The sequence below is a fragment of the Gossypium arboreum genome, chromosome 11, assembly GCF_025698485.1.
Source record: "Gossypium arboreum isolate Shixiya-1 chromosome 11, ASM2569848v2, whole genome shotgun sequence".
Lineage (NCBI taxonomy): Eukaryota > Viridiplantae > Streptophyta > Magnoliopsida > Malvales > Malvaceae > Gossypium > Gossypium arboreum.
In genome coordinates, this window is record NC_069080.1 from 27505078 (window position 1) to 27577166 (window position 72089).

Consider the following 72089-nt stretch of genomic DNA (forward strand, 5'->3'; position numbering starts at 1 on the left):
ATTAACACTTTATTTTATCATTATAAACTATTTCAAAACCTTTTATATTCTTAATTTCAACAGAAACCTTCAATTCACAACTTTTTCACAATTAGGTCCTAAATATCATTTCCTATCAAAATCACTTAATAAAACCACCTTAATATAAAATTAGAACTTAAATTTCATAATAATTCATCATAAAATTCCCTTATCCATCCAGGGTAACTTCCAATTTCACCCATAAAATCAAAAACTAATGAATTCTACAAGTGGACCTAATTGTAAAAGTCATAAAAACATAAAAATTATCAAGAAAAGTAAGAACTAAACTCACATGATGTAAAATATGAAAACCAGCTTTCTCCAGACCTTCTATGGCGTTTTAGCTGAGAAAATATGAAGAAATGTCTAGATTTTTCAATTACATCATTATTTAACTATTAACTTTTATGCTATTTCCAATTTTGCCCTTGTTCACATTGTTTTCTTGCTTATTTCATACCCAAACCGTCCAGCCATTAACCTTTGGGTCTAATTGCTCTTTAAATCCATATTTTTAAATACTTAAGCTATTTACTCACAATTTAACAAATTTTGCGCTATTTTCAATTTAGTCCTTTTAATTAATTAGCCATCCAAGCGTTAAAATTTTCTAACGAAACTTTAATACTAACTCAATGACACTCCATAAATATTTATAAAAATATTTATAGCTCGATTTTCAACTTTGAGGTCTCGATACCTCATTTTTGACCCGCTTGACCTAATAAATTCTTTTAATTCACTAATTTCACCATTTCACAAATTCTTCTAAATTCTTACTTGACTCATAAATATTAAATTACTATCTTGTTCAATCTTATTTGTCGAATTTAGTGATCTCAAATCCCCATTTCGACACCACTTGAAAATTAGGTAGTTATAACTCTCCCCTTTAAAAATTTCATCCTCGAAATTTGTTACCCAACATGATTTGGATATTGTGATCTCATTGACTCCTCTGTTTCCCGTGTTGCCTCCTACAATCCATGTCGATGCCATAACACTTTTACTAACGGTACTCGTTTATTCCGTAGTTTTTAACTTCCGAGCTAATACTTTCCTGGTTCCTCCGAATAAGTCATATCGATTGTAGCTCTATCTCAAGTATAAGGAATCACATGTGAAGGGTCCGATCTATATCGTCTCAACATAGATACATGAAATACATTATGGATCTTCTCAAGTTCGGAGGCAAGGCCAATCTATAAGCTATCGGACCGATCCTCTCAATGATTTCGTATGGTCCGATAAATCGTGGACTAAGCTTTCCTTTTCTACCAAACCGTAAAACTTTCTTCCACGGAGAAACTTTCAAGAACACACGATCACCCACATTGAACTCTATATCTCTTTTTTTCAAATCTGCATATGACTTTTGACGATTGGCGACTTTCAAACTTTCCCGAATAATCTGAACTTTCTCTTTAGTTTCCGAATTAAATCCACTCCGACTAATTTCGATTCACGTAATTCGACCAATACAACGGGTTTCGCACTTCCTTCCATCTGAGCTTCAAACGGTGCCATTTTGATACTAGCTTGATAACTGTTATTATAAGCAAATTCAACTAAAGGTAAGTACCTTTCCCACCGCCATCGAACTCGAGTATACAACACCTTAACATATCTTCCAAAATCAATCACTCGCTCGATTGTCCATCATGCGAGGGTGAAAAGTCGTACTAAATTTTAACTTAGTACCTAAAGCTTCTGTAGTTTATTCCAAAATCTCAAGTAAACCTCGGATCTCGATCGAAATAATTGATGTCGGCACCCCATGTAATCTCACAATTTCGACACATATAATTCCGCTAACTTATCAAGTGAAAAATCATTTCGTAGGAATAAAATGCGCCGATTTAGTTAATCATCTACTATCACCCAAATCGAATCTTTTTCTTGAGTCACCGGTAATCCAGATACAAAATCCATCGTCACATGTTCCCACTTCCATTCGGAATCATTACGGGTTGTAACAAACTGTAGGCACTTGATGTTCAACTTTTACCGTTGATGATTAAACATTTTGCCACAAATTCACAAATTTCCGTTTCATACCAGCCACCAATACATTTTTTCAAATCACAATACATCTTCGTACTACCCGGATGAATCGAGTACATACTACTATGAGCCTCGATAAGATATCCTTCTTCAATTCTAGATTATTCGGGACACAAATTCTATTACGATGGTATAACATACCACTATTATCAATAGAGTAATCTAAGTTCAAATTATCCCGAACCATTTGTCGCTCCAACACCAACTTCGGATCTTCATCTTGCAATTCCGAATTCGTTGAAAGAATCTGGTTTTGTCTTTAATTCAACTAATATAGAACCATTTTCATTAATGAGACAAATGAGCATTTAACGCTCAAGAGCAAATAATGATGATTTCGACTAAGTGCATCCGCCACTACATTTGCCTTACCGGATGATAATCAATGATAAGATCGTAATCTTTCAACAGCTCTAACCATCGCCTGCTCTCAAATTCAGCTCTTTCGAGACATTAAATATTTCAAACTTTTATGGTCTCATATACATAACATTTCTCTCCATATAGGTAGTGTCTCCAAATTTTTAAAGCAAATACTATGGCGCTAACTCAAGATCATGTGTAGGGTAGTTCCTCTCATGTGGTTTCAACTGTCGAGAAGCATATGCTACAACTTTTCTGATCGCATCAATACACAACCTAAACCATTCGAGACGCATCACTATATACTACATATGGCACACTGATTCAGTGAGTTAACACCGAGCCTCTGTCAACATTTTCTTTAATTGATCAAAACTTTGTTGGCACTCATCGACCATACAAACTCAACATTCTTCCGTAATAATTTAGTTATCGGTGAAGCAATCGGTGAAAAATCTTTCACAAATCGACGATAGTAACCAGCTAATCCAAGGAAACTTCGCACTTCCGTAACATTCTTTGGAGTTTTCCAATTAATCACCACTGACACCTTACTCGGATCTACCCGTATACCATCAACTGACACAATGTGACCCAAGAATCCCACTTCATGAAGCCAAAATTCACATTTACTAAATTTTGCATATAACTGCTTTTTCCTTAATATCGTAGTACAATTCTCAAGTCTTGAGCATGCTCGGATTACGTCTTTGAATAGATCAAGATATCGTCAATAAACACAACCACAAATCTATCTAGGTAAGACTGGAAAATTCGATTCATTAAATCCATAAAAGCAGCAGAAGCATTTGTCAAACCAAATGGCATAACTAAGAACTCATAATGACCATACCGAGTTCTAAAAGTCATTTTCGGTACATCACATTCCTTTACCTTTAATCGATAATACCAGATCCGAGATCTATTTTTGAAAACACTGTAGCATCCTTAAGTCGATCGAATAAATCATCAATACGAGGCAAAGGATATTTATTTTTAATTGTTACCTTATTCATTTGCTCGTAATCTATGCACGACCTCAATGAACCATCCTTATTTTTCACAAATAAGACAGTGCACCCACGGCGACATACTCGGTCCGATAAACCCTTTGTCTATGACTTTTGCAAGCTGCGTTTTAACTCTCTTAATTTCGTTGGAGCCATTCTATACGGTGTCACCGATATGGGAGCCGTTCCTAAGCACATCTATCACGAACTCAACTTCTATCGGTGGTAACCACGGTAATTCTTCAGAAATACATCCATGAATTCATTTACAATAGATAGTTGCTCTAACTTTGATTCGAACTTGAGTATCAAGAATATAGGCTAAATAAGCCTCATTTCCTTTACGCAACAATTTTCGAAGCGGACATAAAGGAAATCATTCTAACCATGTCATCCAAATTTCCGGACCAACCAAAATAATGTCTCTGTTTGACATTTCAAACTAATTCGTTTTTCTCGACAATTCACTATTGCGTCGTGTTTCATTAACCATCCATGCCCAAGATAACATCAAATTCCGAAAGGGTAGCAACATCAAATCGGGAAATCACGACCCTTAACTTTCAAAGGGATGTTATGACATATTAAATTAACTACCACACTTTGACCTAACGGATTTGTAACTTGTACATCATAATCGATGAGGCTCAACAAATAAGTTCTTTTCAGATGCTAACATAGTGCAAATATATGAATGAGTAGACCTGTGGTCTATTAAAGCATCTGCAGAACATCATAAAGATAGAAAGTACCAGCAATTACATCCGGGTCATTGCTTCTTCTCTCGCTCGAATGGCATAAGTACGGCAGAGCCCTAACTTCGATCGGCTAGCAGTATCTTTCATACCCGAACGAGTAACCTCAGAGTAATCGCTTTCGACCGGGCGTCTTTCTTTTGAGGAAGAATTTTCGGTTTCTCCTCTGCTCCACTTCTTCTACTTGTAATTGGGGACAATCACGAATAAAGTGATCGGTGGCCCCACATTTATAACAAGCCCTAATTTACTTCTACATTCACCGGGTGACTTCTTCCACAATGTTGACACTTGGGCCTTTGGGTATTTTGTACACTACCCACACTAACAAAGCAGGTCATCGGATGCTTTGTAATCAGATTGTCTTGGCTTACTTTTTCCCGATCTTTCGGTAATCAAGTGGCTCATTGAATTCCTCTTTAGATTTCTTCACTGGTAAAGCCGAAAATGACTTAGATGCACTTCTTTTGAAAGATTCTTTACTTCTTCTATCTCGTTGCATCTTTTTATTATATACTTCTTCAAGCTTCTGAGCACGATCTGATAGAACAACAAATTCTCGTATCTCAATGCCCCCTATCATCATTTTAATCTCATCATTAAGCCCTTCTTCAAATCTGATACACATTTCTTCTTCAGTGGGTACTATATCTCGAGCATATTTGCTCAGATAAACAAATTCTCTTTCATATTCAGCCACTGACTTGTTTCCCTGTTGCAAGTCGAGAAATTCTCTTTTCTTCTTATCCAGATATCTTCTACCGACATATTTCTTCTTAAATTCATTTTGAAAAAATTCCCAAGTGATCTTCTCGGTAATTACAACAGCTTCTATTGTTTCCCACCAGTTATAAGCTTCTTCTTTCTATAATGACACGGCACATATTAAGTAATCATCTGGTGAGTACGCCATTTGTTTAAAAACCCTCATTATACTTTGTAACCAATATTCAGCTTTAACGGGGTCATCGTCTGTTCTTCCCCGAAATTCTTCAGCCCCATGTTTTCGAGCTTTTCAAATGGAGAACGTTTGCGATTCAGTTGTTTGAGGAGGTGGAGGAGCAACCGGGGTACTACAGATGTTGAGATAGGGGAGGAGGTTTGAGTCCGATTTCTTTCTCGCACATTCTCATTATACCACCGATTCATGAATCCATAAATCATATTTTTGAGTTCTTGTTCTCGCATCAATGAAATCGAGCTTCACTACTTGTTCCTTGTTCGAGATTTGTACTCTGCTATTAACTTCTTCTTGCTCGGTTTGTTCGGTCTATCGACATCTTTTCAAATCGAAGATAATCTATAATAAAAACAAGGATTAGATCGGATCATACACAAAGACACTATCACAGATTTATATGGCATGTAATTCTAGACACTTTTCACATCATACATATTCCGAGAATCGCTAAACCAAGCTCGATACCAATAAATGTAACGCCCTTACCCGAGACCGCTGTCAAGTCGAGCACAAGGCACTACTAAACTTATTTGAGCACTTAACCAAATTTAGATAATTTATATAATACTTTTCGACAAGCTGTCCAATTGTGTCATAGTTGCTAAATAATTCATATCTCGAGTTATAAAACTCAAAATCCAAATCCGTAAATTTTCTCTGAATTTATACTCATATATCTACTTACCAATTTTTTCTAGAATTTTGGTCAAGCCAATTAGTACAGTTTATTATTTAAAATCTCCCTGTTTCAGGGTTTGACTACTCGACCTTTGTGTATTACGAATCAGATATCTCTCTGTACAGAGCTTCAATGACTATGCCGTTTGTCTCTAATAAAACTAAAATCAATAAGGAATCTGTACATATAAAGTATGACTTCTAATTATCTTTGTAAAATTTATGGTGAATTTCCAAAGTCAGAATAGGGATCCAGAAATCGCTCTGGCCCTGTTTCACAAAAATTTAAACATCTCATAAAATATAGCTCATATACCTGTTTTTCTTCTTCCATATGAAAATAAACTCATCAAGATTCGATTCCATAATTTATTCATTATTTAATTCCATTTCTACTATTTTTAGTGATTTTTCAAAGTCAAACTACTGCTACTTACCGAAAACTATTTTAGTACAAATATTGTTAACTAGTTTATAACATCTTTACTTCAATTCATTCAAACTCTATACATGCCATATAAATCTTTAAACATAAAACAAAAACTACGAATTGATCTGAATAGTGTGCCCTGTTGTGTTGATCCGATCTACCCACTTCACTTCAAGTCAATCTACATAAAAATATTAAACACACACAAGTAAGCTTATTGAAGCTTAGTAAGCTCATAGGCATATAAACACAAATCATATCAAATATCGTACACAATCATATATCTATTAGTTTAACTATTTCATCCTCCAAATCACAATTTCATTAATAACTCATTGGAATAATTTCCATATGGCAACTCACAATTTAACTCCCTTAGGCCCATTTCTCATTTACTTCATTGTCAAATTAGGGAACAATAAGGGAATTGAGTGCTTCATTATCACATTGCCATAGTAAACCATGGACTTTCACATTGATACGCATCACACATCAAGCCATAGCCTTGCCATGGTCTTACACGGTTCACATATCATACAAGCCATATCCTGACATGGTCTTATACGGAATCACATTATCACATTATACCGATGCCATAGCCCAGCTATGGTCTTATACGGAGTCACATTATCACATTGCACCGATGCCATAGCCCAGCTATGGTCTTAAACGGGCACACTTGTCACATATGTTTCGTCAACTCATCAGGGTCACAGAATAGAAGCACTCAAATCCATTGTTCCTACTAATTTGTACTTTTAGTTACACATTATTCATTAGTTAATGCAAATTGATAGTATTCATCAACAATAAAATACTTTAACAATCATAATATTTTCATATCAAAACATTGAACTTTGCCATATGAACTTACCTGGACTAATTTGTAAAAGTCGTAGAAATTCAGGGACTATTCTTGAATTTTCTCCTTTCCACGATTCAGTTCATTTTCTTGATCTATAATTATAAAATCATTCCTTCATTAGCATCCATTTCAATTCTATTTCACTTCACAATTTATGCTGTTCAAATTTCGAAATTACACTTTTACCCCAAAATTTACAATTTTCACAATTTAGTCCTTCTCAATTCACCCATCAATTGAACTAATTTTTCTCAATTAACACTTTATTTTATCATTATAAACTATTTCAAAACCTTTTATATTCTTAATTTCAACAGAAACCTTCAATTCACAACTTTTCACAATTAGGTCCTAAATATCATTTCCTATCAAAATCACTTAATAAAACCACCTTAATATAAAATTAGAACTTAAATTTCATAATAATTCATCATAAAATTCCTTATCCATCCAGGGTAACTTCCAATTTCACCCATAAAATCAAAAACTAATGAATTCTACAAGTGGACCTAATTGTAAAAGTCATAAAAACATAAAAATTATCAAGAAAAGTAAGAATTAAACTCACATGATGTAAAATATGAAAACCAGCTTTCTCCAGACCTTCTATGGCGTTTTAGCTGAGAAAATATGAAGAAATGTCTAGATTTTTCAATTACATCATTATTTAACTATTAACTTTTATGCTATTTCCAATTTTGCCCTTATTCACATTGTTTTCTTGCTTATTTCATACCCAAACCGTCTAGCCATTAACCTTTGGGTCTAATTGCTCTTTAAATCCATCTTTTAAATACTTAAGCTATTTACTCACAATTTAACAAATTTTGCTATTTTCAATTTAGTCCTTTTAATTAATTAGCCATCCAAACGTTAAAATTTTCTAACTAAACTTTAATACTAACTCAATGACACTCCATAAATATTTATAAAAATATTTATAGCTCGATTTTCAACTTTGAGGTCTCGATACCTCATTTTTGACCCGTTTGACCTAATAAATTCTTTTAATTCACTAATTTCACCATTTCACAAATTCTTCTAAATTCTTACTTGACTCATAAATATTAAATTACTATCTTGTTCAATCTTATTTGTCGAATTTAGTGATCTCAAATCACCATTTCCGACACCACTGAAAATTAGGCCGTTACAATTTTTATGAGTCATCCATGGAAAAATTGAAAAAAGTTAAGGATTAAATTGAAAATTGAATTAAATAAAGTATGATAAATGATTAAATAGAATTAAACCCATTTTATATCATCTTCTTCTTCATAAAATACATGGAAACCCTAGGAGAGAGAAAGGAAATTTCTCAAGCTTGAATTGGTAAGTTCTATGTCCCATTTTTTGTAATTTTTATATTTTTGAGATCAAGAAAGCTTAATTTCTTTATTTGGGTGATTAAATTGAAAGAAAATCAAAGTATAGAAAATTACCCATGGATGAATATGCTGTAAATTGAAATTTTTTGATAGAAAATAAAAGATTATTGATAGATAAACCACTTTTACAAAGTGATTTTTAGTGAAAACATGTGTATGGACTAAATTGCAAAGTAGTGAAATTCTTGAAAAATTCTGAAATTTACGAAATACATGTGCTGTAAAAATTATATTAGAATTTTGAATAAGCTTGGAATAAGGAGTAAATTGCATGAATTTCAATTTCTGAGCCTAGGGACGAAATTGGAATTAATTAAAAGTTTAGGGGTAAAATGGTACTTTTGCCTAAAATGTGAAATGGGCTTGATTGAATGTAAAAATCATAGAATTGATGATTAAATTTATTTATATAGATCCGGAAGTGTCGAAAAAAGAAAAGGATTGAGGGAAAGAAAAAGTTTCGGATTAGTAGATACGATCAATTGTCAAGGTAAGTTCGTATAACTAAATTAAGCATGTAAATGTGTTGAATTGATTGCTGAATATTGTGTATTATGATTTGTAATTGGTATGTACATGTAATAAATCAACCTTGATATGTACATGTAATAAATCAATCTTGATTTGTGATTTACATGTAAATGATGAAATATTACATGAATCCGTTTGAATATTGATTTCCGATTGGATAGATGATTACCGTGTATATGAGATCCTGCATATGTTGCAGAAAAGGTTATTCCGAAAGGGATAATCTTTTGATCTCATTATGAAAAGGAATGTAACCCGAAAGGGTAATACTTGAAAAAGATTTGTGTACCCAAATGGTACAATTTGAAAAGGTTAGGTATACTTTGTGTATACCATATGAAAAAGAAAGGTATACTTTGTGTATACCACTTGAAAAGGCTATGTGCACTTTGTGTGTTCAAATTGAAAAGGGTATGTAAAATTTGTGTGTACCACTTGAAAAGGGAATGTGCACCTCGGGTGTACAACTAGAAAAGGAAAGGTCTATCAAAAATTCAAAGATTCAACGGAAATACATTAACAAATGAAATAAGAAGAAATGACATGATGAGCTCATCTATGCATATTAATGTTTTTGTACTAACCAATTTGGTTGAATGATTGTGTATAGGCCATATTAGCTAGTTTGCTAAATTGATGGATAAATTTGCCTTATGTATGATTTACTTGTTATATATATGAGTGGTAAGTGTATTTTGGATTATATGAACTTACTAAGCATTAATGCTTACTAGATATATATTTTTCCTGTTTTATAGTGCTTAAGGCTCGTGAAGGTTGGAATTGGGTCGGAGCTATCATCATACTATCAATCCTTTCATTTTGGAATGATAAACCTATTTTGATATAATGGCATGTATAAGCTTTTGTGGTCAAATGATAGATTAATATTTTGGGTTGTAATTAAGTCATAAAAGTAGTTAGTAATGCATGTTTGAGATGGATATGTTGTGAATTATTATAGAAACATGTTGATTTAAATGTCAGTAATTAGTTGAATTGGTTGGTACATGCTTGTAAGATTTCATGCAGGTAAATGATTTGGTTAAGGGTGAGAAATGAGGCTAGGAATGGCCTTATTTCATCCACACGGGTAAGACATACGGGAGTGTGTGACACACGGACAGCCCACGGGCGTGTGAAATGACCGTGTGTCCCCTGCATACTTAAATATGAAGTCAGGATAGTACACGGGCAAAAGACACGGCCGTGTGTCTTGGTCGTGTGGAGAACATAGGTTTCAAGCATGACCATGTGTCAAAATCATGTGAAAATGGCTTAAAAATGGTGAAAAATCATTGTACCACACGGCCTAGCCACATGGGCGTGTGCCCAAGCCGTGTGCCCCTTTGATAGTTAAGAAATTGTAAGTCAGAATTCCACACGGGCTGGCCACACGACCATGGGATCCCCACGGGCTGGCCACACGGGCGTATGCCCCTATCTTCAAGGATAAATTTCCAAAGTTGCCAGTTTAGTCCCGAACCACTTCCAAAGCATATATTGGGCCGCGTAGGCCCATATTAGGGACTTTTTGATGAAATTTGAAAAGTTTTGATTTGAAATACAAATTTATGACTCGGTTTTGTACAAATGCTAATGTATAAGTTCGGTAATACCTCGTAACCCTATTCCGGTGACGAATACGGGTTAGAGGTGTTACAATATTAGGAGTACAAATTTATCCCAAAGAGCTTAAGGATTTCCTATGAGGGTAACACACTTATGACAAAGTTATTGGATGAGCACCGATTGAGTAGCTTTTGTAATGGTATGTAATTAGGGACTAGCATAATTAACCAGGGTTAGTCGTCCCTCTCTGCTTGTAGAACTAGGGGACTAGTTTTGCTATTAAAAAGGTATTATTTGTATTCTATTGATTCAATCAAAGATTATTCTATCTCTCATTAAAAATAAATGACACTGGTAGGGCTAAAAATACACAAGTTACACACAATTTTGAGATATTGTTATTCTTCCCGAGAATGCTAAAAATTTATTTTCTAAGTATAAATTCAATTTTCTGGGAAAACAATTCTACTGATTTCTATATATAGAGAGAAAGATTTATTTTCCTACTGAAAGTAAAAAAAAAAAATTTAGTTTTGTGTTTGTTTCGTAATTGTTCGAGCCCATATTTAAAGCGATTTGTGGTACAAGAACAACGGAGAAGATCGTTCAATTGAAAGCCAAAAATGTTTAGGGTCCATCTCGCACAAAGCAAAGGTACTTTTCGGGAAAAGTTTATTAATATAAATATCACAAACCGGTTCGATTTTCAAATTTTATTTTTTCGCTGTGACAGAATATCTTTTTCAACCACACACCAACTTGGAAATTATGAAAATTTCATGCTGTAATTTAAATAAATTATATTATTTGAGGATATTTTAATATTTTTACTTAAAAATAGTAAAAAGTTGCATGTGTGATCTCGTGCTATTAACATTAATAAAATATCATTTTACCCTTAAACTAAAGCTTTATTTTATTATAATATTATATTTTAATTATATTATGTGTACTTTATTTACTCCATTAATTGTATTTACTGATAATGTTATTGATTGAGTTAGTGTCAAGTGTTACAAGCCAATTCAACATTAATTCAAGATTGATGACAACACAATAATAAATAATTGTAGTGCATTTAGTATTCTTATTATGATGTATTTACATGTTTAAATTTTATTTTACTCACAATTTAATCTACATTTTCATTTTAATATTGTACATATTTAATGTGTTATTATTGATTAATTTCAAATCATATGTTTTATTATTATTTATATGTTATTTTTAAAATAACATTTGTGTTCTAGGTATGTAGTTTCCACATGTACGCAGTATGATAAAATATTTAGTTATTTTTAAAGTTTTAATATATGCCTTGTGGCACAATAATTAGATATATGTTAATTAATTCCAAAATCTATTTCAACCACAATTAAGCTGATAATTATATATTATGGAACAAATGATCTATTAGTCAAAGAAAAGTACGTCGATGATCTTAGAATCATAATTTCTAAACCACAGAAATTTAAGCTAAATTTTAAAATAAATTATATTAATTATATTGATATGTTATGCACGAAATCATATAAATTTTAAATAAAAGAATTTAAAAATTAAATTAAATTAATAGGATAAATATCAAATTTAAATATATTAAACTTTTTTTATATAATTGAAAGAGGGAATAGGGTTGCTTGAGATAAAACTTAGACTCCCATGCTTACAATATAATGTTCTTATCGTTAGGCCAATAGATTATTTGGCTATACCCATGAAACTTGAATTGTAAACTTTTAAAAAAACAAATGCATACATTTATTTTCATATTTGATTAATATAATTGTTTGTGTGTAATATATCAATGTAAAATGGTGCTATTGATAATATTGTTAGTGATTTGTAAAATTTGAATTAAATAAAATTTTCACTTATAAAATCACACAAAATCAAAGTTCATGTATAATTTTGATATTTATTCCTTAAATAAGCCATGCAAAATACATAAAGAATTTAACTATGATATAAGAAAAAAATTAAAGCAATCAATTAGGCATCGTCATTATTGGAAAAGATTGAAGCTTTGATCCTTTAGTATTTAGGTTCGAGTCCCATCATATATAATTATAATGTATGAGTTTAGTTTAAAGACATGAATAAGAAAAAATAACATAAAAATAATTAAAACTGAATGCGAAAAATAATATGAAAACACACAAATGCATTAATATATATATACACACATAAAACAAATGATTACCATTTAAAAATATATAAATTTGTAATGCTGTAAATATATTAAAAACAATTTCTTTTCTTTTCTTTCCTTTTCCAAAAGGCTGAATTAAGCCTCCACAATAGCAAGATCAAAGAGTGCTTTTATATTATTATTATTATTAGCTGTTCAAATCATGAGAAATCTTGGACCTCCTGCAAATCAAGACCCACTATTTCAATGCCTATATACCTATTTATGTATCTATACTAGTTTTATATTAATTAATTTAATTGAAGAATTTTGTATTAGAAGTTATCATACATGTACTTTGAAACAAATTAAAGTTAATTATTTTATGACCAAAAAATTAAAGCTAATTATTTGTATATTATCTAATTTAAGGTAATCAACTACTCACTGTAATCATTTTATAAAATGCGCTAATATCTTCAACTTTCTAATTTTTACCTAGTTGATATTTAATATTTTCTGAAATAAATCTTAAATTTATGCATAAATTTTAATTTGATATATGATCTTTGATTGTAGTTTACATGTGTACATAAATTTTAATTTTGATTCAATCATACATATTTAAAGAAATAAATACATAAATTTTTATATTGAATAAATATAATTATATGTGTATGCAATATATAAACATAAAATGATACTATATCAATAATTCTATTAATAATTTATGAGAATTGGATCAAATCAAAATTTCTTATGTAAAACTACATAAAATCAAAGTTTATATATAAAATTACACATTAAATCAAAACTTATGTATAATTTTGAGATTTATTCTAATATTTTTTTATTTAATTAGCACCTAAATTTGGAAATCATTAACCAAGTCAGTAATTTTTAGGTACCTGGCTGTTGCTATTAACTTTTGTATTGACAACCAATAAAATAATAACATGCATGTGTCTAAAAATAAAAAATTATTTTTTATAAATTTATATGTTCTTTTACTTTTTTTTTTTAAAATAATGCTTACCACGTGCCTTAATTTAATACTATCACGTGATGTTGTGTTTTTATTATCATTATCAAATTGTCAAAATTTGACGAAATTAATTTAATATATAAAAAAAGTATTAAAAAGTACCAACTAGAATAACATTTTTAATTAGGATATATATTTTTAGTACTTAATTAACTCCGTCAAACTTTTGATAATTTAATAGTGACATCAAATAACATAGTGTCACATGAAAAAAAAATTAAAAATATCCAAAAATTTCAAATTAGAGAAAATTTCTAAAATACTTGGATTTTTTTTAAAAGATAAGTTTTAATATTATTATTTATTAAAAATAACTTTTAAAATGAGTTTGAGCAAAACTGCGTCTATATTCAAATAATCCACTTGTTTCATTATCAACATGTGGTAGCTTTGATTAATCAAATTTATAAAAGAATAATTGATTATTTTTATAATATTTTCTCTAAAATGCAGTTTTTAAAATGTGCATGCACGCTAACTTCTCAATATTGGTGTCTAAGTAGAGGAAAAATGTGATATAAAACAAAAAAAAAAGAAGAAGTTATTACTGAATATTGAAAGTTTGGGTTTGATTAATCCAAACCATACGTATGAATTAAATGTATTCACGTGAAAGCAACTTATTCAATCAGAACTATAAATTAAAAAGAATTATTTTGCTGGAAAACACAAGGACAATTCACCAAATCCCAAACTGTACTTACCTCAAGAGAAAATAAAAGGGAATTAATATTATTCTTTTTTTCTTGCTTTTCCAGATTTTTAATTAATTAGACAGAAAAACACGATCAGGATAAAAAAAACAAAAATATTTCTATTTTGTGTTAAACAAAAAGGTTAAAAGGCATTATATAAAATCTTAAATCTATATATTGCATTCAGTCGTGCGGCTAAGGCAGACAATCAATGATTGCAGGCATGAGCGGGGAGGGGCATGTGACAAGTGGTTAGCAGTACACGTGTGGGTGAAATGACCTGTGGCCCCATATTTAATGCCCACCAACCCTGAAATTTAAAGTCGGTAGGGTTTGGCCTTTAAACCGACTTTATTACTCAAAAATATCGACAATATTTCAATTTTACTAGATTAGTTGGATTTTTAGAATAATTACGAGAATAAGTGAATTTAGGGAAAATATTTTTAGTTGTAAGCGTTTTTAGGTAAAATGCATAAAAATGCTTCTAATTGAAAGTGCTTTTTGTGTATTACTAGTAAAACGTTTTTGGTTGAAAATATTTTTTCCATGTTATATTAAGGTTTTAGTGGTTTTAGGATTATAATTTTAAATTAGAGTTGTTTTTAACGTTATGTTAGGGTTTTGAGTTTTAAATTTTAAATTGATAAAATATTTAAAATAATAGTAATTTTAATTATTGAATTCGATATTTAAAATATTATTATTTACAATAATCGTATATTGGAATTTCATTTTGTAAATCAATTAAAATTTGAAAATGGGAGTACTCGGTTCGGATGCAAAACTAGTTTTAAAAAATTTACCTTTTTTTAATCTTAATTTGATCCGGTATTTCAGTAAAATACTTATCCAATGCATTATTTTTTACGAGATGAGTTCTGAAAATATATCCCAAGATATATGAAATATGATGTGAAATTCCCAGATTAGTGGAGGGTTGAAATTTGTAGAGACAAAACGCTCTAAGTAGGACGCACTGTCAGCAAAAGCACATCCAACTAGAAGCATTTTCAGTTTCCATTATGATATCTCGGAATCATTGATAGGAAGACACTCATCCATCTCGGCCATAGATTTCAACTGCAAAAGGCAGAACACCGAATAATCGAGTTTTGGTGGTAGAACGAAACACACGACCTCTATACGGCACTCAGTTAGTAGGTTAAACATGAACTTCGGTCAGTCAATGTTCAACACTGGGAATTCTTGCTGGGGAATGATAACGACTTCCAGCAGTTTGCAATTGACAACTGATTCAGGACATTTCGATAACTACACGAGAAGGGATGATATACTCCCTAAGACGTTCACTAGTGATGAGACATCCAATATAACAAATGTTGGTGGGTCCGAGAATAAAGATGACAATGAATCCGATGTCGGTCCATCTGGGATCCCAATGCTAACGGTTCAGAAATTGCATTGTTTTTTGAACCGAAGCCTATTCTAATGAATTAGAAGATGGTGAAGGGGTGAAGATGAAGAAGAAGAAGATCCATGATTCACGATATACTTACCTTCAGCCCACATGCATAATTTCGACCTTTCAGTAGATGATGGGTTAGAGTTTGTAGAACTACCACACAGGAGGCCAAGCCATGCGAGTTATTCATTGGATTCAGGTGATTTGGAAGTGAGTAAGGAGTTTTCCAGTAAAGATGGTTTTATCGTTGTAGTGTAGCGATACAACATAAAAAACAGGGTTAACTTCCACGTGGTTAAATCCTGATTTGAAAAGTTTGATGCCAAGTGTGCAATGCGAGACAATAGATGCGTGTGGAAAATCATGACTTTTGTTAAGAAGAATACGGGGTTGTAGGCAATAAATAAATTTATCGCTCCGCATACATATGTTGCCACTGGTATTGTATTAATACCGATATATATATTACAACATAGTTGAATTACTAAATTTAAAATACTCGTGGCATTGTAGGTATTTCATGAGATCATCCGAAGTTGGATTCAGAGATGATCGTGGGCATAACACTACTGATTCTGAAAATGAGTCTGAGGATTGCTTTGTCAATTTTAATTGAAAATATTCGTAGCCAATTCGATTACACGCCTTCGTACCATAAAGCATGGGCAACAAATCAGAAGGTATTGGAGAAGATTCATAATGGGTGGGATGCATCATACAACAAGGTATGACAGTGGTGTTGGGTGCTGGATAGGTACGTCCTAGGTCGCATAAATAATTTGAAAATAGGGCCCGCATACTACAATGATCGCTTGCTGCGTGGATGCCGAGTATTCCATAATTTGTTTTGGACCTTCACGCAATGCTCTTAAGCACTCTAGTATTTTAAGCAATTGGTACAAATAAACGATACTTTTATGTATGGTAGATGTACCATCAACTATTGTTGGTTGTGGCTTAGGATGACAATCAGAGAATCCTTCCAATTACATTTGCAATAACATCGGGGGAGTTAGCAGACGACTGAGATTTCTTTCTATCTAAGTTGAAGAGGCATGTCTGCCCTAACCCAATATATACGTCATCTCTAATCGAGGAAATAAAATATTGTCCGCAATTGAATGACAAGGAAGTCTCTGGGATTACACACACCATCGGTACTGTCTAAGACATGTTGTGTCCAACTACTACAAAAAATATCCCTCTACTGCTGAGCGAGCACAAGTGACCAACATAGGAATGTAATCGCCACTAACCGATATTATGTGATGTTTTTTTTTATATTATTTGGTATGTAATTTCCACTATCCACTTCTATTGACAAGGTACGAGCTCGTGAAAGATCGTTTCCATGAGATGATGGAAATCTTACGGTTAACTAACGAGGCGAAGACAGGGTACCTTTTTAATATACCCTTCGATTAGTGGACACAATCTTAGAATGAAGGTCTACGATATGGCCACATGACCTCAAACCTTGAGGAATGCATCAATTTTGTTTTAAAGATAACGTGTCATTTATCGATAACCTTGGTTGTGAAAGAGGCATACTTCGATTTGGTGGAACTATTCCCAAAGTGAGCGACGAGTTATGTTGGGCAATTACAAAGAGGTCACATGTGGAGCCTGGATGTGGTGGAACAAATTAAAAAGGCTACGACACGAGTGAACTACATGCACTTAGTGCGAAGACCTATGGTTTCGGGTAACGAAATTTGACAGATCAGACTAATATATTACCGGAGGAGTGTACCGTGTACACCTGAGACATAGGACTTGTAACTGTGGTAGATTTGATGCTTTTTGGACGAACTGTACAAAATTGAAAACATGTACAACATGTGGAGACATGTATTCCCACTAGTCCCAAATGAACGTATGTGGCCGCCTGTATCCAGTGCTCTATTTAAGTTGTTACTTGATAGGTCATTGCGTCGCAAACTAAAGGTCGACCGACATCGACTCGAATACGTGACAACATGGATATTCGGGAGAGGTCAAACCAACCAAGGTTACACAGGTGGTGTAGGAAACTATGCCATACAATGTCATCATGTCCACATCGAATGAACGATGTAAACTAGAAAACAAATCTCAATTCCATTGTAATCTGTAAACGTGTGATTTTGTGAAATAATAACAAATATTAGCTTTCTTTTTTTGAAATATTAACAAATTACTATTTTAATTTTGTGAAATGATAACAAATACTAACTTGGTATGATAGTGACATATTCTTCTAAAAACATAATAATAAAAATTATTGATACAATATAAATGTTCGATACAATGATAAAATTAATTAGTCTAAATATCGGTCAAAATCTGTGCCACATCGGAGTGGTTGACGGTTGCATGTTGGATTCCTTATTGGTTTAGCCTCTAGTTGGGGTTGTGGTTGCGATAGCTCCTCTTCTTCGCCTTCTGTCGATTGCGATCCATGTATTTTCAGTTGTCATCGTGTATCCTTTGATCTATGAATAGGTGGTTGGGATGATAACCCATATTGGTAGAACAAATATCCTGGAGATATTTGCGTCACAAATGGTGAATGAGCGTAACCTGGCATAGAATACACACCAGAATAATATGATACATACTGATTAGTGGGTGGTGTGGGCATCGGTGCTAGGGCCATGGGTGTCGATTTTTGTATGGGCATTATGATGGACTCGCCTCGGTAGTCTTTGGATTTAAAGGAGGCCTTTGTGGCCTACTTGTATGGGGATGCCGATGCCTCACCTCTTCCCCGTACAAATATGACTTGCCATGGATACTAAATTATGGCGTGTACTCCGGATCACATGCTAACTTTAGAACGACAATAGGTTTGTGAGTAAGTAAGAAATCATACCAATTATTCCACATGTAGATATGTTGAGAGTGGAATATCAACCAATTCTCATTCATTCGACTCTGCAGGTCGTTAGGATATAGGTTATTAAGGTCTTGAGGTGCCACCGAAATCAATTGTCGGAATCTGAATTGCTGCAACACTCTATCGGTCTCATGCATCTCGATGGTAGTATACACTACCAATGGGACCTTTACGTGCCAGATGTTCAGATTCACAAAGAATTTCTTAAGGATGACTTCCCAAATTGTCGGATCCTCGTATGGTGTCCATTCAAATTATATTAACGTGATAAAAACATTAGTTATATATATACTACTAGATACCAAATTGACTACGTTAATATTATATAGTTCAAATTTAAATAAATAGATACCTCATCTTCTGATTATTGGTCTAATAGAAGCCGTTTATCTTGAAGCTCAATAGGTAATTTTACGTGACTTGGCCCATAGTTCCACCTATTTAAATAACTTGTTAGCATAATAATTTAAATTTAAATAAATTTTATTATGGTAATATCTAATGAATTTTAACTTGTTATGAGTGGCAATGTATATAGGTAGTTCGCTCGAGGACGTAAAAATGACAATCGGTACCGTTCCCATGATTGCAGTAGTAGAATGCAACCACCAATTTTAAATTTTCATGGTTGTGTCACCCTACACATCTCTCGGTATAATGTCACTAACACGGCAGACCCCCAACTCAATTCGCCTGCTCCTCTAAAGTCGGTGAGTTTCAGTAGCCACCTTTAGGTGGTCAAGTGTTTGTGATTTGTCCGGTATTAGAATACCCCTGATGACCTAAATGATGTATGCCCGAGTGTGTCGTTTTCTTCCTACTTCAATGAAATTCTCATCCAGCCCCACGAAATTTCTTCGTAACCAATTCATGTTGAACTGACCTCTGTAAATCATCTCTGGAACCAAACCCAAAAGTTTACCTCATACACCTTCCTAATCAGTAGAGTGAACAGACCTGGTGACTATCGATCCATCCACTGATAACCCCAACTGTAAATGCACGTCTTTCAAAGTTATAATACACTCGCCGCATGAAGGATGAAAGATGTGCGTCTCGGGTCTCCACCTCTCCACCAACACGCTTATGAGTTTCTGGTCCAACTTACACCCCTGACCTATAAGGGCCATGTGCCAAAAACCGACTTCCCTCAAGTACGATTTGATCAATGGTTATGGATGAGAGGGTAGATTATGAATATGACAATGTAAAATTCGATCTTCCGCCTATTTACATAAAAAATATAAAAAAATATTAAGTTAAAATATAACAATGAAATAAAAAAATTAAACAAAATTGAAATTTATTAAAAAAATATTCTTACCATTTGCAAATTGACGTAAATGTACTTGTCATCATGACGGATTAGAGAATCGACCATTGCTAATTATAGTACATGAATTAATTTTAGTTAAAAAAATAATTTAAGAAAATATTAATAAAAATTATGATAAAAATATAATCTAGATAGAAATGGAATTTAAGCAATAAAATTAAGAGAGATTTTTGAGAGATTTTTTTTTAGAGAATATTGTGAGAAATGAGTGGAGGTAGGGAGTTTATAGGTTTTTTTTTTCTTTTTTTTTACTGTGGGGCGAGGGCAACGAATATTTTAATTAGCCATTGGAAAAGTAGTCTGTGGGGCGAGGGCAACGAATATTTTAATTAGCCATTGGAAAAGTAGTCGCTGGGGGAGGGGGAACGAGTCCAGCTGGAAATGTTTTACCCGTAACACGCGGAAAGTGCTTCCAACTGGAAGCGTTTTTTTGCATTTCACCTGGAAACACTTCCAGCTGAAGCATTTTCTATAAATTAATATATTCCCGTAATTATTCCAAAAATCAGCCATATCTGGTAAATTAAAAATATTTTTAACATTTTTGAGTAATAAAGTCCTTTAAACAATTTACTCTGTTTGGTTAACCTAATTTTATATTACACTTTTAATTTAGAATACGATAATATTTTGATTCTATCGTAATCTCATATTCTTGAACATCATTTAAATATGGCAATATATGGTATAATATTATTAAGATTCTCTTTTTAAATTATCTAAATTTTTAGTGAATTTTGAAATTGTAAATAAAATTACTCTATTGTTATCATATTAATCAATATAACTTTTTTTTTCACAGAATTAATTTTGAAAACTAAAATATAATTCAAACTTTAATATAAAATCTTGATAATTCAATTTAAAAAGTAGCAAATATATAATAAATAAAATAAATTTAAATTAATACTTATTTTTAATATAAGAATTAAATGTTTAAATTTGTCATCAAATAGATTGCAATCAACTTCCTAACAAGTGTTGGGTGCAATGGTAAGGTACATTGTAATCTCCCTAACTCAGGCTAGATGTTATATTCGAATTTAAAAATTTATATTAGCTACCGAAATAGTCCAGTAAACTAACAGAGTTTTTAAAACAGTCATATTAAAACAGTTTTTTTAATTTAGAAGAAAACTTAGTTTATTTTAAAAAAACTCACGAGTTATGAAAACCAGTTTAGATTAGCTAACATATGTAACGGTGACTTCTTTTGAAAACTTAGTTAATTACCAAGTTATTTATTACTCAAAATTTCAATTATATTATAGTAGCGGAAAAGTGATATCTATTTATGTTTTTAATAAAAATCGGGGTTCATGCAAAACTAATTAATTATTCATAATTCGATATCCTAAAATCAAACTAAATTTGATGCAAGCTATATAAAATAAATCTCAAATCCTATGTCTCATGCGACAGTTCAAATTAAAATAACAAGTCTATGAATAATAGAATGTTAAATGATAAATCTAAAATATATTATTAACTAAAATCTGAGCTGAGACCCTTCGATTGTCGTGTCTGCGTCCTAAACTGGTGGGTTATATGTAAGGATGAAAATTAAAAGGGAGTGAGCTATGAAGCTCAGAGTGAGTTCCATTACAAGAAAAACAATGCAAAAAAGGATAAACTAAGCATATATTAACAATTTTCAATATAGTAACAATCATACAGTATAACAGAAATTGACAATTCATTCGAGCATGTTTATGAGTGCTGATGTAATGCAAATTTAGTTTAAAAGAAAAGAAAAGGTTCCACCCTCCACCACTACACTCCACAGTAAGAGTTTGTAACACCCTCGACCCGTATCCATCGTCAGAACAGGGTTAAGGAGCATTACCGGAGTTTACAGATCAAATAAACAAACATTTCATATCATATACATTCATGTTAGAAACCAATCAAAATTAAACATATTATCCCTTATACGAGCCTTAAGGCCCAAAATATTCGTTAGAAACAAGTCGGGACTAGATCAGGTTGTTAAAGAATTTTTCAGAAAACATTGAAATTTTTCAAAGCTGCAAAGGTCACACGGCCGTGTGGCCAGACCGTGTGATTCACACGGCCAAGCGACACGTTAGTGCCTTAGGCCGTGTGGAAATTCGAAATACTGACACATGATCGTGTCTCAGCCCGTGTCTGTTCCCGTGCCTGTGTAACTCTCTAATTTGGGTCACACGACCAAGTCACACGCCCGTGTGCTAGGCCGTGTGAGCATATTGACTTGAATTCTTAAGAAGATACAGGGGACAGACGGCCATGTCACTTGGCCGTGTGTTACACACGGTTGAGACACACGCTCGTGTCTCTGCTAGTGTGGATGAAAATAGGCCATTTTCCAAGCCACATTTCTCACCCAAGTTGACACCAACCTAAACTCAACATATTGCACATCAATAAGCTATAACAAGGTATTCAAAACAAGCTAAAATCAAGTCTTAAACATGTATTATCACTACATGCAACCAATATGCCCTTAGCCACTTCAAATGATAACTTAAAAACATGTCAATCAAATATCCAAACTTACCTAAATAACCATGAAAGTAAATATTGTATCATTAATTATTTAATGTTTAACTAATACTAATCAGTATTAGTGGTCGAATCGTAATACAGAAAGACAACTTGTATTAGTAGATGAACCTAAACATGTCATTAGTTTAATCGAAAATGAGTAAACCAATTGAAAGACTAACTTGTTGTTTATCAAGTCTAATTGAGAAGATGTTTTATCTTGGGCATCAAATCGAATGACTTCCAAAATATAGAGACATATATATGATTGATTGAATGGGCAGTACATCAGATAGGACCCAAGTAGAATAGACCTTGAATCATTTTATAGATTTATTCACTTATGACGTTTATAATGTGACATACCTTAACCATGAGTAGATGATGGACTATATATCCATGGCTCTTATACTTTGATGCAAGTAAAAGCCCCAGTTCAAATAAACAATGAACCAAAAGTTGGTGCGTATACAACTTCTGCAGTATGTAGCATCATTCACAATAGTGGAATTCATAGCCCAAGAAATGGGTAACTGATATTCTCTCATTAGCATTATATGATAGATGAAAAGTAAACGTGACTGCTACGAATCACCTGTCTTTGTGATAAATGACATTATTACTATTTGATTGTAATTGACTTTTTATGAAAGAAGATGCCATGATTACTATAAGATAAAATAAGATCATATTAGGAGTACAGATTTATCCTAAGGAGCTTAAGGATATCATATATGGGTAACACGCTTATGTCAAAGTTATTGGATGAGCACCGATTGAATAGCTTTTGTAATGGTATGTAATTAGGGACTAGTATGATTAACTAGGGTTAGTCGTCCCTCTCTGCTAGTAGAACTAGGGGACTAGTTTTTCTATTAAAAAAGTATTATTTGTATTCTATTGATTCAATCAAAGATTGTTCTATCTCTCATTATAAATAGATGACACTGGTAGGTCTAAAAATACACAAGTTGCACACAATTTTGAGATATTTTTATTTTTCTCGAGAATGCTCAAAATTTATTTTCTAAGTATAAATTCAATTTTCTGGGAAAACAATTCTACTGATTTCTATATAGAGAGAGAAAGATTTATTTTCGTACTGAAAGTAAAAAAAAAATTCTGGTTCTGTGTTTGATTCTTAATTGTTCGAGCCCATATTTGAAGTTGTGAAAAATAAAAAAAATAAAAATAAAGAACACACAAATTTTACGTGGAAACCATTTCGGGAAAAAAACTACGGGTAGGGGAGAAGAAAATTCACTATGTCGAAAAATTGAATTTAATACAAGAGGAATAGACTATGTCTATTTATAGGCTTGTAAAGCCATATTCTAGTAGGATTGAAACACCTTATCCTAATCAATATAAAATAGATGGAGTTTAATAAGGTTTAAAAAACCTTATTCTAAAATAAAATAAAAGAAGTCTAGTTCTATATGGATTTTACTTTTATTTTATTTTCCATCTTATTTTATTTAAATAAGAATTCGGGTCACTTAATTCTAACAATCTCCACCTTGACACAAATTCTCAATGAACAAGTTCTTCATCGCGAACTTTTAATGAACAAGTTCTCCACCTCTTCCATAAAACCCCTTAAGGGTTTAACTTCAACAATGAACACCAACCAAGTCTAAGCAATGCTCAAACTTGGTTATAGGAAGTGACTTAGTCATCATATCTGCAGGATTTTCATGAGTACTAATTTTGCTCACAAAAATATCTCCACGAGCAATAATATCACAAACAAAATGATACCGAACATCTATATGTTTTGTTCTCTCATGAAACATTTGATCTTTTGTAAGGAAGATGGCATTCTGATTGTCACAAAATACTGTACTGATTTGAAGGTATTTATTGAGTTCACTAAATAGTCCATTCAACCAAATAGTTTTTTTACAAGCCTCAGTAATCTCCATGTACTCAGGTTCAGTGGTAGACAAAGCGACTGTAGTTTGCAAAGTGGCTTTCCAACTAATTGCACAACCTTCGATTGTAAAGATGTAACCTGCGAGAGATCTTCTTCTATCAAGGTCTCTAGCAAAATCAGCATCAAAATACCCTATGACTCCATCTTTAGTTCTTCCAAACTGTAAGCAAACATCAGTAGTGCCTCGTAAGTATCTTAAAATCCACTGAACTACTTTCCAATGTTCTTTACCGGGATTTGCCATGTATCTGCTAACTGCATTGACTGCATATGATAAACCTGGACGTTAACAAACCATAGCATACATGAGAGGTCCCACTGCACTAGAGTATGGAACATGTAACATGTACTCAATCTCATCATCTGATTGTGGAGACAAAGCCGATGAAAGTCTGAAATGGGCTGCTAAAGGAGTACTAACAAGCTTAGCACTCTGCATATTGAACCTGCAAAGAACTTTCTCAATGTACCCCTTCTGACTTAGGTACAATTTACTTGTTTTTCTATCTCTAAAAATCTCCATACCAAGTATCTTCTTTGCTGGTCCTAAATCTTTCATCTCAAATTCTTCACTTAGTTGGGGTTTGACCTTTCTTATCTCTCCTTTATATTTTGCTGCTATCAACATGTCATCAACATAAAGAAGTAGATACAAAAAAGAACCATCACTATTTTTCTTAAAGTAAACACAATTGTCTAAACTACTTCTTTTGAAATCATGAGAAGTCATAAAGGAATCAAACCTCTTGTACCACTGTCTTGGTGACTGTTTCAAACTGTAAAGGGACTTTCTCAGCAAGCAAACATAGTCCTCTTTTTCTGAGACTATAAAACCCTCTAGTTGTTGCATGTAAATATCCTCCTCAAGTTCTCCATGTAGAAATACAGTTTTTACATCTAACTGCTCAAGCTCTAAATCATGCATGGCCACAATACCAAGCAAAGCTTGAATCGAACTATGCTTAACAACTGGAGAGAACACATCTGTGAAGTCCACTCCTGGAATTTGACTGTAACCCTTTGCAACAAGCCTTACTTTATATCTGGGTTTTTCAACTCCTGGAGTCTCTTCTTTCTTTTTAAACACCCATATAAAGAACCCGGGTCACTTCGGGTCACTTAATTCTAACAGAAGTGATTTGTGATACAAGAACAATGGAGAAGATCGTTCGATTGAAAGCCAAAAATGTTTAGGGTCCATATCACACAAAGCAAAGGTAATTTTCAGGAAAAGTTTATTAATATAAATATCACAAACCGGCTCGATTTTCAATTTTTTTTCGCTGTGACAGAATATCGTTTTCAACCACACACCAACTCAAAAATTATGAAAATTTCATGCTGTAATTTAAATAAGTTATATTATTTGAGGATATTTTAATATTTTTACTTAAAAATAGTAAAAAAGTTGCATGTGTGATCTCGTACTATTAACATTAATAAAATATCATTTTACCCTTAAACTAAAGCTTTATTTTATTATAATATTTACATTTTAATTATATTATGTGTACTTTATTTACTCCATTAATTGTATTTACTGATAATGTTATTGATTGAGTTAGTGTCGAAGTGTTACAAGTCAATTCAATACTAATTCAATATCGATGTCACATTTGCCTGAGGTTTTCATCGAGTCGTCTTGACGAGCCCTACCTGCTTGTCACGACTCTAGGCCTGTTTCGGCCCTTCTTTGATTGTTCGTTGATTGTTTTCTTAAGTGCCTACAAACTTTCTGATAAATATGATGCACACCCCACACTATCAGTGGGATATATATGCAATGAACATTATTTCCTAACTTGTTTAGAATCAACAGTCCTTTGATCATTTAGAGAATAAGAGTTTTAACTTGTGAGTGCATGTTCCAAATTCAGATTATTTGACAAAACCTTGAATGTCCCCTACAACCATGTTACGTTCACCCGTATGCCTTCAATATGAATGTCCCCTACAACCATGTTATTTTTACCCACACGCCTTCAATATCTTTTTTCTTGGTAAATGTGCCTAACAACGCAGATAGGTATGCCTTCATCAAGAATGAACTTTTGTTGTTAACATGCCATTCTCGATTGGATGACCTTTTAATAACACTACATGTTCTATTGTTATCGTACATCCACTACATAAAAAATAAAAAGGATGGGTCTTGGGTTTCCATCATTTACCTAGATCGACAATAAACTCCAATAGCATAGGAACTTGTTGATTTGAGTAACTATATGTAAATAAGCATCTTATAAGTGAGGGATGATTTGAGTATTTGGTACATTAGAATTCAAATTTTGGTGGTAACAAAACACTTGATCTGTTTCTACCTAATTTAGCAATATTGTCGCAATAGAAGATCTACATCATTCTTGAAATCTTAAGGAAGCCATTTAAAGTTGAGAATTTTTATAAAGAATTTAGGTTTAAGTAGGTAGAGTTTAAGGTTAACATAATGAGTAGGGATAAAGCAACAATTAGTTTTTAAATTTAGAAACTTTTCTCAACTTGGTCCCTATACTTTCCTTTGGTCAACATTAGTCATTGAACTCAAATTTCGTCAAACAAATTTGTCCCTTTTTAACACCATTAAGAAGTGATGACGTGGCATCATCACTTGATTTTTTTAAATATATAAAAATCTAAAAAAACTAAAAATAGAAAATCATAAAAATATGAATATCATAAAATGTAGAATTTATAAAAAATATAAATTTTATAAAAAAATTACTAAAGAATGCATGTTTATGACGGACCTCGATAAATAGATGTCAAGCTTATTTAATTCAGGACAATCATTTGTTTAGGTTCATATTATACATGATTTTTTAATAATTATACATTTTATAGTTTCAAAATAAATTTTCAATTTTAGATTTTTTAGAATTTTGAAGGATGAACTTAGACATGCATTTGTTCGATTCATTTTAGACATGTATTTTAATAACTTTTATGGTTTTAATTATTTTCATAAGTTTTAGAATTTTTAATATATTTAATTTTTATAGGTTTCCTATATTTTTTTATAAATTTCTAATATTTAATATATTTTTAAATTTGAATAAATTTCCTATATAATTTTTATAATTTTATGTTTTGTTATAAGTTTAGTAACTTTCTCTCTATATATTTTAAATAATCTAATTGGTGACGTGATACTTTATCAAAAATGCTACATCATCACCTATTAATGATGTTAGAAAAAAAGAGTAAATTATTTAATGATATCAGGTATTAATGTGGATACAAAAATTTAAGAGTTAAATTGAAAAAATTATGTAGTTTGAGACTAAATATTGCTTATTACGTAGGATTTATAATAAGAATTTAAGACTATCTGTCATCATCAACTGTTTCTTGAAAAATCTAATGTGAACTACAACTTTCACTTCTGAGGTAATACCACAATCATTGAGAAGCATAGAAAGCCTTAGCTTAGTTTGTTGACTATAATATACTTCCAAAACAAAAAGAATGTCATATTAATAAGAAAATAAAATTTGGAACCAACTTTAGATATGGTGTTGGTGTATTCATATATAGTTTTCCCATACTTAATAGTATCTGTTTGAGAATCTCGAGGAGAATTTTTAGACTAACACAAAAAATAAGAAGAAAATGAGAAATTGGGGTCCATAAATATGCATGCTTGAAATAAGCGGCAGTAGAAACCTTCAATCCTCCGCTTCAATTGTAGATGATTGTGATCGTGAGAAGAAGCTCAATGATTGCCCACGCCCTGGATGGAGCCAATAACGTGGCTTCTTCACCGTGCTTAAGGAATCATCATACATTATCATTTATCACTACTTTCTGGTTTTGTTTTGTTGTTGAAGGTGGCATTTTTTTGCTTAGGTTGGAGATAATATTTAGGTAAAATTTTTTAATAATGTTAATTTTAAAATTTGAATTTGATTCAAATGTAAACTGTTCATTTTTATGGAGAAATATAATAATAAGATGGTGGTAAAATAAGCAGCAAATAACAGTTAAAAATAGTGAAAAGAATTTAGATAAATTCGAGCCAGGCTAGGCTCGGGCAAAAAGAATCTTACCCAAAGCTAGGGCTATTTGGAAAACGAAACTGTTTCTTTTTTGTTGAAGTCTATTTTTTGAGTCTATATTTTTGCCTAAACTCTCCCACTTTTCGGATGAGCCTTTTGGCCTAAGTAGGTGGTCTGACTCATGATAAGGTCTATTTAACAATCGGTGAGTAGTGACCAAAAAAGAAAAAAATTGAATAATTGAATGACTATTTTGTAACATTTTATAATTACGTGACTATTAATGTAATTTACCTTATATTTTCACTAATTGATTTAAGCCCAAAAGCATATTTGTTTTAACATTCAGATTATTATAGAAATAAGGATAAAATATAGACATTCCAATTTTTTTAATCACATGTATACTCATCGATTATATTATTTTGAGAGTATGATAATAAAAATATCTTTACTTTATAAAGTAAATTATATTATTTTAAGAATGATTTTGTCATTTTATATCTTTTATATAAAAAATATAAATTTACCTAATAAAATTTGATCTCATACCTCTATAATTTTAATATTTATACTTTACCATTCAACTAAAATTACATCAATTTTTTATAAATATATTTATCATGTAATTCTATTTTTCACCCATGGAAATATGCTATAATCTAATATATATATATATATATATATATATATATATATATATATGACGTATTAGATAATGGTTTGACCACTTCAATGCAAAGTTTGAAAGAGGAGTGATTTATAAGATGGATCATGTATCGAATTGAAGCATCAAGTCATCATATTCATGAGGCCTACCAAAATTAAAGTATGAGAACAAGTCGAAAAAGAAGCCATAGGTTTTATTTTTCTTTTCCATTACTGATGACCTTTGAGCTTGATTTTGAGTTACTTTAAAAACAACTTCAGAGTATATAAAAAGTATTCAACAACAATTCAAGTTCAAAGTTAAAAAAATATAAATAAATAAAAGGGGGAAAATGGGATGAAGTATGAACCTTTGCCCATTTGGAAAACCATAATGGCACACGATCTACCTTTTGCTTTCGGCTTAGTTGAATCTTCAATGAATGGTTGTCAAATTATTTACTTAATCAAGACTTTGGACAATACAAATATTTTCTATATTAATGCTGAAAGATTTGGACAATCATTTTCTTGGTTTTAGAAAAAATGCATGCATCCTTTCTTCTTGCCATGCCAAATATACACTTCATGCCAATAGCATGCTTTTGTAAAGGTACTTTGCAGGGCCACTATACTTTCTGCCATATGCCATGAACCAGTGTTAGTCCGGTCGCCGATATTTGCAACCATTAATTATAGTGAGTTTAGGGAGGTCAACCAGAAAAAAAGTTGGAAAGTAATGATATTCTAACCAAACAAAAGGGGGTGCTATCATGAAACCAGAGACCCATAAAATTGATGGACACAAGAATTAAATATCAGCATTGTTCATAGCCAACTAGCAGACAAGAAAGAAGCCCCAACCCCAACATTCCTTTAGAATGCATGTGTTGGAGGGCCATATGCTCATTAATTAACAGCAATCATGCCTTTTCTTGTTACCCATTACCATCACTTAATTTTATTCTCTTACTTTTTCTCCTTTCCTCATCATCATCGTTAGCTTGAGCCATATTTATGGTGAGCCAGCAGCAATGGTCCCTTATAGGGGACAATGACAGTATGTATTTGTTAACTGAAAAATTACGCAAACAAGAAAAACACATTGTTGCTCTGTACTTGCTACGCTTCCCAATATTGGTTTTAATGTGAGATTGAATGCAAACATGAAAACAAACAGCAAATTAAATCACAGTTTAAAGTTCATCAAAGATTGAAAGCCCTGACATCTTATGTTATTCAGCCAAAAGGGTTATTAATTCTTACACATTTGTCTAATAAACATTTTCTATTTAACTAGGAACCATAGTAAAATAAGATGCCTGGGAAGATGAAAAAAGGAAACACAGAAAGAAGCTCAGCTGGAGAGGTTTTTGCAAACAATGGACCAGAAATGAATGTTCAGCAACATATATAAACCGGAATCTTTCAAGTGAAAATAATTGACCAAATAGTTGACTCTGGATGTATCTGATCTCTGCTTGAGAGATTCGACCTGTAATAGGGGTAAACAGAACTCAAGCCTTGCAAAGGTTTTCGAATCCCATATATTCTTTGTTCGCTAGCTTTTTTACCATATCAGCAATGCCAACTCCACCTGTAACATTAAGGAAATTGCGGTGAGCTTCTGAGCATTTTCAGAAGTTCAAATTTAAGTGACTTGCTTTTCAAGTTAACATAATTATAAGAGGTATAGGAAGCATGAAAGTGCGTTGTTACCTAAACTGATTGCGCTGATAAAGATTGTCAAAGCTAGTATGAAGATTATTATCGATGCTCTTCCGATGACTGCAATGATCCTTCTGACCACATGCTGGCCAGCAATGGCAGCCATTGTTGCTACTAGGACAAAATAAGCAGCTGCACGGGATGTAACAAAGTAACCATAAGGCTGATGAAGTTAGCGGTCAAAGTTTAGATGTTTCAATAATGGCTACCAATTGATTCTAATCGTAAAAAATTACTGTCATTGCAACTTAGTACCATATGGGACTGGGAAACGATCGAGAAGATAATATTGTACAACTGACATCGAAGATGAAAACACCATAGAAAACGTTGATGTTGCACTAGCTACCTGCAGAAGCAAATCAGTTCCATCAAACTCGGTAATTTGTGGGATCCTCACAGATACAAAAAGGCTGTGATCGGTTCGATAATGATAGAGAGACATTGCTTCTTCCGTTTTGGTGTTTATCCATTCCTCCCACCTTGTTTATGATTTAGGTTAAGTAATTCTAGGTAAGCATACCTGTGGAGGTATCCCCAGTTCGAGGAATAAAGGACCCAAGATGAAGCCACCTCCTAGTCCTAGCAGCCCTCCTACCATACCAGCTATTATGCCACAGGAACAATAAAGAAGAATCTGATGCATCTTCCAGTTTGTGATTTCCTTTCCTTTGGATGCAATCACTCTGGTCCCTTTGCATAAGCATATGGCTTCAAAGATTGTCACAGAGGCAGCAATGGGTATCTATAGACAAAAAGGAAACACTCTAGTTGAAGAGATTTTAAGCCCCAAGTAACCCTTAATTAAATCTCCATTATCTAAGATACAAGTTTCTTTATTGCTTTCAGATTAAAAGGATTGGACATGATTTTGCTTTCACTCAGTAGCTAAATCTTCAAGAGACCAACCTTAAAAAACAGTAGATATATTTGAAGTCTGATTAAACTTTTATCGATCCGTTATCTTCTATCTGTCTAGATTCTAGGGAGTTTCTATGTAGAATTTCTAGTTTCTACCTGCAAGGAGGTCACAATCCAGTACATGACTGAGCAAGTTGGAAGATATTCCTGCAATCACAAACATTTGGATGACAATTAGCAAACACATGAATGACTTACCATGAAAATTTTCTTTGATAATATTGGACGATGAAAAGATTTAAGATCATATGGAACCTTGGAAAGAACCAACCATATTACCATACCTTAATGATCTGCACAATAAGAAAACCAATCCATACATACACGAGCGACGATAACTCTTTCCAATATATGTTTTGTAGGAGGGGAACCTGAATTGGATGATCACAATAATATTCAATAATAACAAAGATAAGACTAACATTATGAATAAAATTAAGAGTACTACTTCTTGTATGAAAACTGAAATGTTCTTCAACTCACTTCATCTTCTGTCTGGTTGCCAGGGCCACTAGGTAATGGTTTATAATCTTGAGAAGCTCCATCTGCAGTTCTCGAGTTTAGCACAAGCCGTTTGCAATATTTCAATTACCAAAATGAATTTTTTTTCTCTCAGTAAACCTCTATTAAATGTAATTAATAAACTGTCATTTGAATCTTAGTCTATTTCCTTTTAATGGCAATAAGTCATTTCAAATTTGGTTATGCACTCACCAGCTGGTTTGGACTCTTCTGATTCCACCTTGGCAGCTTCCTGAAAATAGAAATCTCAAAATCCCCATTAATAATCTTTATGCCAAAAGGAAGAAATCCACGGAAAACTTAAGAAAAATTGGAAAGTTTTACCTTTTTCAATATTGTCTCTTTCTTCCATGTGTCTATACCTTTGAATAAGGCTTTCGTTGATGTACCTGCCATTGACAAATTTAAGCACCCATATCAAAGAACAGTAAACCTTGTTACAAAGATTATGAACTTGTGAAAGAAAAGAGATAATATATGTTCCTAGCTGGATTGTCATATTCCTTGTTTGATGTACTAAGATTTAAATCTGGATCCTGCCTAATGCTATCTATTTCCCTATTGGATATGTTGTTTACATTGTTAAAGCTCTGATAGATAATCAAATTCCTTATGATTCCATTTGTTCGAAAACTGTGTTAATGCGATATCATTGGACTTTCATTATTGATCCTTAAGTTATTGAGATATGAATTTGTAAAGAGAGAAAATACCAATGAAGAGAATGATAAGCAGAACCGTGACCATCCAATCAGCAAACATGACATTAAGGGCAACTCCAATGCTGATTCCAAGCATAAGCATGGGCTGAAATAGCAATGCCAAGTCATAATCTATGAGAGGCATTTCCAGTGTTGGGTGCCTAAGTCTCAGGTTATAGTATACAGTTGATCCAGCTGCACCCATGATCATACCTGCAACCGGAAAGAAAAGTTCGTTGTTTCCGTACACATCATAACTACAGATTATACGAAACATTCAGAGGATTCTTCAAATATCAGATTAGCCCAAAAGCTTCCAGCTAACTGATGTTACTTATGTTTATGTTATGGCCATGTTTGTATGCATTCTTGCATGTATCTATGGTATGTTCCACGAAAAAAAAAATATTTCTAGGAAAACAGGATTATAACATGATCAGCAATGTTGAAACTCACACTTGGAAATGGCTGTGGAAGACTTGGGGTCAAAACCTATTATGAGACTGAGCATCGGAACGAAAATCCCACCACCGCCAACGCCACCGACACTACCCAACGCTGCACCAAGGAATCCAACAATTGATCCTACAACTATTTTCCAACCAAATTTCATCTCCTGCTCAATCAATGACCAACTTTCAATACCGAAGTAAACAAACATTAAAGAGGAATGACATAAAAAAGATTGCTAAAATGTTCCAATCACCATCAGCTGGTGCAAAAGCCAATGCATTGATTGCAGAAAAAAGTTTACAAAAGCTAAACAAGCCTAACTGACTCACCGGCCAGACAGGTTCATAGGCAGACTTCCCATCTTGCCAGAGGAAGTTGGCAACTCTAAGAAAAAGTCCCTGTGTTTCCTCGTTTTCTTGGTTCCTTCTGTGCTTCAGTAGTCTCTCAGCAATGCCCACATCGCTCATAACAAGAACCAGAGAGAGAATCCATGCTACCATTGCCAAGCCTCTCAGGTTTACCTGAATGCCACCCATTTTTGGCTAATGCCCTGAATTATATTAGCAAAGAGGGAGAGAGATTCTATGACAAAAGAAAAAACTTTTACAGGCTTTAAGCTTAATCAATTCTCTTCCTGTTTCCTCTTTGCTATCAATTCAGTAGCATTCAAATCGAAGAAATAGTGAGTTCACTCCTATAGTAGCTTCCTAATGTCTACATTTATAAATCTCTGTATTGTACGTTCGACCACAGGGTCCAATGGCACAGTTCATTTTTTTCTTCAAAGCCCTGTTTTCCCATAAAAAGAACAGTGAATACAAATTAAAAAATAATTTATTTATTTTCAGACAATAAACATTCTGTGTTTATACCATGTTTTAGGATCAACTGATTGTCCCCTTCTGGAATCTGTACTGGTTTTTTAACTGTTTCATCTCTTTAGAAGTTTCCAAACTTTGTACGAAAAAAAACAACATCCCATTCATTAAACAAATTACATAATGGGTTTCTAATAATTGCTAAAATTTTTTTACCGTATCTGACGCTGATAAAATGAATTTTGCATGAGCAACTGAGAGAGCCCAGACCTTCAGTTTTTAATGTTTCTGTGTTCTTTTTAATCAATTATCATCAATTGTTCTTAGCAATTTTCAAGGTTATTCTGACGGTAGATGGTCTAGGCTAATCCAAATCAGATCCTTTCCGTGCACATTTTATGGGGCAATGGAAGCTTCATGGCTGCTGCCAAACTTATCGGATAAAAAAATTACTTCCATTGAATAAAAGATAATTAGCAAAAAAATAATGGTTACAAAATAATTTTAATTATCAGTTAATCAAAGTATTAAATTGTCCTTTCAATAATATCATTTCTAAAATTTAAACTCGAGTATCTCTAATATTCCAACCTATGTAACAATTGTTCCACTATCCCAAAACTATTACTATTACTTTGCAACTTATTACTCTTATTTATGCATAAATAATGAGTTGCAGAAATCCCATTGGCTATCAGAAACATTAGACAAATCAAGGTTCCTTCCCTGGTTCCATGGTTCATTTACATCTATTGCCCTGAGATTTCCTTTTTATGATACAGTGGTTTGTTAAGTGAGGCAATCAAATGATGAAAACTAATTAAAAGCTGATAAGCGAAAGCAAAGGCAAGTGAGATAGGAAGGAAACTTCCTAGAAGTTTACAGGCATTTTAGTACGAACCAACCAATAGCAAACCTGAATGTTATATGGTAAAAGGAATAATGTGTGTTCGAGGACTCCTTATTTTTAATGCTGGTTTACGGCAAAGCCATGAAACTTCATAGCTACTACAATCCATCTTTGCCTTTATTATCCTACAAATAAAAGCACCTCCTTATTTTAGTTTTATTATATTGTATCCCATGTCTTTTTGCTTCTCTTGGAATTTTCTTACTTTTTCTTGTGCTTCACAAACCTACCTTCACTTACTGCTTCACTTTTAAACTAACTATCAACTACAGACATGAAGTTGCAAAAAAGCTGGGGTAATTCCATAAGACATCCTCCAACTATGTATTATATTCTAAAATAATCCCTAAACTAAAAAATATTCTAACTAAATCCTCAAACTATCAATATCATTCCATTAACTATTCCATTAGCTGTCACCATTTGGTTGCATACTAGAGAACGGATTATATGAAATAGGGATGTTATCCATTTTCAATAGTTTATTGTCACATCTGCAGTTCCATCTTGAATTTCAGGATTTTATTTGGATATAAATTTTTTCAAGATGAAAATACTAAAATTCGGGATGAAAATACCGATGTGTCATTAAATTATTAAAAAAATATACAAATAATGTGGCGTCATTGTTTTATATAATCCTTTTCCTATAGCAATATATTCAAATATATATGAAACATACTTAAGTAGCCTCATATTTATTTGGCATGTGGTAGTGACTATTGAATAACACGTGATATATAAAATATATTGAATGCCTTTAATTTTTATATTTGCACATAACATCATGGAAAATTTTGTTTTTCATTATAAAGGGCATCTAAAGATTAGAATGTGCTTATATTACTTAATTCTTTCTAAATACTTCAAATATTATGATTGGTTAGCGTAATGATGAAAGTTATTAAAAAAAAAAACAAAAAATGGAAGATATTTTTTTGGTAAACAAAATAGTACTAATGTGATAGCAAATATAATAACATACTACCAAATGATATTAGCCAAACGGTCAATATAATTTGAGTAAATTTTCTGCCGACACTGGAATCTTTATAAAAATCTGCATCTCATTGCAATATAAATTTGGAAGTTTAGCCATATGGTTAGCAACTTTGTTGTGGCCCTTCAAAATATATCGAAGACGAACTCTCCAATCACGACCCAATAGTTGGTGAATCAGACGCAACTCCAACAACCTACTATTTGCAGCACCATCTGCTAGAATAGTTATAACCTACCAAAGCATTATCACACCAGAACTTCTTTTAAGAACTCAAATTTAAAGGAACTTTGGGGGTTAATTGAGCAAAGTAGCGAGTTGGTAAACTCTATTAGTAATTTTGTGAAATTTTGTGATTTTCGAGAAAATAATTAAATTTTAATTATGGTTTGGTTAGGTTGGGATTGGTTGGATCCTTAGTCGGGAAAAATTTATTAACAATGGATGGCTAAATTGGACTGTGGAGACTGCATTAAATTAGGATATATATGTGTGTGTATGTGAGGAAGAAATGAATTCTCCTTAATCAATTTATAACTTTGTTCTTCCTTGCATCATCTTCTTCAGTTACTCCGAAGAAGAGGAAAATTTAGGAGAGCTCTGCATGGAGCAGAGGTCATGAGGATCGAGGTTTAGGAATGGAGAAATTGATAAACTAGTAAAATATCTTATCTTTCTATACTCGTGAATTTGAGGAAAGGTGAGAGTAAGAATCTTCTTCTAAGTTTTTGTAAAGTGGGTTCAAGGTTTCAAGGTTTAAATGACTTTGATTTAACCAATATATGGTTGTCGTGCTTAGCTGCTAGGATGATAGAGGCTTCGACATTTGGAAACGCTAAGCTGATGATGATGAATGATGTTCAGGTGAGTTTCTGTACTCTACCTTTGGGTGATCGATGATGTTGTGTCATTTGCTTGAGCTACATTCATGCCTACTCTGAGTCGTGTCTAGGACCATGGTTGGGTATGAACATAGAAAATGAGTGAGATGTGTATGCATAATATTGTAAGCATGTGCTTTTGTAAGTCTATTTGTTAAATGATACTTGGTTGTGATTTGACAAATAGATGGATGACATACTGTATGTTATAGTAACTAGTGCAATGGAATGTATGAAAATACGTGTTTATATTTTATGCAAAGTATAGAAGAAATTTACCTTGAGGGGGTAGATAAAGTTATGAATACTTGGCGAAATGGAGGAATAGACGGATTGATAAAGGGATACAATGGAGATTGGTTGCATCATGGAATGACTGGCTCGCTAGAGCGACACCGTGACGATGGTCTATCGGCTCTATGGAGTGACATCGCAACAGCGATTATCGACAAGTATTTTGGGGCGACACCTTCAAAGGGGTTTATTTGATTCCTCAGAATTAAAAGTCTGTTAGGACAGTAAATAAGGGTTCCTGTTTTATAAAACCATAGTTGGACTATGGAAACAACGGAGTTCGCCATAATGGTAAACCAGAAACCTAATAGGGCAAAAAAAGGGAAATCACCGTATGACTCGCATAGTGAATAGCCTAATAGACTAAATATGGGTGTTTAAAAATACGGGTAAATGGAATAGCAGGAAATCCCGCCAAACTAAGAAGAGAAAACTAGAAGTGTCTAAAAATGAGGGTAGTCAATTAATGAGGGAATTCGCCAAATTCCGATGGAAAGAGAAATTGGTATATACGGTCTTATCAAAGCAGAGGTAATAGAAGGGATAACTTCTTCGAGTATGAAGTATTCGTCATTATGAGTTCGTCAGTGAGTGGCGAATAAACTAGCATTGGGTATGATAAGTGAGTCCGTGAAGCAGATTCTAGGCCAAATATTTGGATCAATAAAGTTCACCGAAGATTTACAGAGAAAGAGGACGTATGACTAGGACTATGTAACATATGTTAGTTCATAAGAGCTATCAGATAAGGAAGTTCACTAAGAGCTACCTTGGGCGGACAGTCCGTCGAGAAGTAGGGGAGGAGATGGTCCGTTAGGAACTATCCATAAACTTCAATTTTCTTAGAAGATTGGATGAAGGCAAACTAATATTTTAGGGCTACATTACAAGATACAAATCTACCAGGAAAAAAAGGGTGTTTATTCAGTCAACTTACTATCACGATTAGACTATGAATTAGGACTAGAGAATATGTCTTCCCTTATAGATGGATCACTATAGGGCTAAGCAAAAAGAAGGTATTTCATTAGAGTAAAGTGGAAAATCCTAGGTTAGTACAGCATGGGATGAACGGATCAGGGTAAGGATCCGAAATTGAGGAATCATAACTAGAAGTCAACTAATGAAAGTCAATGAACTATAAATACAAGTGTGCAGTTAATTGTGAAAATTAAGCTCGCTAAAATAAAAAAGGAGTCTAGGATGAGGAGGAATTAGGTCAAGACCATAAGGGATTACTACTGTTGAAGGACATATTTACATCTGAAGTAAAGGATAAGTCTGCCAACGGGGAGTATCAGAAAAGGGAAAGGCGTCGACTATGCTGGTAAATCTGTGAAATTCCTATAGACAAACAGGGAGTTTAAAATTTTTGCCTCTAATTTTGATTCTTGAGGAATATGAAATATTTTTGTTGCATTATTTTACAAAACCTCACTAAGTTCAGTTGAACTTATGAATTTACTATCTGCTTGCACGAAAAATGTTTTGACTCAGAATTTAAGTGGAGAGACCAAGCTACACACTGCCAGATTTGAAGGATAGGAGTAGAAGTTGTTCATGTGTATAGAGGGGCTCCATTAGAGGCCATGCCTCGGGGATTAAATTGGATGTATCGGCATTATAGACCTAAAATAGAATCGTAAATATTGCTAGATTTGCTAATGTAGTAAATTTATAAGAATTTTTGTAGAGCCCCAAAGTTTTAAGAACTTGATTGTAAAAATCTGCAGTAATTAATTTCTGTATCTGTAGTTCTATGTTTTGTGATTGAGTTTAATTTCTAGAGTTCAAGTCATATCATTAAAAGTCATGTTTTTTTAGAATCAACCCACAAGCACACACAACCCACTTAAGTTTAATTCTATGTGAAAGGGTGACAAGAATGAGCCTGTTGGTTCACTAGTTAATCATCTGTCTATATTCTATCTGGTTCTGAGTTCGAGTCCCGTAGCATGCGTAGGGAAATATTTTTTCTAAATACTGGAAATCTGGGTGGAAGTTAATTAATAATTAACGTTAGTTCTTCTTCCATGTTTCTTTTCCTCTATATTTTTCCTTTCTTTTTTCTTACTTTTTTTTTCGGTCTTTTTCTTTTCTTCTTTAATTGTCATAAGGAATACGTGACTAGTTGAAGTTACACTGTTAGCATTCACTGTTGGGAGGTTATTAAGTAAGTTTTAACTTTAATTCGTTAAATTTTTGGGTTTCTCTTTTTGTTTTTCATAGTATACTTTGAATTGGTCATCCGAGTGTGTTGTGTGAATATCTGATAATCAATCACTTGGTTTCCCTAGTAGACAGGGATATTAAGAGTAGCGAACCTCATCGCATCAATTTGAGTAATCGTTGTTGATCTTCTGTAAATATTGATTTTGTTGAAAGTTCGTGTTGAAACTTTCGACATTGGTATTTTTAGTATAATTGTGCATTGATGTTGATAAACTTGATTGATTGAGTTATTGGATGGTCGTTTTAGGCTTCAAAACTTCTCTACATTGTTACCACTTTGAAATCTTCTCAGGTGCATATCAGATGCCTTAGATTTTACAAGTTTTGTCGCTGGAAATGGTGGCTGTAGACGCCACACGGCCAAACACATGGGCGTGTGACTAGTCCGTGTGAGGCCATACAAGTGCAAGGTTTACATGGCGAAGGACACGACCGTGTAACTCACTATTTATAGTATAAAACCATACGGCCAAGGATACGGGCGTGTGCCCAGGCCGTGTGGGTAGATGTTGGGTTCGAGAACTGTTTCTAAGGCTGAGAAGGTTACTAAACTTTGATATTGGTTTCTTCGATATATGAATGACTGAATTTACTTATATGAGAACTATCTGATACACTGAGATTGATCTATGAATCACATACTCAAATGTGCACTGTAATACCACTCTGATATTGAACTATTTTATTAATTATGTAATGTATTAGAATGGCTGAACATGTGTTATGAATAATTGCATTCTGCATTAACATGTGGTGGGAGATTGTGAAGAGAAAGGAAGTTTGTACTAAAATCGTTGCTATGCCACAACGAGTATCACTCTGATTCTAGCGCTTGTCGCATATCAAACTAGCAGGTAAGTTGCATATATGTAAAACTGTCATTGAACACTCTAAAGGTGTGCAGGGATGGATGGGCACTAAATGTCCATAGTGGTGTGTTGGGATGGCTGAAGTTGGTATGTAGCGGATGGAAATAGGAACATTGCATCTGAATCTGATCTGAACTATATCTGAACTAGAATAATACATTATACATATGTAAAACCTTAGTTCTGAACCTAGATTGAACATGCTTCTATGTTGAACCGAATCTTTAAACTGAAAATTCTCTATAAGCCACTGTTGTTGAATTACATTCCTTTTTACGCACTGAGTTCACAGCTCACCCTGTTGTTGTTTGGATTTCAAATTTTAATCAGTCTTGATCGAGTAGGTGTAGTAGAAGCTCGGTTAAACACTCAATGTTCCTTTTTAACTCTACTATTAGGGATATATATTTTATGATGTTATAGATTAATGAAGGTCATGTCATTAAATTAATGTTGTGAAGAATACTATGTGACTGTTGGTCTAATTTGATTGCATTATGGTAGTATGACATTTAGAATGGATGATGTAACTCTCCAACTTGGTTTGGACTTCTAGGCTGGGTTTAAAGTGTTATAATTAGTGGTATCAGAGCTAGGTTTGTCAACACTCGGACTGTGTTTGGGCTCTTAATGTGTGAGAACAATAGCTAGTAATAATTAGAACTTAAACTAATATAGAAACACTGAAACCCTATGAACGACCGAGCTTCCGATACTAACCTTGTAAGTTTTTTTTTATTTTATTATAAAGATTATGACCCTTAAACTGTTGTAGGTGAAATGTTCTGATGTGAACTAGTGAAATTGACATACTGGATGTCTGAACTGATCTGTGTACTCTAAAATTGTAGCTAAATTGCATTATGAGTTCGCGTGTTAGTCGTAGACGCGGTATGCCGGGGCGTCAAGGACGCCGGGGAGGAGCTCAAGCAGAGTCATCCTTTATAGGTAGCATGCCTAATCTAGAGACTAGCAAGACAATTGGTACTCCCACTGCTGAGACAGAGTTTCAAACTCTGACGACTGGGGACGATGCACTGTCCAGGCCATGCTTTGGTCACTTGAGAGGGTCACTGGGACCTATTCAGGATCGAGAGGCCGAGGGTCGATTACTGAATGACTCCGGTCGAATGGTGCTGAACTGTTTAGGGGCATCTTAGGAGTCGTTCCTAATGTTGCTGAATATTAGCTTGAGGCTACCGAGCGTATTATGACAGACCTTGACTACACTCCTACTAGAAAATTGAGGGGCGTTTTGTCTTTACTCTAAGACGATACTTACCAGTAGTGGCTAACCGTTGAGCAATGTGCTCAGCCTGAACAGGTGAACTGGGATTATTTCAAGAATGCCTTCTAGGGTAAGTATGTGGAGGCGAGTTATGTTGAGGCTCACCACGTGAGTTTATGAGCCTAGTTCAGGGCGACTGGTCTGTGGCAGAATATAAAGTCAAGTTTCTGCAACTGAGTAGATAAGCATGACCTTTAGTGGCGTCCGACTACAACAAGTGTGTGCAATTTGAGGAGGGTTTGAGATATGATCTGCGAGTTTTGATAGCTCCTCAGAGGGAGTATGTTTTCACGGATCTAGTTGACAAAATGAAGATAGTGAAGAAATGAAGCGCATAGAGAGTGAGCGTCATGATTGTAGACACTCAATTTTGCCCGGGCCTAGAAATAAGTTCAAAAAAAAAAAACAAAGTCCAAGTCCAGTACAAAATTACAAACATATAATTTAGCCCAATCGAAATGGCCCATTACTTGAAAAGATTGAAGGTCCATCTATGAGCTTGACTCATATGGAAATATAATCTTTAAGGATATGCAATCTTAGATATGATATGCAATATTAGATATGATACAATCTTAGATATGATATGCAATCTTAGATATGATATGCAATCTTGAAGATATGATCTTGTAATCTTGGAGATTTAATTTGTAGATATCCTTTAATCTTAACCGTTGATGTAATTGATCTGTACCATTGGATTTAGGGAGGCTCAACTATAAATAGAGGCCTCTCCCTTCATTGTAAATCACTTGAGTTTTGGGAAGCAATAAGAATTCTTGAGAGCATTCACTCAAATTTCTCTCCCTCTTACGTTCTTACTCTCTGTGGTTTGTTCTTATTTTATTCTTTGTCTATATTAGTTTTTCAACCTTTTTTTATTTTAATTTCTTCATTTTTCAAATATGTATATTTATTCTTATCTTTTATACATTTGATTATGTATTTTATATATTATAATATTTAACCTTTTATATAGTTTATTTTCAAATATATATTTTCTATGCATGTCTATATATTATATTATCATTTCAGTATTTTAAACTATTGCATTATATTTTTATAATTTGTAAATGTTCTATTTATTCATTTTTTAGTGTATGTCATTTATCTTATTTGTGCATAGTTTCATTTTTTATATGCTATGTTTAATAATTTCTTTTATGTGCTATTTTATGATATATATTGTTGTATAATTTTGCATGTATTATGTTTTTCTTTTAGTTTACTCATGTTTTTATTTGTTTATTATCTTATATTTACCCTAGTATGATTTTTTCATTAAGCGTATGTTCATGTTATTTAGTTTTGTCTTAATGATATTATTTATGTTTGTATGGAAATGTTAGAATATTTTGTACATCTATGCTTCATGATGCATTATTATGTCATCCTAAAATGTCATTTAAAATAATATTCCAAGGTTTTTTTTCTAAAAAAATAAAAGGCAATGCTTGATGTTTGGAAACTTCGAGAAAGGTAGCGCCCTAACTTACTGGGTTGCGACTTTTCTCGTTGAATTCGAATAGTCAAGCACCCTTCTAAGTGATTTTGAGTTTTCTAAACTTAAACAATTATTTCGAGATTTCAAAACGTAGTGTCCTAACTTACTGGATATGGCGTTTTGTTGTTTTGAGATAGAAATTTTCGAAAGACGAGCTTAGTTTCGAAGGTTTTAAAATGTTGCGTCCTAACTTACTGGATGTGATGTTTTGACTCGTTTGAAATAAGTGAGCCTTAATTTTCAAAATTGAGACATTCTAATTAAAAGAGGTTTGCATCTTAAAACTTTCAAATTTCTGACATTAAAGACACTTGATAATCAATTAGGTACCAATTTTTAGGTGTTACGAGGGTGCTAACCCTTCATCGTACGTAACCGACTCCCGAATCCATTTTCTCGACTTTCGTAGACCAAAATTAATGTTATAAAACAAAACATTTTATAAGGTGATCCAATCACACCTAAAAAGATTGGTGGCGACTCCCGTTTTTGTTTTTCTTAAAGTTGATTCCCATTTTCCAAAACTCGATTTAAAAATGGTTTCGACAATGATCGTGAGAAGAACTAGAATAAAGTTAAGAGGGATTTAGGTCCCTCTGGGTCTGTTCAGCGCCCTAAGAAGTAGGCGAGGGTTGATCGGCCCCCGAGGGTTGAGGCACCAACTGTAGTGACTGAGATTCAATAGTGTAGCGATTGCGGGAAGCGCCATCCGAGTGAGTGCTGGAGGAAGTTAGGAGCGTACCTCCATTGTGGCTAGATGGAAGGCTGAGTTAGGGATTGCCCTCGTTGATCTGATTCAGTGTCAGCTGCAGCACAAAGTTCGGCTCCAAATTCTGTTCGGCCTTCGAGAGAGGTTTAACAACCATTTCGTGGTCGTGGTACTGGTAGAGGTGGTAATGGATCTGGAAGAGCTTAGAGGGCACCGGCTAGAGGTGCGGGTTAGGCTGAGGCTCGTCAGTCGGCACTGGTTTATGCTACTAGATGTTACGAGGAGAGCGATGATGTTGATGTCATTGCAGGTACCTTCTTTATCCTCTGTGTTCTATATTATACTCTCATTGATATTGGCTCTACTCATTCCTACATAACTAGTGTTGTTTCTGTAACTTTGGGTTTAACTGCTGAGAATATTGTTAGAGAGTTTTTTATGATTAGTTAGTTGGGTTAGTCAATTCAAATTGATAGAGTATACAGGCGGGTACCCTTAGAACTTCAGGGTATGATGTTTCTAGCTGATTTAATGGAATTACCCTTTAATGAGTTTGATTTAATTCTGGGAATGGATTGACTCGTTGAATATTGAGTCAAACTAGACTGTGCAACCAAAAAGGTTGCTCTAAGACCGACCGAGAATTACGAGATGATAATAGTTGGGGAGCGTTGAGAGTACCTCACTAATGTAATCTCCGCTCTAGTAGCAAAAAAATTACTCAGAAAGAGGTGTGAGGCATACCTAGCTTACGTATCTGATTCTGCTCCCAAGAAGATGTCAGTGGAAGATATTCGTACCGTGAGGGAATTCCCGAACGTCTTTTCCAAAAAATTACCCGGAGTACCTCCAGATAGAGAGGTGGAGTTTGGAATTGATCTGTTACCAGGTACTGCCCCAGTATCCATTGCGCCCTACTGCATGGTACCGAAGAAACTGACCGAATTAAAAGCACAACTTCAGGACTCTTTGATAGAGGATTTATTAGACTGAATGTGTCTCCGTGGGGGGCACCAGTATTAGTCGTTAAGAAGAATAATGGGTTGATGAGAATGTGCATTGATTATAGGCAGTTGAATAAGTTGACGATCAAGAATAAGTATCTGTTATCGAGGACTGATGATTTGTTTGACCAGTTTAGTGGAGCATCTGTCTTTTCTAAAATTGACCTACCCTCTGGTTACTATCAGCTCAAGGTCAAAAACACTGATGTGTACAAAACCACTTTCAAAACTCCTTATGGACATTACGAGTTTTTGATAATGCCTTTCGGATTAACAAATGACCCAGCGACATTTATAGACTTAATGAATCAGGTGTTTCAACCGTATTTGGATCAATTTGTAGTGGTTTTCTTTGACGATATCTTGATCTACTCTAAAACGAAAACTGAGCACGATGGTCATCTCCGTATGGTACTTCAGATATTGCGAGAAAAATAGTTGTACGCCAAGTTTAGCAAGTGTGAGTTTTGGTTGCAGGAGGTCGCCTTTTTGGGTAATGTGGTGACGGCAGAGCGGATCCGAGGTGATCCCAATAAAATCGAAGCTGTTGTTGAGTGAAAACAGCCGAAAAATGTGTTCTAGCTTCGTAGCTTCTTGGGTTTAATCGGGTACTATTGAATGTTCGTCAAAGAGTTTTCCCTGATTGCGTCACTTTTGACGAAATTGTTACGTAAGAATACTCCATTCGTGTAGTCTGAGGCACAATGGTTTAGTTTCGATAAACTCAAGTCCCTTCTGACACGAGCTCCTATTTTAGTCCAACCAAAATCAGGTCGGGAGTTTGTGGTTTACAGTAATGCTTCACATGTCGGGTTAGGATGCATGCTTATGCAAAGATAGTAAGGTGCTCGCCTACACGTGCGACAACTTAAGACACACACAAGTAACTACCCTACGTACGATCTTAAGCTAGCTGCTGTTGTGTTTGCTTTGAAAATCTAGAGACATTACCTGTATGGTGAAAGGTGTGTTATTTTCACTCATCACAAGAGTCTCAAATATTTGTTAACCCGGAAAGAGTTAAATCTTTGTTAGTGTCGATGGGTTGAGTTACTTAAAGATTATGATTATACCATAGAATGCTATCCCGAGAAGGCAAATGTAATAGCTGATGCTTTTAGCCATAGAACGATGACTGACCTGAGAGTAATGTTCGCTCATTTGAGTTTGGTTAGGGATAGAGGACTGTTGGCAGTACTTCAGGTTAAACCGAGTTAGGTGAAGTAGATTCCAGCTAAACAACTAAACGATGAGACCTTAGTGTAGCAATTGTGACGTGTAAGTTCAAACGGGAACTCTGATTTTAGCGTGAATAACAATAATGTGTTATGCTTCAAAGGGCAGATTTGTGTACCCAAGGATAAGGAGTTAAGGCATTCGATCCTACAGGAGGCACATAACAGTCCTTATGTTATGCATTCTGGTGGGAATAAAATGTATCGGGATCTCCGAGAACTTTACTAGTGGCCCTAACTGAAATGAGAGGTGGTAGCTTTTGTGTCCCGCTGTCTGACGTGTCAAAAGTTTAAGGTAGAACATCAGTTGCCATCCAGGTTGCTTCAACTAGTTAAAATTCCCTAGTGGAAGGAGGAGGGGATAACAATGGATTTTGTTACAGGGTTGCCTTTAAACCCTACTAGGAAAGATTCGATTTAGGTCATCGTTGATCGATTGACCAAATCAGATCACTTCATTCCTATCCGAACAGATTACTCATAACAGAAGTTAGCTAAACTATATATCACCGAAGTTGTGAGACTGCACAGGATTCCAGTCTCGACCACCTCTGATAGAGATTTACGATTTATTTCGCGATTCTGGAAAAAAACTCCACGAAGCCTTAGGCACCCAACTTAATTTCAGCACTACGTATCACCCCCAGACTGATTTACAGTCAGAGCGGGTTATTCAAATCTTAGAGGATATGCTCCGAGGTTATGTGATAGACTTCAGTGGTAGTTGGGAAGAGTAACTACCATTGCCTGAATTTGCATATAATAACAGCTTCAAGTCTAGTATACAGATGGCACCCTACGAGGTCTTATATGGCCATAGGTGTCGTAATCCATTATGTTGGACTGAATTAAGTGAACGTCAGGTACTGAGGCCTGAACTGGTATCTGAGGCATAAAACACGGTGAAAGTGATTCGGAATCATCTGAAAGCAGCCTTCGATAGACAGAAGTCTTATGCAGACTTGAAAAGACAGGATATTGAGTTTTCGATAGGTGACCATGTAACACCCTTAACCCGTAACCTTAGCCGGAATAGGTAAGGGCATCACTGGACGGACCAAACATTACAGAATCATAGATATCATATATCATTAATATAGAAACATTCATCACCAATTCATTCATCAATGTGGTCTACGAGACCTAAAACATACATTAACGGAAAGGTCAGAACTAAACCAAACCTATTCAGATTTTGTAGAACTTAACCAAATCTTCCAAAACTGTTAAAGTCACACCCCCGTGTGACTAGGCCGTGTGGTACACATAGGCATTAGACACGCCCATGTGAACCAGGCGTGCCAAAAATAGGTTCAATACAAACTTTTTCACACGGCCAATAGACACGCCCGTGTGCCACGGCCGTGTGATTCTTAGCTAGTTACTGACTTAAGCCCACGGCCAACAAACACGCCCGTGTGCTATGGCCGTGTGGCACAATGCAGGCTTGGTTTAAGCCAATTTGCCACCCCTTTATGGGTCACTCCTACAAGCCAAATTAAACAACATTCATACAAAATATTCAGCCAATTTCATGCTCAAAACATGCTTCATTACAACTATTTCATCATCATTCAAAACTCATTCAAACCATACCAAAACTTAGCACAAACATACCATTTGATAGCCAACTTTCATTGTATAACCTATATTTACAATTCAAAACTTAATACATAAACCTTCTAGCCTATACATGCCATACTTTAAAGTATTTACACTTTCAAGAGTACCAAAATGAGTTCGATAGTGTGGTGACAATCCTCGACTATCCCTGAGCCTTCAGTAGTTACGATAACTCTAAAGCAGACAGTAAACACACAGAGTAAGCTACAAAGACCTTAGTAAGCCAAATACAATTGGTCTAACTACTAAAGCATATAAATACAATTCACCCATATAGATTCATAACCATTTCATAGAATAATTCATAAACTTAACCATGCTCCTTTGTTTGCATATATGTCATGTTTCATTTCCATACATATTTCACAGAGACAAAACTTTTCATATCCAGAAATTTAGTACGTTACAAACGTACCTGCATAGGTTATACATTTCATATACTCAAACTCAGATTTCATACGCTATCATCAGACGGGTCAGAAACGATATAGATGCTCATAAACAAGTACAATACCGACATCACGGACGTGGTCTTACATGTAATTCAATATCGATGCCTCTGTCCCAGATAGTGTCTTACACGAAATCAAATACGATGTCGATATCCCAGACATGGTCTTATACGTAAAACTCAATCGAAGCTTGTGTCCCAGACACGGTCTTACACGATGTCTCAGATAGATGTCAACTTTTCTTAGAAACATACAAAGCTTTTTAGATATTAACATATTATCATACTTTACTCCAACGATATTCATCAAGAACTCAAGGCCATTCAATACAAATTACAGTTTATATGTGTAGAATTTATTTCAATGAACACGTAATTGTAATTTGACTTACCTCGAACAGATTTCGGACGGAACTAGTCGACTATTCGACTAAGTTAGACTTCTCCCGATCTAAGTCCGATTTTCTTTGTTCTTGATCTAATACAATAAAATTTCAACCATTCAATCATTTATTACATTTAGTTTAATCCATATACATATATTTAGGGAACTTTTCATTTTAGCCCTTACAATTTCACACTTTGACAATTTAGTCCATTTTTCACAAAATCACAAATATGCAAAATTCACCAAGATTATAGCTTGGCCGAATATACATGGCTTCTATACAATCCCAAATAACATATTTAATTCATAATTTAGTCCTTTAAAACCCTATTTTCACAAATTAGCTCAAATAGCTCTATTTCAGTAAAATTCAAAGACAAAACTTATAACTCATCTACCAAGCCTTCATAATTCATCCAAAAACATCACAAAACTCATGATATCAACAATGGCATTTAATGGAATCTTTAACAGAAACAGAAATTCAGACATGGGCTTTGAAGAACACGAAGCAACGATCATAGAAACATAAAAATTATCAAAAACCGATCAAAAATACATACCTAATTGATGCTTGCAAATGCCGAAACCCTAAGGCTCTTTTTATTTTTATTTTGCTTGGTATTTTCGGCAAGAACACATGGGAAATGACTAATTTCATGCATTTTGTTTACTTTAATTAACATAAAATACTAAATACCAATTTTGCCCCATTTATTAAGCCATTAATAAATCATTATAATAAGGCCATAATAGTCCACTCATGTTTCCAATGGTTTAGTAACAACTTAAGGACCTTTACTATAGAAAGCCAAGCCAAATAGGCACTTTAACAATTAGCATGCTACTTTTGCGTTTTACGCGATTAAGCACAAAAACAGACAAATTAAATCACAAAAATTTCACAGATATAAATTCACATATCACAGACACAGAAAATAATATTAAAATATTTTTTAAACTTAGATTTGTGGTCCCGAAACCACTATTCCGACTAAGGTCTAAACCAGACTGTTACAATTCTCTCCCCTTAGGGATTTTCGTCCCCGAAAATCTTACAGTTAAACAGATTCGAATATTGTTGTTTCATTACATATTCAGGCTCCCATGTAGCCTCTTCTACTCCGTGTCTATGCCACAGCACTTTGACTAATAGAATTCTCTTATTACATAATTCTTTGATCTCATGAGACAGAATATAAATCGACTTTTCTTCATAAGTCATATCAGAATGGATTTCAATATCAGACGGAGAAATTACATGCGAAAAATCAGATCTGTATCGTTGAAGCATCGATACGTGAAACACATTATGTATCTTTTCTAACTCAGATGGTAATTTCAATCTGTAAGCAACCGGCCCAACTCGCTCAATGATTTCATATGGTCCGATAAACCTCGGACTCAACTTGCCCTTTTTACCAAATCGAAGCAGTTTCTTCCACGGAGATACTTTTAGAAACACTTTATCACCAATCTCAAATTCGATATCTTTTTGTTTTAAATCCACATAAGATTTCTGACGGTCAGAGGCAGGTTTCAGACTATCTCGGATTACTTTGACCTTCTGTTCAGTTTCTTTTATCAGATCAATATCGTAAATCTTATTCTCATAGAGCTCAGACTAGTATAACGGAGTTCTACACTTTCTACCGTTTAAAGCTTCATACGGTGCCATTTTGATGCTCGACTGAAAACTGTTATTATAAGCAAATTTAATCAAGGGTAGATATTGTTCCCACGTACCTTTAAACTCAAGAATACAACATCTCAACATTTCCTCGAGAATCTAAACAATCCATTCAGATTGACCATCTGTTTACGGATGAAAAGCAGTTCTAAACTGTAATTTAGTACCCAGAGCATCTCGCAATTTCTTTCAGAATTGCGATGTCAATCTCGGGTCTCTATCTGACACTATCGAAAGGGCACACCATGCAATCTCACAATTTCAGAAATATATAACTCAGCCAATTTCTAGAGTGAAAAATTAGATCGTACTGGAATAAAATGAGCTGACTTTGTCAATCTGTCAACTACAACCCAGATCGAATCTTTCTTTTTTGGAGACAGAGGTAAACCCGACACAAAGTTCATGGTCACACGATCTCATTTCCACTCTGAAATCATAATCGGTTGTAACAAACCAGATGACACCTGATGTTCAGCTTTAACTTGTTGATAGATCAAACATTTAGAAACAAAATCAGAAATATCTCTTTTCATTCCCGGCCACCAGTATAGTTGTTTCAAATCGTTATACATTTTTGTACTTCCCGGATGTATAGAAAATCTACTACTGTGAGCCTCACTCAAAATCGTCTGAATTAACTCTGAATTTCTGGAAACACAAAGTCTATTTCTGAATCTCAAACTGCCGTCAACATCAACCCAGAGTTCAGAATTACACAGAGTTCGTTTTGCTATCAATTCATTATCATATTTCTGAGCCTCGCAGATCTGTTATATAAACAAGAGTTTTACTTTCAATTCAGTACAAACCAAGGTATCATCAGACAGTGCTGAATGAGCGTTCATAGCACGCAACGCAGACAACGATTTCCTACTCAGAACATCAGCAACAACATTAGCTTTGCTCGGATGATAATCTATCACAAGTTTGAAGTCTTTTAACAATTCTAACCATTTTCTCTGTTGCAGATTCAAGTCTTTTTGCATCATTAAATACTTCAGACTTTTATGATCAGAAAATACATGGCATTTCTCACCAAACAAATAGTGACGCCAAATCTTTAAGGCAAACACAATTGCAACTAACTCAAGATCGTGTATCGGATAGTTCTTTTCATGCGGCTTTAACTATCTCGAAGCATAAGCAATAACTTTTCCTTCTTGCATTAGAACACATCCCAGACCAATCAACGAAGCATCACTGTAAATTATAAATTCTTTACCCGATTCAGGTTGTACTAACACTGGAGCTTTAGTTAACAAAGTCTTCAATTGATCAAAGCTGTTCTGACATCTTTCAGATCACTCAAACTTCACATCCTTCTGGAGCAATTTTGTCAACGGAGTTGCAATCATCGAGAAACCTTTTACAAATCTTCTATAGTAACCAACAAGTCCTAGAAAACTATGGACTTTAGATACATTCCTTGGAGGTTTCCAGTCTAGAATAGCTAAAATTTTGCTCAGATCAACTCGGATACCTGAGGCTGATACGATATGACCCAGAAAACAAACTTCTCTCAGCCAGAACTCACATTTATTGAACTTTGCATATAATTGTTTATCTCGCAGAGTCTGTAGCACTATTCTTAAATGCTTGACATGTTCAGTTTCATCTCGTGAATAAATCAATATATCATCAATGAACACAGTCACAAATTGATCTAAATACAATCTAAAAATTCTATTCATCAAATCCATAAAAATAGCAGGTGCATTCGTTAATCCAAAAGGCATAACTAAAAATTCATAATGCTCGTACCTCATTCTAAAAGCAGTTTTCGGAATATCAAAATCCTTTACTCGCAACTGGTAGTAACCCGATCTCAGATCTATCTTAGAAAACACAGTAGTACCTTTCAACTGATCGAATAAATCATCAATTCTAAGCAGAGGGTTTTTGTTCTTTATAGTCACTTTATTAAGTTGACGGTAATCAATACACATTCTCATTGTTCCATCTTTCTTTTTCACAAACAGAACATGAGCACCCCAATGTGAGAAACTCAGTCTAGCAAATCCTCGATCGGTCAATTTTTACAACAGAGATTTCAATTCCTTTAATTCGGTCAGAGCCATTCTATACGGAGCTATTGAAATCGGAGTAGTACCAGGTACCAATTTTATGCCAAATTCTACTTCTCTAACTGGAGGTAATCTCCGAAGTTCTTCAGGAAACACATCAGAGAACTCACAGACAACAGGTACAGATTCTACTTTCTTTTCTAACACTTTCAAATCAATAACATAAGCAAGGTAGACTTCACAACCCTTTCTCATAATATTCAAAGCTTTCATCGAAGATATCACAGCAGGTAACCCATTCAAATCACTAGATTTAACTCTGACTATTTCATCATTCTTGCATTTCAAATCAATAGTTTTTCGTTTGCAATTCACCACAACATCATGCAAAGTTAACTAATCCATTCCCAGAATAATATCAAACTCATCAAAAGGTAATATCATCAGATCATCTGGAAAATAATTATCTCGAAACATTAACGGACAATTCTTGCAGACTTTATCAACTAGAATACATCTACCTAGAGGGTTTGAAACTCTATCACAAATTCAGTAGACTCTACAGGCAAAGTCTAACTGTTCACTAAGTTCATACATATATTCGAATATGTTGATCCAGGATCTATTAAAGCAATCACATAAGTATCATAAAGAGTAAAAGTACTGGTAATCACGTCTAGTGACGACGCTTCCTCACGAGCTCGAATAGCATAGGCTCTGGCAGGTGCTCTAGCCTCAGATCTAACAACAGTATCCCCAGTAACTCTTTGACCACCACTTGCATTTCTCAAATTTCTAGAAGGTCTACCTCTAGCTGAGGTGTTACTTGATCTTGGATTTTGTACATTTTCTTACTCAACAGGTTCAGAACAATCTCTTATAAAATGATCCAAAGATCCACATCGAAAATAGGTTCGGTCATTCAATCTACAATTTCCTGGATGTCTTTTACCACTATGTTTACATTTAGGTTTCTCAGATTGGACATTCCCGACACTTGCAATAGAGGTGGCAGGGGCTTTGGAGTTCGAATATGATCTAGCTCGATCTTGGTTTGAATGTCCCACATTAGCATTTGAACAGTTCTGATCATCACGGAATTTCTTTGACCCAAACTGAAATGATTTACTCGAAGATCTCTTTCAGCATCTCTAGCTTCAGAATCAGCTTTTCTTTTCTCTTTACTTAATTCTTCAGCCTTACAAGTTTGCTCAACGAGCACCATTATTTCTTTAATCTCCAAAATCCCAACTAGCAGACGGATATCTTCATTTAATCCATCCTCACACCTTTTGCACATTATTGCTTCATTTGATACACACTTCAGAGCATACTGGGTCAATTTTACAAATTCACGTTCGTATTCAGTAACAGACATAAGGCTCTGTTTAAGCTCGAGAAACTCTTTACGTTTCTGATCGATGAATCTCTGACTAATGTATTTCTTCCAGAATTCAGCTTGAAAGAAATCTCAAGTGACCCGTTCACTCTGAACTACAGATATTAAAGTTTTCCACCAATGATACGCTGTATCTCTCAGAAGTGAAACGACACATTTAACACATTCCTCAGGATTCAGAGACATTTCATCAAACACTCGTATTGTATTCTCTAACCAGAATTCGGCTCTTTCAGCATCATCATTCGTTGTAGCTCAGAATTCTTCAGCCCCATACTTTCTAATCTTATCAACCGGTGGCCTACTTAACTCGGACTCACCGAGGGCATAACAGGAATTTGAGAAGGATTAACCGGGGGTGGAGGTTGTTGTACAGCCGAATTGGTTCTAATATATTAGGTGAACCAATCATTTATCATCTAATAGAAGGCTTGTTTAGCTTCGCTATCACGAATACTCATAGCTGGTTGTGAATCATCTTGCACCGTCCCTTGCGCTTGAGCAGGCGCATTGCTTTCAACATCGTCAGCTACGGCTCTATTGGGATCCATTGCTATATAAAAACACATTTCAATGTCAGGATTCATCACACTATCATAGTTTCAGATATATGGCATGTATAACTAGACCCACATATGCTATGGTAGTCCTAGAACCAACTAAACCATAGCTCTAATACTAATAAAATGTAACACCCTTATCCCGTAACCGTCATCGGAATAGGTAAGGGCGTCATCGGAATAGGTAAGGGCGTCACCGGACGGACTAACCATTACAGAATCACAGATATCATATATCATTAATACAAAAACATTCATCACCAATCCATTCATCAATGTGGTCTACGAGACCTAAAACATACATTAAAGGAAAGGTCAGAACTAAGCCAAACCTATTCAGAATTTTCAGAACTTAACCAAATCTTCCAAAACTGTTAAAGTCACACGCCCGTGTGACTAGGTCGTGTGACACACATGGGCATTAGACACGCCCATGTGAACCAGCCGTGCCAAAAATAGGTTCAATACTGACTTTTTCACATGGCCAGTAGACACGTCTGTGTGCCACTGCTGTGTGATTCTTAGCTAGCTACTGACTTAAGCCCATGGCCAACAAACACGCCTGCGTGCTATGGCCGTGTGACACAATGCAGGCTTGGTTTAAGCCAATTTGTCACCCCTTTATGGGTCATTCCTACAAGCCAGATTAAACAACATTCATATAAAATATTCAGCCAATTTCATGCTCAAAACATGCTTCATTACAACTATTTCATCATCAGTCAAAACTCATTCAAACCATACTAAAACTTAGTATAAACATACCATTTGATAGCCAACTTTCATTGCATAACCTAAATTTACAATTCAAAACTTAATACATAAACCTTCTAGCCTATACATGCCATACTTTAAAATATTTACACTTTCAAGAGTATCAACATGAGTTCGATAGTGTGGTAACTATCCTCGACTATCCCCGAGCCTTCAGTAGCCACGATAACTGTAAAATAGACAGTAAATACACAGAGTAAGCTACAAAGAGCTTAGTAAGCCAAATACAATTGGTCTAACTACTAAAGCATATAAATACAATTCACCCATATAGATTCATAACCATTTCATAGAATAATTCATAAACTTAACCATACTCCTTTGTTTACATATATGTCATGCTTCATTTCCATACATATTTCACAGAGACAGAATTTTTCATATTCAGAAATTTAGTACACTACAAACGTACCTGCATAGGTTATACATTTCATATACTTAAACTCAGATTTTGTACGCTATCATCAGACGGGTCAAAAAAGATATAGATGCTCATAAACAAGTACAATACCGACGTCACGGACGTGGTCTTACATGTAATTCAATATCAATGCCTCAATCCCAGACAGGGTCTTACACGAAATCAAATATGATGTCGATGTCCTAGACATGGTCTTATACTTAAATCTCAATTGAAGCCTGTGTCCCAGACATGGTCTTACACGATGTCTCAGACAGATGTAAACTTTTCTTAGAAACATACAAAGTTTTTCAGATATTAACATACTATCATACTTTAATCAAAAGATATTCATCAGGCACTCAAGGCCATCCAATACAGATTACATTTTATATGTGTAGAATTTATTTCAATTAACACGTAATTGTAATTTGACTTACCTCGAACAGATTTCGGACGGAACGAGTCGACTATTCGACTAAGTTGGACTTCCCCCGATCTAAATCTGATTTTCTTTATTCTTGATCTAATACAATACAATTTCAACCATTCAATCATTTATTACATTCAATTTAATCCATATACATATATTTAGGAAACTTTTCATTTTAGCCCTTACAATTTCACACTTTGACAATTTAGTCCATTTTTCACAAAATCACAAATATGCAAAATTCACCAAGATTATAGCTTGGCCGAATATACATGGCTTCTATACAATCCCAAATAACATATTTAATTCATAATTTAGTCCTTTAAAACCCTATTTTCACAAATTAGCTCAAATAGCTCTATTTCAGTAAAATTCAAAGACAAAACTTATAACTCATCTACCAAGCCTTCATAATTCATCCAAAAACATCACAAAACTCATGATATCAACAATGGCATTTAATGAAATCTTTAACAGAAACAGAAATTCAGACATGGGCTTTGAAGAACACGAAGGAACGATCATAGAAACTTAGAAATTATCAAAAACCAATAAAAAATACATACCTAATTGATGCTTGCAAATGCCGAAACCCTAAGGCTCTTTTTATTTTTATTTTACTTGGTATTTTCGGCAAGAACACATGGGAAATGACTAATTTCATGCATTTTGTTTACTTTAATTAACATAAAATACTAAATACCAATTTTTCCCCATTTATTAAGCCATTAATAAATCATTATAATAAGGCCATAATAGTCCACTCATGTTTCCAATGGTTTAATAACAACTTAAGGACCTTTACTATAGAAAGCCAAGCCAAATAGGCACTTTAACAATTAGCATGTTACTTTTGCGTTTTACGCGATTAAGTCCTTATTCATAATAAAGCACAGAAATAGACAAATTAAATCACAGAAATTTCGCAGATATAAATTCACATATCACAGAAACAAAAAATAATATTAAAATATTTTTTGAACTTGGAATTGTAGTCCCAAAATAATGTTTCGCAGACAAAATAATGTTTCTTTTCCTTTATATTTTTCCTTTATTTCTTCTTTACTTTTTCTTCTTTTCTAGTCCTTTTTCTTTTCTTCTTTAATTGTTGTAAGGAATACGGGACTAGTTGAAGTTCACTGTTAGTTTTATTTTTTGGGAGGTTATTAAGTAAGTTTTAATGTCAATTCATTAAATTTCCGGGTTTCTCTTTTTGTTTTTCATAGTACACTTTGAATTGGTTATCCGAGCGTGTTGTGTGAATATCTAAAATCAATCGCTTGGCTTCTATAGTAGGCGGGGATATTAAGAGTAGAGAACCTCATCACGTCAATTCGGGTAATCGTCGTTGATCTTCTATAAGTATTGATTTTGTTGAAAGTTCATGCCGAAACTTTCGACATAGTGAGTATAATTGTGCATTGATGTTGATAAACTTGATTGATTGAGTTATTGGATGGTCGTTTTAGGCTTCAGAACTTCTCTACATTGTTATTACTTTGAAATCGTCTCAGGTGCGTATCAAAAACCTTAGATTTTGTAAGTTTTGCCGCTGAAAATGATGGTTGTTGACACCACACGGGCTTGTGACAAGTTGTGTGAATGGCCGTGTAACTCATTATTTTTTGAATTATAGCCACACGGATGGCCACACGGTCGTATGTCTAGGTCGTGTGTAGCCATACTAGTACAAGGTTCACACGGCCAGGGACACGGGTGTGTGCCCAAGCTATATAACTCACTGTTTGTAGTATAAAATCACACGGCCAGAGACACGCCGTGTAACTCACTGTTTGTAGACACGAGCATATTCCCAGGCCGTGTAACTCACTGTCTGAGGTATAAAAACCATATGACCAGGGACACGGACGTATGCCCAGGCCGTGTAACTCAATGTTTGTGCTAAAAAAATCACACGGCCAAGGCACAAGGGCGTGTGCTCAGGCCGTGTGGTAGGATGTTGGGTTCGAGAACTATTTCTGAGGCCAAGAAGGTTGCTAAACTTTGATATTGGTTTCCTCGATATACAAATAACTGAATTTGCTTCTATGAGAACTATCTGATACCCTGAAACTGATATGTGAATCCCATACTCAAATGTACACTGTAATACCACTCTGATATTAAACTGTTTTATTAATTATGTAATGTACTAGAATGACTGAACATGTGTAACGGATAATTGCATTTTTCATTAACATGTGGTGGGAGATTTTAAAGAGAAAAAGGAGTTTATACTGAAATCATGGCTATGCCACAATGAGTATCACTCTGATTCTGGCGCTTGTCGCATATTGAACTAGCAGGTAAGTTGCGTATATGTGAAAGTGTCATTGAACAGTCTAAAGGTGTGCAGGGATGGATGGGTACTAAATATCCATAGTGGTGTGTTGGGATGGCCGAAGTTGGTATGTTGCGGATGGAAATAGGAACATTGCATCTGAATCTGATCTGAACTATATCTGAACTGGAATAATACATGTATACATATGTAACACCTCTATTCTAAACCTAGATTAAACATTCTTCTATGTTGAACCGAATCTCTGAACTGTAAATTCTCTATAAGCCACCGTTGTTAAATTACATTCCTTTTTACGCACTGAGTTCATAGCTCACCCTGTTGTTGTTTGGATTTCAAGTGGTAATCAGTCTTGATCGGGTCGGTGTCGCGGTAGCTCGGTCAAACACTCAATGTTACTTTTTAACTCTGTTATTTGGGATACATGTTTTATGATGTTATGGATTTATGAATGCCATGTCATTAAATTACTGTTGTGAAGAATTCTATGTGACTGTTGGTTTAATTTGATTGTGTTATAGTAGTATGACATTTAGAATGGATGATGTAAATCTCCAACTTGGTCTGGACATTTAGGCCGGGTTTAGGGTGTTACAATTTTAATTTTGAATTATGTGGATTATACCTAAAGCTAAATTTTATAACTTGATAGAGCCAAAATATTTAAAGAAGCCAGTCTAGAAATCTTGTTAAGTTATTCGCGTCATTTGTGACATTCAGTACCCGAACCTGGTGACTGGGACGGGTATAGGGTGTTATACACTCCACCTCTACTTGTCTAAATTCAGAATCTCATGTTATCTTTAGACCTTTTAAAATAACTTTAGCCTCAATCTTAAACACTAACTCCTCCCCAGTCTGCATAGTAAATCTATTAATCCATCTAGCACAATGATCTCGGAACACCACTCCAATCGAAATAGAACCATTAGGAACTGAAACTACACCGTTGATGTTGAGTTTTATCCACCCTAGTTCTGATGCCACCTAAGAATCACCTACTACTCTTTGTACACGATAGATCTCATTCGACTTCAAATTCAAAATGCTTTTGGTCCAAGTTTTTCCTGTGGTAACAACATCCTCAACATTGCCATGACTATTATTGAATATAAAATTGTTACGATTCTTCCATAAAAGCTAGCACAATATTGCAAATAAAGTCAGCTACTCATTCTCATTCTCTACATATCCTCCTTGATTTGTAAGGTTCCACACAATTAAATTCTTAAGATTAATAAAGAAAAACATGTTCCCTACTGATTCTGGAACAACCATTTGCTGCTCTTGAGAACCCATAGTCATGTAAAGCATGAATACTTGATTCCAATGGATACCCCCATCGAGGGAAATGTCCTTCATCAGTGCCTTCGAGTTTGTTCATCATTTTTCAAGACGTTATTCTACCATAATAGCCACAGAAATACCCAAACTCATCGCGGGGCCTTACACCTCCAAAATAACTCCCAATTAACGGATGGATCAACACTACCAAAACCAAACAAATTCTTGTAGGTTTCCCACATAGAGAAGGAATTACTATTTGACCATTTCCAACTAATTCGATCATCTCCTGCTTCTGTACAATGGAGAAGTATGGCTGCAATGTAAGAAAGCACGTGGTTAGGTAGTAGAGAACTTTAATCTACACCAATCCCATTTACCTTCCACATCTATCATGTCACAAACTCGAAGCATCTCATCCGGTTGACCAATTCCTTTAGAAAAAAGTTTGAGTGGCCTAATCTTCCTAATCCAAGTATCATTCCAAAAGTTCATCAATTGACCATCACCAATCGACCAATATATATTATTGATGACTTCTGGCCAAATTATCATAATAGACTTCCAAATAAACAAACAACACCCTCTTGAGATAGAGAACAATATCAAACTCTTTAACATTATATTTACTCCTTAACACTAGAACCCACAATGCATCAGGTTCAGCAATAATATCGAAGCACAATTTAAGTAAGAAAACTTTATTTTGGTAAGAAAGCCCCCTATTTTCAGAGGCCTACAACAATCAACCCAATTCATAAGGGAACATTTCCTCAATTTTCTACTTGAACCCCTTATGAAATCACGAGCTAGCTTCTCAGTTATACCACAAACCGATAATGGAAGACGAGCCGTACACATGAAATAGTTTAGTATGGCTAGAAGGATTAACTTAACCAAAGTTATTCTTCCTGCCATCGAAAGATTCTTGGCATCCTAACCACTAAGCTTACTACGAATCTTATCTACTACAAAGCCAAAAGTTGACGATATGACTCTTTAATGAAAAATAGGCATACCTAGGTATTTCCCAATATCACCCACTCTTGTAAAACCAAGTTACCCCGTAATAACACTGGCTACCTCCTCCGATGTATTATGGGAAAAGAAAATTTTGGACTTTCTTCTTTTGATCTTTTGTCTTGAGTACCGACAAAAAGTATTTATTACCTCATTAACATGTTCTGCTTGAACTATATCTGCCTTACAAAATAAGAGTAAGTCATTACCAAAAAACAAATGCAATAGTTTAGGCCCTAGCTTAGAAATTAATAGAGGATTCCACATATTCATTTCAATCGATTTCTCAATTAAATGGACGAAGCATTCCATTCATAATACAAATAGATATGGTGAAAGAGGGTCTCCTTGTCTTACACCAGGTGTTGGAGAAAATAGTTGCAAAATTGCACCGTTTCAAAGGACCTGTAAAGTTGAGGTAGAAACGCACTCCATGATGACATTAACTAACAAAGACGGAAACCCTGCATCCATAAGATTATCTTTAAAAAAATCTCATCAAGTTCAATCTAAGCTTTTTCCAAATCTACCTTTAAGGTAGGGGCGAAGCCAAAAATTTTTTTTAGGGGGGCGGATGAAATTTTAATTTTTTATAGTTTATATTTTTATAATTTGCAAAGGATTAAATTGAATTTTTATAATTTTTAGGAGGGCCAAAGTGTAATTTTACCTTTACTAATTTAAAATTTTTAAAAAATTTCAAGAGCCTAAAATAAAATTTTCCATTTTAAAGGGGTAGGGGCCATGCCGACCCACATTTAGCTCTGCTTTAAGGCCATCCAACAATTCCTCCCTTTAATTATCTTCATGGCTTGAATAGCTTTTTGCGTAATAATTATATTATTAGAAATATTCCTAAAGCTTGCTTGGTTCTGTTTAAGTATACTGTAGCGACGTAAAAAAAAAAATTTTTCGGTCGCTAATTATAGTGATTTATTAAACATTTGAAAACCAACTTTCGATTTTATTAATAAAGGGAGTCGCCACCGATCTTTTTTCAAGGTGTGACCGGACACCTAATAAATCATCCTTTTAGAAAAGAAAACTTATTCTTGCACAAAAATGAAGGCGAATTTAGGTCTACGTCAAAAGCCAAAGTAAAGTTGGGTTCGAGTCGATTCTGTGAGGAAGGTATTAGCACCCTCGCGACGCCCAAAATTGGTATCTTATTAAACAAGTATTGTCTTAATTTTCAAAATTGCAAGTTCAAAGTAACATTGAATCGTGATTCGATCAAAACACGAGAAATTTCAAGTTTCGTTTTCTTTTGAGAAGGACGTACCGTTTTAACACGAGTCGATTGATATTCACCCAACATAGTGATGAAATCGATGACTTAATATTAAATCGGCATGTTGCCTTATTTATTGAAATTAAAATTATGAGTAAAACATTATTTAAAATAAGAATTAGTAAATAATACAAAACAACGATGCAATTAATAATGAAATGTTAAAAGCGAGAATATTAAAACAACAATATTAATATTTACAAAAAAATAGAAATGATGCACTACCAATATAATAAGAAAAATAATATATTCATAATGACAATAGAAAATAACAATATATACATAAAACATACATATACATATATATATATATATATACATGACATACCAAAATGAAAATATACAACATATATTAGAAATATTAATAATGAGAAAAATATATTTTATATATATATATGCTAACGACACTACATGAATATGTACTTATATGTATTAAAATATCTACATATATAATGGACATGTACTAATAATGATAATAAGAGTAATAATAAAAGACGCATATATACCAAATAATACATAATAATTTAAAACAAAATAGTAAGTAACAATAGAGAAAATGATAAGTATAATAATAAATATAACGATATATGAAAATAATACTATATAAAGAAAAGAATATATATACTCCTATATTAAAATATGTGTACTAATATTAATAATAAATATAATAGGGATAAAATAAATATAATAATATATACATGATATGGTATTAAAAATACGTATATATATAATAGTATTTTGAGTATGTACATGAGACAATATAAAATATATACATGGAAATATACAAGAAGTATACAACTAATAACATTAAGAATATATATATATAATATAAATATAATATATACAATATACACATATGATAAAAGCTAATAATATGTACATGTATACCTACATACACATTAAGTAAAAGTACTAATGCTAACAATATTAATAATAAATATAATAATAGATATATATGCATATAATAGTAAGAAAGCGAAACATAAAGAAAATATATATATAAATAGCTAAATATAATATAATAATAACAATATATAAAAATAATAGTGATAACAATATTACATATATAACATGATTAATATTTAAAGCTAAATTAAGTAGCAAAATAATATGAAATCCAAGGTAAATCGAAAAATAAATGAAAAGAAAGAGAGGGAAGAGAGAAGGAGGGGAAAGAAATCCGGCCAAGGGGGCGGTCACGGTCGATCGTCGGCCGCCTCAAATCACCGACCATCGTCGACCACCGTGGGCGGTGGTAGGAAAAATAAATAATTTTTTAACAATATATGTATATATAAAGAAAGAAAAAAACAACACAAAAAAAAAAAGAAAAAGATTGAAGAAGAGGAAAAAAGAAAAAATGCAACCTTTTATTGATGTTTCTTTTGTGTTCAAAATTTGAAGGATTTTTGTGTTTTTTTCTTCTTCAATCTTTGTAAAATCCTCCTTCTTCCTCTTTTACATGATTTTGAATGGCTTTTATAGCCATCTTTTACATGATTTTCTATTTTTTTTCTATTTTGTAGGTGGTGGTGGTAGACAATGGGAGGAAAAATGGGGCAAGTGGGAAAGTGGTTAGGTGGCTAGGTTTTTTATCTTTTTTGTTAGGTTTTTTTTTCTTCTTTTTTTTTTTGGGGTTAGGTTTTTTGGGGTAAGTTTTTCTTTTTTCTTTTTTTTTCTTTGTTTTTTTTTTGGGTTAGGTTTTTTTGGGGCTTAATAGGCTTTTGAATTGGGTTTGGGTAGATGTAAATGGGTCATGGGTTAAGGGTTTTAGTGGGTTTAGAGGTTTGGTTGGGTTTTCATATAATTGGGCTCGGGCAATTTGGGCTTCTACATTGCCCTCTTTGCTCATTGTCGTACAACGATAATAGAGCAAAGACTTTCAAGAAGACCAAACTTGCCGGTCTTGCTAGGTCTTGACTTGATTTGGAACTCTTCTTGTTTAGTTAGTCTCTTTTCAGTCCACCGCATCTTGTAGCTTTGGTTCAATCTCTCGCAAATTCGAGATATGCCTTGTAGCTTCAATCTGTTCCAATGTAACTTCAAGGATATGAGATGTGTGGCTTCGATCCGCTTCATGTAACCCGGAAAGATAAGATCTACAATTTCAATATGCTCTTCTATCGCTTCGGTGAGATAAGGTTTTGGTCTTCTCTTCTGCGACTCCAGAAAGGCAAGATCTAATGCCCTCGATCAACTCCACTGCAACTTTAAGGAGGCAGAATCTGACGTCTTCAATCAGCTTCAATCTTTATTCTCTACTCGGCATGTGATCCTGAGCTCAACTCATTTTTTGCAATATGAATTGACTCTTTAAAAACGGACATCAAAAACAAAAGTTGAAAATACCTCATCAAGTGAAGCGAGGCTCAACTCATTTCTCATAATATGGGTTGATTTTTGAAGCGTAGAAATTAAAAGGCTCAACTCACCTCTCGCAACATGAGTTAATAATTCGAAAAGTAGATTTCGAAAAACGAAAATTAAAGGCTCAACTCACCTCTCGCAATATGAGTTGATCTTTGAAAAAAACAAAAAAAGACAGAAATTGAAAATAGAAATTAAAAGACTCAACTCACCTCTCGTAATATGAATTGACTCTTTAAGATAGAATTTGAAAATACCTTAGCGTGCCGCAAGGCTCAACTCACTTCTCGCAATATGAGTTGATTTTAGATTTAATGGGAATTGAAATTACCTCAGCGTGCCCCAAGGTTCAACTCACTTCTCGCAATATGAGTTGATTTTTGAAACATGAATTGAAATTACCCCAACGTGTCTTGAGGCTCAACTCACCTCTCGCAATATGAGTTGATTTTCTTGGAAACATGAACTAAAAAGAAGAAATTGAAAATACCTCAGCGTGCCCTGAGGCTCAACTCACTTCTCGCAATATGAGTTGATTTTTGAAACATAAATTGAAATTACCTCAACGTGTCTTGAGGCTCAACTCACCTCTCGCAATATGAGTGATTTTCTTGGAAACATGAACTAAAAAGCAGAATTGAAAATACCTCGGCGTGCCACGAGGCTCAACTCACTTCTCATAATATGAGTTGATTTTTGAAACATAAATTGAAATTACCTCAACGTGTCTTGAGGCTCAACCCACCTCTCTTAATATGAGCTGATTTTCTTGGAAAACATGAATTAAAAAGTAGAAATTGAAAATACCTCGGCGTGCCACGAGGCTCAACTCACTTCGCAATATGAGTTGATTTTTATTTAATAGGAATTGAAATTACCTCAGCATGCCCCGAGGCTCAACTCACCTCTCGCAATATGAGCTGCTTTTTGAAACATAAATTGAAATTACCTCAACGTGTCTTGAGGCTCAACTCACCTCTCACAATATGAGCTGATTTTCTTGGAAAACATGAATTAAAAAGCAGAAATTGGAAATACCTCAGCGTGCCCCGAGGTTCAACTCACTTCTCGCAATATGAGTTGATTTTGAAAACAAAAATTAAAAATACCTCAACGTGTCTTGAGGCTCAACTCATCTCTCGCAATATGAGTTGATTAAAACACAAAAATTGAAAATACCTCAGCGTGCCCCGAGGCTCAACTCACCTCTAGCAATATGAGTTGATTTTGAAAAACAAAAATTAAAAGGCTTAATTCACCTCTCGCAATATGAGTCAATTTAAAACTAAAAATACCTCAGCGTGTCCCGAGGCTCAACTCACTTCTCATAATATGAGTTGATTTTGAAAACAACAATTAAAAATACCTCAACGTGTCTTGAGGCTCAACTCATCTCTCGCAATGTGAGTTGATTTTCCTTGAAAAGCATGAATTAAAAACATCAAAATACCAAAACCTGTCCTTTGGTAGAATTCGGTGTCTTTTCCTTTGATTGATTCGACTCTCATTCAAGATTTCTTGCTCTGTTGGAGTACCTGATATGCCATGTATGATGTTATCATGATATGCACATGTTTGTCTTAAATGCTTTTATGCCTACATGATTATGCAGTGCTCCTTAAGCATGTTCGTCGTATGTCTTTTCCGTCTCTATTCTTGTGATGGTCTGCATTACTTCGGCTCTTTACTTCCTCTTTACGCCATGTACATGTCTTGTGCTTCACGAGTAATCGGCGTTCCTCGGATGTCACTCTTTTGTCCCCGATTGAACTTTGTTCCTACTTTGAGACTCTTGCGCTTATTAAATTTTCATCCAGGTAATGCTTAACCTTTCTTTTGTTTAGGGCATATCATTTCACCATTTATCATGTAAATAAACACCTAATGATATGCATGAAAATGGTCGTAGGGACAAAATGATATCTCATATTCCTTTATTTCAACTGTGGCAAACAAAGAGAGTTAAGCGATGAAAGTACAAAAATGTCAAAAGAAAGAAAGGGTCGTATTCAATGGATACAAATGCTTTAGATATTCGACACATGAACTCTTCACGTTCCTTAATCAAGAATCTTTTAGAGTATGGCTCCTTGCGTAGAAGATTTGAGCTTTGAGATGCTTCAAATCTTGTAGTCTCACTTGTTTGTCGTATGATTTAGAACGCCTTGCCTTGTAAACCGAATATTTGTTCCATTAGAACGCCCTCTTGGGTTTTCATTCTAATCTTTTATGTTTAACCAAAGCGCCCTTTTCGGGTTTTCGCTCTGATCCCTTCCTCCTTTTTTTTTTTTTTTTTTAGATGCCCTTTTCGAGTTTTCATCTTAAGCATAATATTTATTCATTGCATCTGAGTTCACTGGATTCGACAACTCTTTCCCATCCATCTCGGTAAGGATCAAAGCTCCTCCTGAGAATGCCTTTTTTACGACGTACGGTCCTTCCCAGTTTGGTGCCCATTTCCCTCGCAGATCTTTTTGTATTGGGAGAATTTTTCTCAGCACGAGTTCTCCTTCGTGGAATTCTCTTGGTCGTACCTTCTTGTCATGGGCTGCGATCATTCTCTTTTGGTACATTTGCCCGTGACAAATTACCTTTAGGCGTTTTTCTTCAATGAGGTTCAACTGATCATATCTAGCTCGAATCCATTACGCTTCTTCTAACTCGATTCCATCAATACTGCAGAGAGGGATCTCAACCTCGATGGGTAGCACGACTTCCATTCCATAGACTAGAGAGAAGGAGTTGCTCCGTAGATGTTCGTCTGACAGATGTGCGATATGCAAACAAAGCAAATGGAAGTTTCTCGTGCCAATCTTTATATGTCTCGATCATTTTCCCAATGATCCTCTTAATGTTCTTGTTAGCGCTTCAATGACCCGTTCATCTTTAGGCGATAGGGCGAGGAATTATGATGCTTTATTTGAACCGCCGCACACTTCTTTCATCATTTTATTGTTGATTCATGGCATTATCTGAAATGATTCTTTCGAAGCAAACCATACTTAAGCAAATGATTTCCTTTTCAAAACTTGCAAGCTGCAGATCCTCGTCACATTGGCAAATGAAGCGGCTTCTATCCATTTTGTGAAGTAATCGATAACCACAAAAATGAATCGATGTCCATTGGATGCTTTTGGAGAAATTGGCCTATAACATCCATGCCCCACATAGAAAAAGGCCAAGGAGAAGTCATGACGTGAAGGGGCAAAGGGGCTACATGAATTTTGTCACCATAGATTTGACATTTGTGACATTTTCCGCAAAACTAATACGATCGCTTTCCATCGTCAACCAAGAGTAACCGAGTCTCATAATCTTTCGGCCATCTTGAAGCCGTTGGCATGTGTCCCATGATTCCTTCATGGACATCTTCAAGTATCTTTCGCTTCGACATCATCCACGCATCTCAAAAGTATTTGATCCTTTCCCTTTATATAGGATATCCCCATCAAGAACGAATCCACCGCCATTCTTCCGATTGTTCTTTTGTCGTTCTCATTTGCTTGTTCGGGATAGCTTTGATTCTTGATATATTCTAAGATATCGTAGAACCATGGTCGTCGTCGCCTCTTTCTCAATGCTACAACGATGTGTGCGGGGACCTCATATATGCTCATTTTGAGGGCATTATTTACCTTCTTTACTTGCTTTGAACATTGAAGCCAAAGTGGCCAAGGCATCCGCCATTGGTTCTCTTCTCGTGGGAAGTAATGAAAAGTTATTTCTTTGAATTCCTTGATTAATCCGACCACTAAATTGCTGTACTTAATCAATTTTGAATCCTCACTTCCCACTCTCCACGAATTTGGTAAATCACTAGAAATTTGAGTCCCCGTACACCTCCAAGATCTCGATATTTAGTTCGATAGTCGCACGAAGCCCCATGATCTGAGCCTCATATTCTCGCGATATTATTGGTGAAGAAGTTCACCTTGCGGTGAGCGGATAATGATTCCGTCTGGTGATACCAGATTACTCCAATTCCATGCCCTAAAGCATTTGACGCACCATCAAAGCACATCTTCCATGACTTCTCTTTTGATGACTCGGATTCTATTTACGTGATACACATTAAGTCTTCGTCGGGAAATCGAATCTTAAAGACTCATATTCTCTCGTCGTTCGAGTTGCTAAGAAGTCACTATTGCGCTCCCTTTTATCGACTTCGATTTACATAGGCAATGTCATATTCGAAGGAGGATGCGCCATCGCGCCATTCTTCACGATAGTGCGGCGATTCCATCATGTATTTTATTGGGTCCACTTTGAAATTAGCCATGTCGTGTGATACAACATATATTGTGCGAGTCTCCGAGCTACCCAAACCAAAGCGCAACAATATTTCTCAATGGACGAATATTTTGCCTCATATTGATGAACTTTTCTTTGAGGTAGTAGATCGCTTTTTCTTTTTTCCGACTCGTCGTGTTGCCCCAAGATGCAACCCATTGAACTTTCGAACACATCAAATACAATATCAAAGGTCTTCCGGGGTTGGTGGTACTAACACCGGAGGACTAGACAAATATTGTTTTATCTTATCAAAGGCCACTGGCATTCTTCGTTCCATTCTCCGGGTTATGTTTTGAAGAAGCCGAAAGATTGGGTCGCATTGGTTGGTAAGTTGAGCGATAAATCGGGCAATGTAGTTTAATCTCCTAAAATCCTCTAACTTCCTTTTGCGCTGCGGAGGTGGTAATTCTTGGATGGCTTTTATTTTATCCGGATCAACCTCAATACCTCTTTTCTTGACAATGAAGCCTAGCAACTTTCCGAGGTAGCCCGAATGTACATTTGGTGGATTAAGCTTTAGTGAAACTTTCTCGACCTCTCGAACAACTTCTTGAGGTTCACCACATGCTCTTCTTCCCTGGATTTAGCAATCATGTCGTCGACGTAGACCTCTATTTCTTTGTGCATCATGTCATGGAATAACGTTACCATAGCCCTCCGATATGTTGCCCCAAACATTCTTTAACCCGAATGGCATCACCTTGTAGCAAAACGTTCCCCACATTGTTATGAAGGTAGTTTTCTCCATATCCTCGGGGCCATCTTGATCGATTATACCCCGAGAATCCGTCCATGAAAGAAAACAATGAATGTTTTTTGTGTTGTCCACCAACGTGTCAATATGTGGCAAGGAAAATTATCTTTTGGGCTTGCTCGATTCGGTCATGTAATCCACGCACATTCGTACTTTTCCATCTTTCTTTGGTACAGGGACTATGTTAGCCACCCATTCGGATATTTGGAGGATTGTAGGAAGCCGCGTCAAGCGCTTTTGACTTCCTCTTTTATCTTCAACAACATTTGGGTCTCATCCGTCTTAATTTTTTCTTTGGATGGGCTTGCATTCGCTTTAATGGGAGCTTATGGACCACTAAATCTTCATCTAGCCCTGGCATGTCTGGTATGACCATGCGAAAACATCTTTGTATTCATGAGTAAAGTGATCAAACTATGCCCGGTACTCTCGAAATAGAAGTCCCAATCTTCACTTCTTGTTTCCTCTCTTGATTGCCCAAATTTATTGTTTCCCTGATTCTTCATGAGGCGAATCTGTTTATCCTCTTGCTCCACCATTCTTAACAATTCAGGAGGCGAGACATAATCTTGACATTTTCTTGACTTCAAATTCTCTTAAGCAAACAGACCTTCTCAAAATCGATTTCAAGATTAAAGAACGGGCTTATTCATGTCGTCAATATCCGAGCACCGAAAGTTGAAATGGAAAAGGAAGCTATAGGGGACATCCAAGTATTGGAAACAACAAACAAAATGTTATGTCATGGTAATGAGGCAAATGTAAAGATAGGCTATGAAATGAGAGAATGATCATGAAATTAGTGATAACGCGAAAAATCGTGACAAAATGCATCTTAATCGATATTCATTTAAATGATAAAGAGCGAATGAAAGCTCTTACAAAAGAATTCTATTATATCTAAGGACACAATAGAAGGTTAATGTTTAGCATTACTCTGAAGACTTATAAACTACAAGAAGCTCCTCAAGAGTCCAATTGTTCAACATAAAACCGGGAGGGCAAAGGTGTATCCTCGAGACATCTTTACTTGCACCAACTTCTTTGTCGATGACACTTATATCGACATTCGAAAACCCTTTCAATTAACTTGACATGTTTCGTGGATCATCTTGTCCAGGTACAACATTCCCGAGATGTAAATATTTTTGACAAATGAGGGTACTCTATCGTTTCCATTACGGTTCTCGGCCTAAAGTTCTTGCAATTCTTCTCTCTTGATCCTTCTTCCACTGTCTTCTTCTTTGGCGCATGTCGAGTTGGAACCCCAAACCGTATCGGGCCTTGTGGTGCATCGGCCTTAAAGCCCTAACTATTCCTTGTAGATGTCTCCCTAAACCTCTTCTCGCACGAGCTCCTCTTCCTCTGATCAACTTGACACCCATTACGGTATTTTCAAGCGTTTTGGCATCGAATTTTGTTTCCTTCAGCGATGAAAGTGGCATTGGCGAATTCGAGGATCGAAAGGAACATTCCATCGCGTCCTTACTTACTTCCGGTATGGCGCATCGGCAGAGATAGATGCGACAATGTCTTCTTCACCCTCGATTGTGACCAAACGACCATCCATGATAAATTTCAACTTTTGATGGAGGGATGATGGAAGCGCTCCAGCAGAATGGATCCAAGGTCTTCCCAAAAGGCGCTTATAAGAGGGTGTAATGTCCATGACTTGGAACTCGACCTCATAGATGTAAGGGCCCACTTCCAAAGGGATTTCGATCTTTCCGTGACTTGGCGCCTTGTCCGTCGAATGCCCTTACCATGGAATGACAGGCCTTAAGTAGGACAAATCCATTGGTATTCGGAAAGCGTGGCCAATGGCATGACGTTTAATCTTGACCCATTATCGATGAGTACGTTCGGTATTATATAGCCCTTGCGTGAGTCGTGATATGCGGCGCTTTCACCGAGCCTCTACCATTTGGCGGTATCTCATCATCACTAAAAGAGATGAAATTGTCCGCATTGATTGTTTACCCATCTACCAAGCTTTTCGACAGATATGTTGTTGGCCACATAAGCTTGATTTAACACCTTCAATAAAGCATTCCGATGTGGCTCTGAATTTAACAGTAGAGATAGAACTGAGATTCGTGCTGGCTGCTTGCTCAATTGTTCCATCACACTATACTCGCTGTGCTTCATAAATTTCAAGAATTCTTGAGCTTCTTCCTCATTCACAGGCTTTTTAGTTTCTTGTACGGGTGGAATTTCTTGCTCGACCTCGACTTCGTGCATCACTGCTTTCCCTTTTTGTTTCAAGTCGCTACTTTTCTTTATCGGTTCAACTTCTTTAGAATAGCAATCCACTGCTTGGGTAAAATGACCTACTTCCCCAATGTCTTGATTGCCAGACTTCAAGCTTTTCACCTTGGTGTAACGATGTTGACATCGTACTTCCACAGTCTTGTTTTATTGTCCTTATAGGGAAAGGAGATGGTACTTCAATTATCATTTTGGTTTCATCGGCTCCTTCTTGGCGTCATAATAGATTATTAACGATTGGATCGGTGCTATATGGGAAACCCGATGATTGATTGTCGAGGCACATATTTCTCCTTTGTCGGCCTCTTTGGCTTTACAAAAATCCCAATCTCCTTATTGTCCATCATACTTTGCATAAACTTCAATTCCTTACAGGATGAATGTTATGCTCCCCAATACCATGGAGCTTGCAAAAGCGTGACCTTTGCATCTTCTCCTT

General features: G+C 34.6%; 1 protein-coding gene and 1 long non-coding RNA gene across 2 annotated transcripts; both read right to left on the minus strand.

Moving 5' to 3' along the window:
- Positions 1 to 30459: 30459 nt before the first annotated feature.
- On the minus strand, positions 30460 to 34308 carry LOC108471158 (sulfite exporter TauE/SafE family protein 3-like). The gene is made up of 12 exons (XM_017772760.2): positions 33912 to 34308; positions 33586 to 33745; positions 33142 to 33342; positions 32753 to 32817; positions 32621 to 32660; positions 32390 to 32451; positions 32191 to 32277; positions 32003 to 32053; positions 31509 to 31730; positions 31241 to 31334; positions 30977 to 31117; positions 30460 to 30854 (listed from the first exon to the last, which is right to left on the minus strand). Exons 1-12 carry the CDS (start codon positions 34116 to 34118, stop codon positions 30775 to 30777), a joined length of 1410 nt encoding a protein of 469 aa, XP_017628249.1. The 5' UTR covers positions 34119 to 34308; the 3' UTR covers positions 30460 to 30774.
- A 1974-nt stretch (positions 34309 to 36282) lies between these two features.
- LOC128283503 (uncharacterized) lies at positions 36283 to 37766 on the minus strand. Its single transcript, XR_008273864.1, has 2 exons — positions 37471 to 37766; positions 36283 to 36544 (listed from the first exon to the last, which is right to left on the minus strand). It is a non-coding gene; the product is annotated as an uncharacterized LOC128283503 (long non-coding RNA).
- Positions 37767 to 72089: the final 34323 nt, after the last annotated feature.

Coding starts and splice junctions, on each gene's coding strand:
- LOC108471158 (XM_017772760.2), bottom strand. CDS start 34,118: ATGGGTGGCATTCAGGTAAACCTGAGAGGCTTGGCAATGGTAGCATGG. Junction 32,452..32,620: donor AGAAGAGTCCAAACCAGCTG/GTGAGTGCATAA, acceptor CGAGAACTGCAG/ATGGAGCTTCTCAAGATTAT. Junction 31,118..31,240: donor TCGTTTCCCAGTCCCATATG/GTACTAAGTTGC, acceptor CATCCCGTGCAG/CTGCTTATTTTGTCCTAGTA.